Genomic DNA, 71,894 nt, shown 5'->3' with positions numbered 1-71,894 from the left:
TATTCCCCAGTAAAGATTTGTGACTACTGTTGAATAAAAATTTTGAATAATTTTGAAGACATCAATATGAGTAGCGGTGCCCCTTTGAGGATTTTGTTCCTTTGGCTGAAGCAAAACCCGTAAAGATTTCTGGGTTGCTTCTGCTGGGTCTGATCATAATGTTTAGAGTCCATTGCTGTCTGATCCTACAGAGAGTAGAGCAGATTGGAATGATGCTCCTGAGCCACAGGTGATGGAAAAGCTGTCTCTGTAACAGGTGATGATGGGAGCCTTTCCATGTTCAATTTAGTTAAAACCAGGCACAGCTCTTTAGATGAGACGTGGAGTATGGGTTTGGTTTTTCTGCCTTCCATAGAAGAACACACAAGGAGTCTCATGGCAGCTAGGACCAGCTGCTAGAGTCATGAATTTTTATGAAGAGCTTTCTGGCAACCACATACCGGCTCTCTGAAGTAATTTTTATATCAGCCCTGCAGATGGGTGATTTGTTGCAGCACTGGCTACTATTCGTACAACAAAAGGCTCTTCTGCTTGTCAAGATTTTCAAGTTTGCAGTTTCTCTTCCACTCAGGGTGAAACTAGTGCTAGAAGAATTATGGAAGGGAAAGAAGAATGAAATATTATTTCACCCCCAAGACTCAGTTATAATATCAGTTTTAACACCAGCTGAATTTCTTTACATCTTACTACTGATTCTACCTTCCAGGTTATTGGAAATCTTCACACCTCTGACTTCTTTGTATAGCCCCTAAAAATGAGTGTCACCAAGAGTTCACCCTTCAATGACTGATATCTCAGTCCAAATGGGCCCATATTATGTCATGCAGCAATACAGAAGGACAAGTTCTGTTCACCTTTATGTCCATCACCTGCATGCCTTCAAGACTCATGGTGGGAAAGCTGTAAGTGTTGTAGCAGAGGTTGTGTGCAGGTAAATGAAAGTAGAATCTATTCTGCAGAGTGCAGGGGAGGTCTATTGGTAAACACTTCTGGAAAGAAATCCCATAGGGCTCAAGCCAGTAGGTTCATTTTATTATGGTCATGCTATATTCTTCTCCATGATGTTTACTGAAATATGAGTTCCGTGGTTTTCACCTCAAAATCCATGGCATTGTAGAATACCAGAATCCAGAGTAAGTTCCTTCTCTAATCATGTTAAATAATTAAAACTATTGGGGTGTCATTCACTGATGATATAACCACCACCCCGCTTTGCTAGCATTGTTTTTATTTCAAGAGGCAGTGTCCTACTGGTACTCTGCAGCTGCTCTTGATTCTGTGAAGTCTGGTGGTTGCAGTTGTAAAGGATGCTCATAAACATTCTCCTAATTGTTAGAAACTGTTTTGGGAAGTGCTTTCCATTTCTCATTCTTTTTTCTGAAAGCACACCAAACTCTGTGTGCATGGTGATGCTCTTACTTTGGAGCTGTGGACTGTCTGACAGCTCCATAGAAATGACCCAGTTTTGCACTGAAGGTCTTATCCTGTAGGAAACAGAAAAAGAGAAACAGGGGCATAGAAGGGAAATGATGCACGTACAGCTACAGAAATCATCGGTGACAGAACCCAGAGAATAACTTTGCTCTTTGCTCTCTAGTTCATTGGAGCTATCAATACCCATTGGCAACATTATCTCCAAGGTTTCATGAAACATCTTTTCCTTTGGCTGTTTCCTGACACCTATTCAGTTGTGGTTTTCTGCCGTTCTGATTTATACCCTCTGCAGGCTGGACAAGGCCCGTGATGTTTATAAAACTAGAGTCCACTAATCTGTCGTATACTCCAGGAAAACAGCATGTAATCACCTACTTGCCTTTGCTTTTGAAGATGCTTGGTACAAGGCTTGGGGTTTTTCTATGTGGGCAACCGAGACACTTTTAGCAGGCTTTCCTGCACATAGATGTCACACTGTTCCTTGCTGCTGTTCTTCCTGTTTGATTACAGCACAACTGTACAGATCTTAACTGCAACAAAATGGTTTAGTGAAAACTGGACATAACAACCTCTGATTTCCTTTTAGGAACCACAATCCCCCTTAATTATCTTCTGCAGCATGGAGTTTTGTTATTGCTTTTGTGGTTGGACTTCTTTTTTAGCCAGTCCACCTTTGTTTATCCAAATGTGCCCCCTCTTTCCCTTTTCCAAAGGGAAATTTGAGGGAATTTCTTAAGAGGTGGGAACCTTCTTAGAGCTTTGTGCTGCCTTAGTCAGAATATTTTTAAGGATAACCTCTAATCTGTGTGAGCAAGTAACGTGAAACAAGGCCCATATGTCCTTGGCCAGACACAGAGAGGGAAGGAAAGGGAAGGAGACCTTGGAATTGGGAGCCAGTGTTGACTCTTACGCAAAAGCAAAAACCCTTTTGGCTTTGATCACATCAAACATTTGTGTTTGCCAAGAGAGTCAGAATTCTGCATGACTATGTAGAATGCCACCTGCTCATTTGGCATTACAAATTGCGTCTAAGCCTACTGTAAAATTAATCCTGTCCTCAAAGAATGCTTGTTAAATTTGCAGGAGGAAGTACTCTCTTACACAGATTATCCTCAGCAATCTGTACATATTTCTTAATCTGAATTTAGGTACATTCTCCCCTGTGATGGAAAAAGGAAGGTATAGCCCAGGCTCTTGATCAAGATGATAATTCATGTTTATTCTTCAGAAATAGAGAGCTATGCTGGAATATAGTTGACTGTTTGACTAATGGGTAAAAATCAATGTTGTATTGAAATTCTCCAGCTGGAAGCAAATGGAAATAATTTTGTGAAAATATTTTATTTACTTCGAAATACGAAATAGAAATCACTTTTAAAGAAATCACTAAATGTTTTTCCTACATGATCCAGACCAAACCAGAGTAGATGTGTTTTGCCGCCTGTGCTTTCCTATGCCCAAAACGAGGCCTACTACATAGGTTGTGAGAGGTGTGAGGGTGCCATGGATAATACCTAGAACCTCCCCCTCTGCCTTTGCTTTCTCCCAAACAATTGACAGATGAGCTGAAATGCCTTGAGGTAAAAACAGGGTTATTTTTACATGGCTTTTTGAGCCTTAAAAATACATTTGGGTCATATATGCATGCTTCTTCCTATGGCCATGAAACTTAGGTAAAACCAAACAAAGGAAACAGATTTTTTGCTTTATAAAATTTCTTTCAATGCAAGGAAGCAAATATTTTCATGCCATAACATTTCTGATAAAATATTTGGAGCTGGCAAATTGAACTGAATTGCTGAAAAATGGCAGGACAATTCTGGCTTTTGTTGCAATATGAAAAATGAGCACAGTGTTACTCCAATAACCCAGAAGGATGAAACTGTGGCACTGCTGATTTCCAGAGACTTGTTTTCAGATACTTTCATAATCACTTCTGCATTTTACTATTGTTGTGTTTCTGAATTCTGACACTGTTGCTGTATCATTGTTTAGACGCAAGAAAGAGGCAGGAGTTTATGTAAAAAAAACCCAAACTAGACTCAAAGCATTTTTTTTTTTTTTTTTTTTTTTAAATTAGTCTTCTGATTAATTTCTCCTAATTGTCTGTTGTGGTGTTCATCCCAGCATTAAAGTCAGAGGTGATGAGAAATATCTTACTTGGCTGAGGTTATGCTCTCATAAAGTAGTACTGATGACAATAAAGCAATCATATTTAAACACTGTTGTAAATCTGAGGAAGAAATTGCACTCTTTAGTGTAAACATCCTTCCTTTCAGCCGATCTCCTACATACCTGTACTCATGTGCTCTGTCTGAAGTACTGTGTGAATGTTTAATGAGACTCTCTCTCAGGTCAGCTCCTCTTAATGTTGAGCATGTGCATAACCGTTTGTGGAATCTGAATCTTGGTTTCTGGCGGAGTGCCTTTCCTTTCTATTGTGTTATAAGAAGGTGAAGAAGCCAACTGCCATTGAAAGCTAGTGAACTGGCACAGCAGACAAGAGTTTCAGCCTATCATGGGTGTAAAACCATGCCTGCTAAACCATATTTAGACAAGAATTGAAGCGTTCACTATTTATTCTGTTTCAAGAATGGCTATTTTGAAGCCATTTCTGTTGCATGAAGTAACATTTAAACAGTTTTCAAATGACTGTTACTTGCTTAATAGAATGAAACACTGAAGAGTCACATGGTGACAGTACAAGCTACTAAACCTGCCCTTGAGACTTTTGAGTGTTCGTTTTCTGCCCATCAAAAACATTGACTCAATGGCAAGTCCTTGCAGTGACAGAGAATAACAGCAGAAAAAACATCAGTAGTAACAGTTCCTATCCTCTACCCCACCACTTTTTTTTCAGGAAAGAAAAGTCTTAGCATATTTCTGCAAAGAGATGCCTATCCAAATAGAGAGATACGTAGCCAGGGCTTCTACCCTGTAGCTGGAGAAGGTTTTGGTTTGTTTTCTGCCTTGCATGTCCTGCAGGTGGACAGTACCTCTGGCAGTCTATGAGCTCAGGAACTGTTGTTCCAGGACTTTTGGGAGACATACACCATGCTAAAAAAGGGGCTGAAGGCTGAGCACCAGCTGTTTTTCTTGCTTTGGGTGTAGCAGCTGCTCCATTATGTGTGTGTGTGTGGAGTCGAGGGCTCCAGGAAAGTTTTATTCTGCAGACCTTTGTAATCCTCTCCACTGGAAGCTGGAAGGGGACAGCTGGGGACACACAGGCAACCTTTCAACTAAGTGGAGAGAGTATGAAATTTCCCAGTGATACTTTTTTCCCCTCGTGACCAGACAAATTTTCAAAACTGAAAACCATCAGGAAAAAGGGTAGTTTTTGAAAAAACAATCTGATAACCTTCTCACAGGGGGAGAATTGAAAAAGCTTTGAGGTTTTCTACTTAGTTATTTCTGAATTTCAAAAATTGGGGTTTTTTATTCAAGCCAACCTTTTGTTTTCACACATTGGTTAATTTATTAAATAAGGTTTTAAATAATACAAAATTTTGCATTTGAAATTTAATCTTTTAAAAATATATAAATAAAATTTTCAGTCTGAACTACGTTTGAGATTGTTGGTTCATGAACATGCATTTTTTGGGGTGATTTCAACATCTTTTGGGAGGGATTTTCAACATCTCACACATACTTGCAGAATAGGAAAGCTATTCCTCATGCAGCTGCTGGGTGCTGTGGTGACAGTTTTGAAAATGTGGATCCATTCCCTGGAACTTGAGAGAGGTCAGACACCAAATTCCTTTCACATAGACTGTCAAACTGCTTTCATTCATAACAAATGTTCCTTTTCCTTCACTGACCTGCAACTGAATTAACATCTTAAAAGTAAAAAAGGCATTGTTTTCTTTGTTTTCAGGACATCTTTTCATTTCCCTTGTCTTTTCTGTTGAACTATAAGCCTATTTTGCACCACATAACAGTGGAAAGAATGCCAGATCCCTTCACAAAATAGCAAGCATAGAGAAATGTGTGTGCATACTCTATCCATACTTCAAAACAACATTTGTTGGTTTTGAAGTCTTTTAATCCTTTTGTGTACTGGTTGTGGGTAGAGATGTCTGAACTCTAGCCAAAGATTTTGAGAGATCACTGCCAAGTTTATTAAACATCTGGGAGGCGTACCAAGTTTCCTGCAAGTCATCTGGTACAGAAGCTTCTTACTATAACCAGTGCTTTGAGGTTTGTCTAAGAGCCATCACTGCTGCAGGTTAAAAGGATGAATTTCCTCCATGACATCGTCTGACGTGGTTGGTATGGTTAGAAATGACAGAAGAGAATGTCTTTCAAGCTAATAGATCATCCATTACACCAGAGTGCCAGACTGGCTACATGCTAGGCATACACATAAGAGAAATAAACCAAGTACTAGTATAAACTTTAAGCAAACATAGTAGGATCATTTTCTCATTTTGATAATCCATTAAAATGGAGACTATTTTGTCCTTGTGATACTTGCAGTACAAGACTCTGCACTCCAAAGGCAGTTCAAAGCTCTCCAATTCCAGTTCAGCAGTTCAGGGAAGGTTTATGAACATTAGAAAATTCAGAAGAAGGATTGGGTTTGGCTCTGGGAGGAGGTGATTTATTTGTTTTAATTTGGATCTTTGTTTTGTTTGATGCATTTTTTGGTTTTGGTGGTTTGTTTTGTGGTTTTTTTTTTTTTTTCCTGAAGACTCCCTTTGTTTCTGTTTACTCTTTCCTGTTATTTTCCCAATCCAGTGAGTCTGTTTCTCGTAGCCCAGATCCCAATATACAATTGCAGTACAGGGAAAGACCTTCAAAGCCTCACTGGCCAGAGATCAGGCCTTGTTGTCTGGAACAGCAAAAGGTGGCATTCACCCACATAGGTAATCTGTTGCTGCAGTCTTTCCCAGCCCCAGGCATGGCAAAATTTAGTGCACAAGGGGTTTTTTGGCTGCCTGTGTGGGTGTAGTGAGTCCACAGAACATTATTATTCAAACCTTAAACCTGTTCCAGACTGTTAATGTCTTAATGCTTATTCAACTGCCATCAAGTGCTGGCAGATGTCAGAGTACAGGGAGGCTGTCAGTAAGGACATCACCTGCCATTCACAGGGTGATTGCTGCAGTCTGTCAGGTAACATTTGAGAGGATGTCAGGCTGAAAGAAGAATGGGGATGCAGGAGAAGTTGTAAATGTTTCCTTGTCTTGAGGGGGTGAGGAAGAAGCCTCCAGCAATAGCAACTGTAAATCAATAACTAAACAGAAATAAAGATCCCGACATCCAGCTTTAGAATAATGCTACTAAAGGACAAGTTCAGGGCTTTTAAAGCTTAAGGCACGTGGCCCTGACACAGTCTAAAGCATTTGCAGTTACCCACCAGCAGCAGAAGCCAGATCATGTTCATCAGTTCTCCTGTAGTTGTACATCACATCTATTTGTACATCACATGACCATCAGTCAAGGTCCCAAATGAGAGCTCTTACCCGTAGTTAAAGACAGTAATTGTGCAGGTCTGTTATTTCTTCTGGATAGTCTGTTTTGCAGTTAGGTGTACTTCCCAGTCCCCAACGCTCTGACCTCCCAAGCCACAGAGGACTTGGGAATCAGGGTTCAGCTCTGTTCTTGGTGCTAGGTGTTCATGTGCTACATCATCTGCCTTTGAAAATGCCTCATCTTCTTTGTCTTTAAGACAATGTGGAATATTTTTCAAATTTGTAGGTAGCTGTAAAGATTTATTAGTTTGAATACTTTGGGGAAGTTTTATGTAAATAAACAGGAAACTTAATTATTTTGCTCTGGACAGTTTATTCCTTTGGGGACAGTTAAATAGAGGCCATCAATAATGCAAGTGATTGCAATGAATCAACAACATCTCTTAGAGATAAAAGTCAGGATTAAGCCATACTGAGTTGGGTTTCACTTTACTGTATTTCCCAGCTTGTAAGGGACGTCAGGAGCTAGTGAAACACCATGCATCGAGCCACACTTCTTTTGATGGTTTTCAACTTGTAAAGTGCCCCAATAGTACTGGCAAAGTTGTGTTTACTCAAAAGGAGACAGCCATTTCCTCCTTACAAAAATACATTTTTAAGGTAAGCCAAATGCTGACACTTTTTCATCATGGCTAGTGGTTCCACAATGACATTGAAGGATTCAGTGAGACTCTCAAGTAAGAAGCAGCCTATAAACTGTCCTAAATGAAAGAGTTGCTGCTTGTCCTTGAGAGCTTAAAGATGCTTTTACAACATAATTCAGCCTTATCTGGCTTGATTTATGAAACTTCACTCTCATGCTGGCCAGACCTGGGGAAGGGTCAAGATAATCCACAGTTAGATGAGATGAAAGAGAAAATGAAGCTGGTTGTCCTCAGGCCAGCACTGTGCTAAGCCATTGGTATGTGCTTGCCTCACACAGAGGCTTCACAGGAAAGAAGGCAGGGCTGTGTGACAGCTTACAGAGGACAGCCTCAGGACACATGAGCAATGGTTCAGACTGGCTTTCTTTGTCATTTGGGAGAGAAAATAACACTATTCCAGGATGGCTGTCTTTCCCTTCTGTTCCCCACGCACATCAGCGCTTAGCCTTGTCATTCTCCAATGTCAGTGGCTTTAAAGATTTGATGTCAGTTTTTACACATTGATTGTCACACACTTAAATGATACCATGTGGAGCTCAGATGTGTGAAATGACTGAACGGAGTCAGTCATCCTTTCAGAGTTCTCTGTCTCTGAAGCACTGGCGTATGGGCTGGGATTCAGAAGTTGCATGATCCTCTTGCTGTCCTGCTAGATGACACAGAATTTGATACTTCTGTGCTTTGCTTTGCTCATCTGGGCAGTGCTTACCTCCTTTGCAAATGGTCTTGAGCTCCAGTAGAGATTCCTCCATGTGAGAGATGTCACCTACAGTTTTAATTTCTTCTGTAAGATTCCTCCTTAACTATGTATTATCACAATACACAATTTCCTTATCCAACCTTGTTTCTCCCCAACATATAGTATTTGATCCTTCCACAGTTTTGTCAATTTTTCCCTCCTTTTCCCACTGTCTTGGTGTTAACATGGAGGGCACTGAGAATATAGAAGGCTCTCTCCATCTTCTCAGCTCTGGAGCCTACTGCGCAGAGGGGGGTCACTTCAGTGCAAGTCCAGCTCAGCTCCTGCCCAATGTTGGCAGTCATGAGAAGGTCTGTAAGAATTTTGCTAATTCTCACATGTGCTTGTAAGGCAAACAGCTTTCAGAAATTAAGAGCTTGCCTGAATTGGGGCATTAAAGGCAAAACATTAAAGGTAAATTACAGGGAGCATATTCTTTCAATTTTCAAGCCCCTGTCCAAGGCTTTGTCACAGAATGTTTTCCTTCAATAGGTGACAGTAACAAATAAAAAAGATGTAGTCAACACAGGAACATGAGCAATAACAGTAGGTTTTTGTCCACCACCTTTTCAGCAGAGTATAAATAATTTTATCTGAATTTTGCCCTAGCCTGAAGCAGACACCTGCCATCAACACTTTCAGCTCTGATTGCTTAAATTCTGACAAAGTTGTAAACAGCTAAAATCAAAGTCTCATTACAAAAAATCTATTACAGGAAGTGCTGTCTGCTTACCAGTCAAGTGCCCTGAGTGCTTGTACATCTCTTCATCTCCACACAAAATCATTGCCCTGTCATAGCACTCCATCTAAACATTGAAGACTGCTTGCATCCTCTGTCAAATCACTGAAGTACTCACTTAATTTCAAACTTGAAGCTAAAGCGAGGTTTAAGTGATCCACTGGACTGATCCCTCTAATCTAAATGTTTACAGTGTAAATTGAATTTGAAGCAGTTTTTTGAAAATTCAAAGTGCTCAAGGGTTTTGGTATCTGGTTCTGCAAATAATTCCCCCTGTGCAGGTGTCTCAATGATTTCAGCAGTTCTGTGCAGAGGTTTAAATGTGTGCTAATATTGCCAGACCAATGCTTATTTTTGAATTTCAGAGAATTAACTTCAAACTCTAAATCCTTCCTTTCCATCCGTTTGTATCAAGACTGCTCTTTGTGTATGGGATTCTGCTGAGTACTTTTTGAAATGCCAAATACGTTGTGTGCTTTTTATGTAACAGGACTTCTCCACAGTGAAATGCTACTTTTCATTTAGTCTGACTTTGCTCTTATATAAAACCACAGCTAAGTTTTGGCAAACATTAATAGCTCTTAAATGATTTGTAATCTATTTTTAATATGATCCTATTTCAAGTTCAAAATGAATAAACATAGGTCTTAAAGGAAACCTCATGTCTTTCTGTTTTATGCAGGGAAGTGCTACAAACCACAGGGTAAGGCTTGATTTATTTGCACAGCAATGAGTATTATAATGAAAAAAGAATGGGTATTGGCTATTTTCTCTTAATTACTCTTCTTTGATGATTCTTTGGAGTTACAGGAGGCAGAGAGCAACCAGTTTAGGCAATTGTTTCACATTGCTCTGATGGAGAACTGTCCAGTTACTTGCTGAAACAAGTATGTTCTCTCTTTATGCTTAACATTCAGCATCACTTAACTGTTTTACAGACCATCCTTGCATGATCTAACAAGTAAAAGATTACTGGGTAAACCAAGGGAAGTGGTTTCTGTTTTATCTCTTGGAAATTATGAGTATTTGGCTGGGGCACATAGCACAAGCAATGCTGCATGGGATCAATATAAACCCAGAGACTGGGGACAGGGGGTAGGTTGTTTTATCAGTAGACAGATTTTTCAACCATGTAAGGGAAGTTAATCCACAACAGAAGTTGCATAGAGTTAACAACGCTATTCTCAGTATTCCCAGGCTTGGTGATTTTTCTAAAGCTTAATTTCCTCAAGTCATCTGATGCCATTAAATATGCTTCTCACCCCCATTTTTTATAACTTCTAATTCTTATGTCTTGGAGAAACACTGGATAGTATGAATATGTTGATTTGAAGCTTATCAGCTCAGCTACCAGTCACCAGAAAAGTAAACAGAAATATCTTGAAAAAATACATTTTCCTTCTATGTAAATATTGAAATTTTGGGAGTTAAACTCCTGCTTCTTCAGCAGTTAATACTGGCATTGGTGTTTCAACCCACCTTTTCTGGAGTGGGCCTGAAAGCCCAGGAGCCTGGTTACAGTTAGCCAGAACTGTAGTTTAGTTGCACACATGGGCCCACAGATTTCCTGTGTCTACTAGATACAACAATCTCTTCTCTCCTAAAATCCAGTTTGTTTTGAAGTAACACATTCAGTTTTCATATTTGGATGAAAATAATTTTTATAGTAATAATGGAGATAACATGGGGCTGTGGATGAAGTTTTCCACAGCTCAAACACGCAGGCAAAGCGGAGGCCTGGTTTGCAGCCCAAGATTGTGGTCTGTATTTCTACCACAGGAGAGGGTCGCATGTTAAAGCCCAACCTAGATGCTGGGTTTCATGCCAGCAGATCCAGCCGTGGGACCTGGGCCTGGATTTTAGAACACTGCCCGCAAAGAACTTGTTTAGTGAACATCAGTCTAATTGGTTTAATCAGCCCCCATCTAGTTTTTAGTTTTTGTTTGTGCTTAATTCCCTTAATCTGCATTGCCGTTGTGAGCACTACCATATCAAAAATGGGGAGGGTAAATAGGCAAAGCATCTGAGCAATGCAGACTGGGCATGTTCTGCATTTGGAACGTTAGCTCACAACTATACCTCTGACCTCCTTACAACTTTTGATCTCCTCTCAACTCTTGCCAAGTTATTCATAACCGCTTGCACTGTTGCAAATGAGGCCTGAGCAATGCCAAGCACAGCAGACAAATTAACTCGTTTGATTAGCATGATCCTTGAGTTACAGCCCCCTGAGCTGTAGCATGTGCCAGTCCTGCAGCAGTGCAGCGCTGCTGATTCACGCACCACGTGTCTTTCGCTGCACCGCCTGGCACTGCTCTGCCAGGAGAACACAGGCTGCCCTCCCTCTTGTCAGCTTGCACCAGAACAAACCAGGATAACATGCACTTACTGTAGGAAAATATTTCTGCTTTAAACAAAGGTTGTGTCTGAGAATACGGGAGACACAGGGAGGGAAAAACATGTTTATCCTCGAATCTGAGAGGGACGAAAGGAAAAGGGGGAAACGCTTTATCTAGATGAAGTCTAAATCTTTTTTCTAGTAGATTTCTTGTAGGTATGGCGACAAGAGTTGTCTGATGAAGAGAATTGTAGGGGTAAACAGGAATCAATAAAGTGAAATAGTTTATTGCGTTGGGAAACCTGTCACAAAGAGGAAACATCACAGAGCAGAGCCTGGGGAAGATACGTTGCACCATCCTCTGACATACCCACCACAGTGGGAAAGGACCAGGGTACGTGTGTAAGGGCTGTGGCTTCTGGCTCGGCATTGTGTCATCTTCCTTCAGAAATAACACTGCAATGTCATTTTGTTATACGTCACATTATATGTGACACTGTGCAGACGGACAGAAGGAGCTTTTGTGCGAATCCAGATCTTGAAGACTTGCAAGTAATTTCTAAAATTCACAGTGAGATTACATGAGCCTTTAAGTCCCAATTCCAGAAAGGGAATTGTGTGGGCAAAGGCCCTTTGTGTTGGGGTCCCTTTCCTATTTGTTGTCTTGCCAGCTCAATTATTTTGAAAGTAAATTTTTAAAGCATTTCTTTCTAGAGACTGAATTTAAAGAAATAGAAATGCAGGTAGGTAGGGTTGTGTGCCTGCCTCCAAAATAATCCTGGCCAAAGGAACTCAAGTTTACATGCTCCTTGTATGCTTGTGTGCAGAAATAGTAGCCAGAGGCTCCTGTCTTTCAAGCATTCCAAAGCCCAACAACCCCTGCTGTGAATAATATCCTAAGAGTCAGTCTAACCCTGCCCTGGCGCAGCTTGAGGCCATTACCTCTTGTCCTGGTGCTTGTTCCTTGGGTCAAGAGACTCATCCCCCCTCTCTGCACCCTCCTTTCAGGGAGTTGTAGAGGGCGATGAGGTCTCCCCTCAGCCTCCTCCAGACTAAAGCCTTCCAGCCTGGAAAAGTGGTGACTGAGGATGCTGTGCAAGAAATGGAGAAAACTCAGAGTGCTCTGGAGCGAGTGCGAAGGAGTGAAATGTTTGGCCCTCCATGGAAGAGAAGGGAACATGAGATGGAAGCTAGTAAGCTGAGTTCAAGAGAAATTTTTTAGACTGGCTCTTAGGAAGTATTTCTTTCCAGAAGGGGTTGTTGGGCATTGGAATGGGCTGCCCAGGGCAGGGGGGGAGTCCCCATCCCTGAAGGGGTTGAAGAGTTGGGTTGACCCAGCGCTGAGGGATCTGGTGGAGTTGGGAACGGTCAGTGTGAGGTTCATGGTTGGACTGGAGGAGCTTCAAGGGCTTTTCCAACCGAGATGATTCTGGGATTCTGTGAAATGAAGGACAGTGGCTCTCTGAGGAGTTCTGGTGGATCTGCGCGAGTCCTTTTTGAAGACTTTTGCGGATGGGCTGCGGGCGGAACTGGATGAGTACTGGAAAGAGAGATGTGCTGAGCGTCGCTGAACAGACGAACAGCCCTGAGCTCGGGAAATCCTCAGTGCTGAAAACACAAGCTGGGAGGCTGCTGGGAGGAAATGTCGTGTACGCGTGGCCTCTTCTTGTCCGCCTGTAAAGGTCCAGGGCCGCCTGGGCAGCGCCCGCTCCCGGGCAATCTCAGCCGCGTCCAGTCGCCCACGGGCTCAGCCCCGGGTTTCAAACCAGCGCCTGTGGCACCGGCCCGCCGGTGGCACCCAGGAGCCGGCTGGGCAGCGGCGGCGGGGCCAGCTCAGCCCCTCCCGCGGCCCAGGGCGGGGCGGGCAGCGGCACCTCCCGGCGCTCCGCCTCCGCCCGGCAGTCCCGGGCAGGGGAACGGCGGGGTGGGGAGCTGAGCCGAGCCGAGCCGAGCCGAGGACGATGCGTACCTGCGGGCGGTAAAGCGCCTGCGGCCACTTCCAGGTACGGTCCGGGGCGTCTGCGGTGCTCGAGTGTCCGTCCGTCCATCTATCCATCCCTAGCCCCGGCAGCATGGTCGCTCTCTCCTGGTGTTTATGTCCCTTCTAGCTCCCCAGCTCTGTACAGCCCGAGCTTGCTCGTTTCTGGGGGATCAGGATGCTGGGGAGGGCAGAGAGACTTCAGCCCAGCAGAAAAAGCACTTGGTGGTGCGGTGGTTGGGTCCTTCTACCTGTATAACGATGGAACAGGGTCCTAAAACTGCACGATGTCATCTTTCTGTGGCTGTAATCCCTCAGAGAAGCTTTCCCTGTTTTTGCTTAAGCCCATCGATTCAATTGATGGCTGGTTTTTTGGATAGGAGAGATGAAAAAGCACTAATTTGCCAGATTGTGGTTGTAGGGCTGCGTGAAACGGGGAGGTGGGCGGGGGGGGGTGGTGGTGGTGGTGTCACTCAGGTGTGTTTATGGGCTTCTCTTTTGCTGGGCATCTGCTGTGTGTGACTGGTAAAGCTTCAGGCCCCTGTGCTGAGTGAGGTGGGAGCAGCTCAGGGGCAGAAGGAGCGAAACGGCTGTTAAATGACCCAAGACCAATGTGTTGTTCATCAGCGATGTTGTGCTTAGGCCGGACTGTAAACTAAGGCAGCTCTAACAACAAGCAGTGCCTCCCTGCCTGCCTGTGTGTAAAGCTAAATGTAGCACTGAGAGGTGAGGAAAACTTCAGGAGAGTTTTCCTGAATAAAACAGAGGAAGGCTGACTCCTCTTGGAGGGGAAATAATAGCCTGAAAAATCTAAAGAGCTAGGAGCAAAGAGGTACTCTGTACCTCACACAACGCGAGGAGTGTTGAGGGGGTTGCTTTCAGTAAGATTACGGCTTTGGTGGGCTGAGATAATGTGTCAGCTGTGGGAAATGGGGACTTGTGCAGGCAGGACTGGGTCCCTCGTCTGTGTCTTTGTTTTGAAAGCCAAGAACAATGTTTGAGGAATGAGTCCCTCAGGCTTATCTTGCAGCTTGCAAATGAGATGTCTGGGAGAGAAGCTGGTAATCACTTGAAAATCAATGCTAAGTACACTAAAGCCAAGTAGCTAACTGGGGGGCTGTGGTGGAGAGACCTACTAGGAAAGAGGAAAGAAAATTTTGGTTTATCAGGGGTTAAGTGCACAGCAGTGCCCCACACTAAGTAAAATGGTTTTTTGGATGGTAAAATGAATCCCGGTTGGTTCACATTCTTCGTGGTTTCTTTCTGCTGAGGTTTTTGGGAACAGCAAAGTGTGTTGCTACCTGTGCTCCAGTTGTATCTGAACAGTCCTTGGGGAATGCAGTGAGTCACCGTACTTGTTGGTGGTCCGCAGGGTGAGCTGCTGTCACGCCGTGTCAGAAATGACAGGCACAATTCAACACTGGACTTGTCGGTGAAGGAATGCAAGCTGAAAAAGCTCAAAACATGGGAGCTTATTTTTATAACCCAGAGTAGATAAAAAGTGAGTTTTTCTTGGGGTGAGGATAGGAATGAGCTGTGTGAGGGTCATATTGCCAGTTTGTACTACATCACTGGCATTATGACACCTATTAGAGCTGGAAAAATTGTGTGGGTGGGATCTTTCTTGGCTACCTTTGACTACATGGCTGTTTGGACATTGGTGTTACCCTTGGAAAAGTGCTACAAAGCTCAATGGTTAAAACTTTGTAGAACTGGTACTCTCAAACGCCTCTGAAATGATCATCTCTGAAAGGGTTAAGTGATGTTTGGGACCAAAGAGCTCAACACTCCTGGTAACAGGGATGCACTGTCGCTCTAAGCTTTTCTGAATATCAAGCTCTAGGGCTCTTGTGCAAAGAGAGGAGGTGTAAAAAGTATTGGGTGGTTCACACTCCAAAGATTTCCTACCATCTATATCAAAGGGTTTAGGAAGCTTTTCTTTCTCTGCAGGGCTGCAGTCAGTCAGCTAGTACTGATTTTAACTAGAGTGTCATTATGCTTAGAAGTGGTGGGAGCTCAGTCAAATGACTTGGAAGAGAGCAAGCTTGTGGTGCTCACTTCACTCTTACACATCATTCGTGTGGGTGTGTTGTTCTTTGAAGCTGTGTCCCTGCTCAGTTTGTAGAGTTCCTTCCATTAACTGTGATCCTTGTCACCGGTTTGGCGTGACTAGTGTCAAAGCTCCAGCATTGAGCCGGGTAGCTGTCATAGGAGATTTAATTTAAAGCATAGTCTTCAGAAGACAGCCCTCAATTTCTTGAGGTAGAGGTGATTTGAACTGTTTATTTCCTTGTATCTTTATGCAGTGTTTCTGAATGGAAAGCTAATTTTGCCTTTGTCTCAACATGTCTTCCTTTTCTTCAGTCATTTGAGCACTGTTCTGCTGTTCAGTAGATGGTTGGGCAATACAGGAAGAAGCTGTGGGTTGGAATAGGATGCTTGTGTTTCAATGAAGGAGACAAAATTTGTGTTTTCTCATCCTTAAGCATCTTTTCCCAAATGTTAGTAGATATACAGGTGTACTCTGCAAGCACTGACAAGTGCCCTTTGCTTGCTGTGGGTTTGTGGGACAGAGCCACATCATCTAATAAACACTTTGCTAGAAAATGAGCTTGCAAACAAAAGTTCCAGAGTGCATTTTGCAGCCACAACAAGGACAATACAGAATTTGCAAACAGGAGGCAAAGACTCTACCTCTAGCTGAAAGCTCTTGCTAATTCCTCCTCAACGATAGCTGCTGTGAGAAGCAGTATTAAAAAAACTAGATCACTACAGTGAGGAACAGTGAGGATGGTGTTCGGTATGGCTGTATTTTTATTAGAAAGTGAGCAGGATCGCAGAAACAGTACAGCTCAGCCTTCCTAGGTGGCTCTGGAATAGCACTGCATGACTCAGATCCACGTATTCTGACTCTTTTGGGTTTGATTCATTAAAATGCACCTTCTCCCCACAGTAAAACGTTCCCCAGGTCACCTGCCCCTCCCATGGGGTCAGGTACTCTGCTTGCATCTTGTCACATCTGGAAATAGGGGCCAGAAATACCAGGTTACACACCAGTAGAGAGATGAGCCTGGGAAACTGTGAGTCTGCATCAACCAGCACAATGACATTTAGATTCATAAGCAATAAGACAGAGGATAAATATGCTTGAGTCAGACGGGGGAGCAGGATATTTTCTGAGATAATTGCTCTCATTGATACAAGGCCAGGTGCTTTCCGCATGAAAGCAGCGTGCTGACCTGACAGTACCTGCCCATGAGGGTTGATCCTCCCTTAAACATCCTGCAGGGATTCAGACACTATTAGCCTGTGTTTACAATGATCCTTTCACAATCCAAGATGGTATACGTTTGCTCAATACCATACTTACTGTGTGTTGACTTCATAGATCTAATTGTTTCAAGGCAAGGAGACTTTGACCCATCGACTGCAGAGCCCAAGGGTCCACCTTCGGTTGAGCATGGGAACTGCTGCTGAGTCTTAAAGGCTGACACGAACCGGCAGATGCAGCATGTGAGTGGAGGATATTTCTGCTATGGCCCTGCCTAGGCTAGGGAAAAAACTCTTTTCAGTCAGTTTGGCTAGATTGTTCTTCTCCGTGATTTCCCAAGGAGCCAGCCAAGCTGGAGCCAACTGCTGTACAAGTCCCCTATACCTCAGACCCAGCTCTGGTCTGGAAACCACTGGCTGATATTCAGCCCAGGCATAAATGGGTGTGAGGAAAGTATAACTGACCCAGATACAGAGCTGTATTTGCTTTCTTAACTGCCAAAGTGGGACCATCCCTTTTTTTCTTCAACCTAAACAATAAAAAGTTTATTTTTTTGTTGTTGTGTTTTTTTCACGGAAGTATTTCTACTGCAGAAACTCTAAATATACTGCTTTCAACTTGCTGTATGTCTGTAAGTGCCAGTAAAAGTTCTGTATTGTTCATGGAAGCATAAGGTCTTGGTAAATGGAAAAACAGATATTATGTGAACTGTTCGCCGCCTTAAACCAGCATTTTTTCTGCGTCTTCTAAATAGAAGAGAGATGTCTGGCAATGACATTTTAGGTAGAACCAGTTAAATGAAATTAAGTACTGTTATTTAACAATATTACAGCTTGCTGCTGTAAATTATAACTTGCCTGTCTATTATGATCATGAAAGGGAATGGTTCTTTCTTCTGAAGTGTATTGTAGGTTTAACCAGAAGGCCAAGCATGGATGTCTGCAAAGAGCAACAGCTTTTGGGTTCTGAAGGCGTCTTGCTTTGATGAGGTTGAAGAAGAAACTGTGTCAAGAGAACTTCATGCTTAAGGCTTAGTACTGTGCTTCTGGCATTAATAGTGTGATACACCTACTGTACCCCTTTTGAAAAAAGATCTTGGAACTTCATGAAAGGAAATAACCCCACACTAATCCCTCTTCGTACTGTCAAGCAGAGGAATGCAGTAATGAGAAACTGAGTGACTTGAATTACACCACGTGAGGAGCTTGTAGCAGAGTCAGAAGCAGATCCAAGCTCCCACCTGCCAGGTCTAAGCACTGAAATGATGCTTCTGCTGTTGGCTGGGGACAAATGTGTGAACAGTTCTTGATGAAGCTGGTTATCACTGTGAACTAGTTTGGACCCACGCTTACCTACTGACTGTGCAGATAGAAAATGTGTGTGGTTTGGCCTTGGTCACCTCAGATGGGTTAGGATTACAGAGGTTTATATCCTTGTCACATAAAATCACACAGAATCACACACACAATCATCTCGGTTGGAAAAGACCGTGAAGCTCCTCCAGTCCAACCATGAACCTCACACTGACCGTTCCCAACTCCACCAGATCCCTCAGCGCTGGGTCAACCCGACTCTTCAACCCCTCCAGGGATGGGGACTCCCCCCCTGCCCTGGGCAGCCCATTCCAATGCCCAACAACCCCTTCTGCAAAGAAATACTTCCTAAGAGCCAGTCTAACCCTGCCCTGGCACAGCTTGAGGCCATTCCCTCTTGTCCTGGCGCTTGTTCCTTGGGTCAAGAGACTCATCCCCCCTCTCTGCACCCTCCTTTCAGGGAGTTGTAGAGGGCGAAATGGATCATATTCCCCAAGGTTAGTGGGAGTCTAATACGACATTAAAATCAGTGGTACTGTTATGATGATAGCATAGGGGAAACTGCTCCTTTCTCTATTGACAGCATCGATTTTTCTATCTCTTCAGTCTGAAGTACACAGGAGGCACAAAGCATGCTGCAGAAATGATAGAGTGTCAGGGTTCTGACTCACTGGTGGGGATGGCATAGCATGGATGACATCACTGGTCCACCCCGTTCCTGGACAGCTGAGCCACCATGAATCAGCTGCTGAATCACTTGGTTTACAGCGTGATGTTTTGAAGTAAATCATCACTGCTGTTCCCTTGCCTTAAAACTCCTGACTGCAAACCGTAGCAATTCATCAGCTGATTGATGAGCAGCAGCTCAGCTGGCTGCTCAGCAGCACGGGAGGCCGGGATGGAAACCTGCTTGGGTCTGTAGAGCTCTGTGCCTTGCTGATGGATGGGAGCCCTGACAGACACTGAATAGAGAGGTGGCATTTTAGGGTTTTATGACTATGATATTTAAAAGACCTCTGTTCCCAACAGAACAGTTGGCAAAACTCTTCTGTATTTCACTCAGTGCAATTAGGGGAATGCTGTGTACTTCTAAAAACCCCATCCTGCTTCAGTGAGTTAAAAAAGCATAAGGCTTCAGTAGCGTGCCTGTGTTTTCTTTGCATTTAATACACTTGTACTCCTATTTCAAAGCTCTTGATTTTGCCATCAGCAGTTCCAGCCAATTTCTTAACACTTTGTGCTGGCCAGCCAGTAGGCTGTCTGTCTTTCCTGATGGTGTCTAATTTTGAATGAAATTTAATGTGTAGGACTGAGGAGATCATACTCAGCTTGTGCATTTGTTTGGTTTTAAACAAAGTGCTTGGAGGATGGACCATTTATGAATTTTTTAATGAAAATAGGTCCAGGAAGGGGGTGGGGGGAAGTTGTTTCTTAATATGATCCCGGTATTAGTTGTCTATCAAAACTTCTTTTGCTTTCAGTCCAGCTGCCTGCTCATAAATTTTGGTAGAAAAGAGTAGCTACATGTGTTGTCTGTTGTTTAAGATGGATGGTACTTCACTGCATGCTTTGGCTGGTCTGAGGCCTTTCTGCACCCTTTCCCATTCCATCCATTCTGTAAATCACTCGAGCTTTACAGGAGTTGCTATGGAGTGTGCAATGGACTGAACTTTTCTAGAATCTCTGGTGGCTCGTGACATATAATTACTGCTGTGCTAATCCATCATGTCACTTAGATACTTACCCTGTATGGCTCATTTTAAACTTCTCTTCTGAAACCAAAAAAAAAAAAAAAAAAAAAAGCGGGATTATTGAAGAAATTTACAAGGTTAAAAAACCCCATGGGAGAACAGCCTTATTTTGAACTGAAAATTTAATTCAAATGTTAAAAGGACATCATCCAGATGAAGAAATTGCCCATAAATTAAAAAAATAACTTACAAATGAACTTACTAAAAAGATTAATCAGTCAGTGATGGAGCACACTTCGTATAGTATCTTTTTTAATAATTGTGGCCGCCTCAGTTTTAACCTACAGATAAAAATCTCAGCTGCGTTGTGATCAAGGTAAGATACAAGCGTGTTGAGAAAGCTAATATATTACACATGTGGTCGTCTTTTCATGTTCTGTGTTTCAAGGCAGCTGCTTTTGTGTGTCCAGCAATACAAATTGTTTCGTGTGTTTTGGTTGGGAGGAACATACGCCCTGCCCTCTCCCTTGGCTCAGGTAATTTCCCTGCAATTGGGATTTTTGCAGTGGTGTAGTCTGCCCATGTACTTGCATGGCACTGCAGCAACATTGTGGCACAGCCACCCTCAGCATCATCAGACTTGCACCACTCTTCTGCCCCACAGAAGAAGAGCACGGGGAAAGGGTAGAAGGGAGGTTGGTTCTTGGGACTTAAGCAGGGAACATGGATTTACAGCACATCAGCATCAAGAGGAACTTGTTTGTTTTCCTCCCTTTTTCCACCCTTACATGTTTCGAGAAATTCAAGGCATTCTTAAACCCCCTGCGCTTTTCCTAAGGCTCCCAAGCGTATACACAAATGCATTCATATCCATCACACTTTTGCAGTTCAGTAGCCAAGGTCTTTAGTTTCGGGTGATTCGGGATCTGCTTAATTACTGCGTCGAAGTTCTCATATGTGAGTGATCAGTCAGCAGTGCTGCATCTGACCCTCCTGCACCATCAGCGAGATCTATTTATAGATCCAAGAAAGAGTTCCTTTGCACGTTCAGGAGGAAGATGCCTTTCATTGAAATTCAGTTCCTGGTCTGTTCTTTGCTTACTGGGGTTTTTCTTCTTCCTTTGCAGCCTATTGTTGCCTGGGGAATTTTTTGAGAACTTTACAAAATTGTAAACTTTACAAAATTGTTCCTCTGCTGGTTTCGTGAAAATGAGGAAGTCTCTTAAGGCTCAGTGGGGTTTGTTATGCCTGCCTCAGATCTTTGCCTTCCCTGCCAGGGACTGCAATTCACTGGTCTCTGCTGTGTGCAAGATGCATTTCTGTTGTTATGTCGCTGTCTAGCAATATCACCTATGGATAGTTTTAGCACTCCTGTTGCTCTGTGGTGGATTCCTTCTGAGTTGCTCTTAGTCTTGCACTCAATTTCAGCCAGGAAAAAGCCCATATCGCTCCTCTTTCAATCTCCTGTGTGAGTATGGAATACTATTCTGTGCTCTGCTTCTTACAAGGTACAGTTATTAAGAAGTATTTCTAGGAAGGACAATATATAGGAAGGAACTGTAAGTCAAAGTTGGTGCTGAAGTCACACTGCTAGAATTGTATGGCAAATTCTGCATGGAAGAATGGAAGCAGGAGGACTTGAGCTGGGATAGTTATAAGATCTTAGTTTCTACAAGTAAGGCATATGAAACACCAATCTGTGAGTGTTTCAGGTTTCTTATCTTCTCAATAGCTTGAGCTGTAGAATTTCACTTTACCTTTCAGTGCAAAAACAAATGCTTTTGTAAGCAAAGCAAACACACCCAGCTGTATGGAATGCAACCAGTGGTGGCCCCTGTGTCTGCTATGCTTTTGTTTTGGGTAGCCTGTGCCCTTGTCTAAAATACTCCACACTTTTCAGAAACACTCAAGAGAAAGCTGGATGTTGCTGGCAAGCACCTAGTCCTTACTTCCTTTCTATATGTGAAAGCCGAGGCTCATTCTGACTTGCTCAGACTTTCCCAGGTTGGTGCAAGGTGTTAAGATTTATAGTCCTTTCCCCAGCAGACTTTTGTTTTGCCATACCTCAATTTTGTAATGGCATCCTTAAGAACAAGGCAGGATGGTAATCGCCTACTAAAAATGTGGTTTGGGGTTTCTGATTCAGTGGTGAAGCAGCTCTGAGGGGATGTAACTGCACACATGAGGTTTGTATCTTCTATGAGGAGGTGTGACTTGGGACTTGTAACAAATTCAGTCACCATTCCTCTGGCTGAGGGATGTAGGATGGGAGATACCTGCACATAACCAAAATGTTTGGCAGTGTCTTTAAAGGCACCTTCCATGGCTACTACTGAACCCCTCAGTGGGTGCTTCTGTAAAGGATATGAGCTGTCCATATTTCTGGCTTTGTTTTATACACCCGACGGGCAGGCTGAGATCTTTAATATAAATGAAAAGAAAACAAACCAATGCAACCTTCCACTGTTGCTAGTAGAAAACAGATTTTTCTTCTGTTGCTGAACTCAGAGGTTTGGACAAGACCTTGGCAGCCTGGAAGCTACGTCTGATTCTTTTAGTTTTGCCAAACTGGAACTCATCTCCTGCAGGAAACGGTGGGGTTTTGAGCACATCGTCTTTGGCTCTGGCTTTCCATTTACACTGCTGTTACTGGGAAGGTTGTGACTTCTTTCTTGTCAGAGGCTACTCAAAGCCAGAATCTGGACCTTAATGCCCAAGATCTCACGTTCTCCATAATGACACTAAATGCAGAAAAAATGTTTATTCCTCTTTCCACAAGGCAGGGAGTTATCGACTTCACTCTGTCATAGGAGAACATCACTGGTAGAGCAAGGAAATTATCTAATTGCTCTTTCTTTCAAGTCGGGTCTTTAACAAAAAAAAAAAAAAAGCCACTCTTTTCCTTCTTAAAGGAAAAAAAAAAAGAAAAAAGAAAGGAGAGAGAAATGTTTTTCATGTTAGTAATAGCCAAATGTTTTCAAAGCCCAGTTAAAAAGTTGCAGTTTTAACTCTCAGCATATTTTTCACTAAAATCAGATTTCCTGTCTTTTTTTCTAATTCCTGCTTGTCAGATCTTATATTGCTGTGGTTTATCAATATTTTTAGGTCCCAAGATACCTCTGCTCTATATGCTAAGGCTTTGTGGTCCAGATTCTGCTCAGTGACCAAATTTAAGTTCCACTCAAGTCATTCTGAAGACACGGTTTAGTGTTATGTATTTAGCTCCTGAGCTAGTTAGAACTAAGCATGCTGCTTTGTTTTTCCACCTCCATATAAAATACAACAGAAGAGTCAAGGTCGAGGTAATAAAGGAGTCCTGCTGGAAAAGCACATATGTTGGATGAATCATCCTGTTGACTATGCTGTATTTATCTCTGTCACACTTTGGTATCATCCCTTTTCATTGCATCGAGAACGCGTCCAGTGTCTTGTTCACAGTGTTTGAACGTGGAGCGTACAGAACATCTCTTAGCTTGATGTCTCACTGAAGCACAACTGAACCATCTCTGTCAAGCAGCATCCAGAAATAGATAGCAAACAAGTGAGCCAATATGTACCTTTCGCAGCCAGACTTTTGGAAATTTTATTTTATTGTTATGAATCAGTGTATCTGTTAATGACCTGATGACTTTTTTTCTTTCCTCTTGAGGCTAGGAGGCTCTCTGTGTCTCAAATTTAGTTTTTTCTGAAGAAGGATCCACGTGGTTGTGGGAGTAAGTGTTGTGCTGAGCGTTAGGGGACTGCAACTTCAAATTGAAAATGAAAAATCCAGCCCTGTGTCTTCCAGGTTCAGATTTTCTTAATACTTAAGGAAAAATAAAGCAACTACTCATCAGTCTGCATCTCAGTGCCAGTGGAATAACGAATTTCCTTGGTCTTACCAAGGAAAAGAACAGCCGGTGCTGCAAACCCAAATTCCCTTTGGGAATTAGTTATTAGAATTTAAGCACTGCCTGCAGACCTTCTGAAAAGTCTTGTATTTTAACAGGCAGTAATACATAGTATGCATGTGTAAAATACGTTGGAGGAAAACCCTGCTGTGATTCACACCTGTTTCAGTTCTTACCATGACAGAAGTTAGTGGTATGGTGGAAGTGGAGGTTTTTCCTCAAATGTTGTATCACCCACAAAATGAGATACTGCCCGAGTCTGCTTTGTATTAACCAAAACAGCCCAATTCAGGGTGAAACTGGAATCTATAGATGTTTTAGCGAGCCGAGCCAGCAATTAGTTGTGATTTCACATAACTCTCACCACCCAAAGCAAAAATCTGGAGTGAAACCACTACCCTCCTTCGTTTTTTACAGTGACAATATTGATGTCAAGTTACTTTGCAGATGCAAATAGTACTCTATGCAGATGCAATAATACTCTACTCCTTGTATGAGTATAAGGTTTGGTGGGTGGCAAGTGTTTACACACTGTCCACTGCCACTTGCCTCATGGCTGAGTAAACTTTGCTACAGTAGCTGAAAAGATTTCTGAATTTGTGTGCAAACGGGACATCTTTCAGCACCGTGGGCTGCAGAATATTTTGGATTTGTTCAAGTCTCTGGTTTGATTAAAACATGGTGAGCTTTGAACAGTATGAAAACCTAGAAAATGCTGCAGAACGTTCCTGTCAGCTCCCTAGTAATGCTTTGTTTCTAAAACTTTGCTAGCCTTGCAAAGAGCCTGAAAGACAAAGACCAAGAGACTTTATGCATCAAGATGCTTTATCATTGCGGAGTGTGGCTGTGGTTGAATTGCTACTCACTTGCCCAGTAATTTGAACTCTCTTGTACAGGAACCTTGTTTTGTTCAGTCCTGCCCCTCATGCTCTTACGCTGCAGCACAAGTATTGACTTTGTTGTTCTCTTCTCCCAAATCGTTGGGCTGGATGGAATTCAGTCACTGGTTGAACAGCTGCACAGAGTGACTCATGTCACTTTTCAGACATGAAGACTCCTCACTCTTTCCCATTTGGATGCAGATAACTTTTAGCATCTTGCAAGGTGGGATCAGCACCCATCACACAGGCTGAGAGGCTCTTTTCACTGTCCCTCTCTGTCTTTGCAACTGTTTTGGGCTTTCTCTTGCTGTTTATTTACTGAATCCCTCAGTCTTATGCTGGTTTGAATGCCTCCATTGTCTGGACATGCTGCCAGCAGCATCAAGTCTGTGGCTCTGTGTGGTGCTTCTGGTCCCCAGGAATCTAGCTAATAACTTAATAGCTTGTCATCTCCACTGAGCTCACTCTGAACAGTTCTTTGTCGTGAGTTGTGGAGCACACAGATGGCAGCATGCTATTTATCTCCAGGCTGTCACGTTGCTAGTTGTTCTCAAAATGGGGTGCCTTCACAGACTGGTGTTTGCTGAAGTCTGTGGCTTTACAGAGCCTTTTCCCAAATAGGATTTGATACAATGGAGAGAAAAGCAACAGCATCTGCACTTACAATGATGGCTCGGGGGCATTAATGCTTTTCTCAGGCACATGCACATGCTCTGTCAGCACACAAGCAGGGCAGCCTGTGGATACTATCTTCTCAATTTGATCTCCCTTGCCTCCCAAGGCGAGGGGAGCGGGGGAAGCAGTGTGCAATACCTTTCTGCATTTCATCTGTCCACTCCCTGAATGTGGCTGGCCCATTAGTACTCACAGTCCAGTAACTGCTGTAGTAGAGTAAAACCAGCACATATTTGTGGTTAAAATTGAGTACAAACTTAGCTTGCAGTCAAGGCTATAAAACCCAGGTTCCTTAAACTGACAAGAACTGCTACTCCCAAAAGGAAGGAGAGAGGGGAGGGGAGGGAAGGAGGGTACAACTCAACTCTCAGATAATCAGAGAGATTTTATCTTTTGGCCTTTGTCACCAAAAGAGCTCTTGGGTGCTCATAGCCCCCTTGCTGCCCACCCACTACTCTGGATGACTGAACAGCCTGCAGCACTGGCTGATCTTTTCCTTGGTAAGACCAAGGAAATTGGTTATTCCACAGATGCAGACTGATGAGTAGTTGCTTTATTTTTCCTTAAGTATTAAGAAAATCTGAACCTGGAAGACACAAGGCTGGATTTTTCATATTGTCACAGAATTTGGAGAGAGCATTTAGCAGATGTCTGACTTTGCTCACATCTTTGATATCATTGGTGAGCTTGGACAACATTGATAAGCAACTGTACACAGGCATATTTTTCCAAATTTCTGTGAAGCCACTCAGAGAGTAGGTGGAGACAGATGCACTGAAGCGTCGGTCTTTAGCCTGGGTCACACCTGTCACGGTAGAATTGGAAAAACCCAGCACTGATTTACCAGGGTGGAGTTGGGAAATTGGAGCTTTTGATTGTAGTTATGTGGTTGTCGTGTTGCATAAGGGGACTGTCCTCACACGTAGCCTCTTCAGGGCTGGGCTTTGCTTCAGTCTCTCTCCCTCTGCGCTGACTGGGGCTGTGGCAGCCCATGACAGCCTGAACATGCTTCCCCATCAGAGCGCTGCTCTTAGGTAGCTGCTGTAAGGATTTGCCCAAAGTTGTCAATGAACGTTATGCCACATCCCCAAAAGCTTTACAGAAAGTTTGAGTTCCCAAAACCTGTCAGGATTCTTGTACGCTCCTTCTAACTCTTAACTTTGACCTCTTATCTGTCATTTAATGAAGAAACAGCAAGATATAAAATAAGCACCTGGCAACTGCAGTAGACAGGCAGTGATGAGAGCCTGTGTTGGCCCTTCCCTGAGAAATCTGCACAGGCTGGAAGACGGTACAATCTTTACTGCTGTGTGCAGGCAACCCAGGGTATGACACTGGGTTTTCTTCCTAGTGCTCTAGTGCTTCCTATCTCTGCAGTGTAGAAAGCCTCTTACGTTGTTGTGCCTTGTGGTAATTATCCCATATCTTTTTTGTGTGTCTTCTCAGGAAAGGATGCCACAGACACCTCCCTTTGCAGCTATGTTTGACAGCAGTGGCTGCAACAGGAACCTGTATCAGTCAGAAGAAGACAACTGTGGAGGGCTCTATTACCATGACAACAACCTCCTGTCAGGGTCTCTGGAAGCTCTGATCCAGCACTTGGTACCCAGTGTAGATTACTATCCTGATGTAAGTCTGTACACCCAGTTAGCTATATGGCTAGGCCTCATGCATCTCATAAAGAGGAACTTTCACATGTACAGCAAAAGCAGAATGTGTCACATCAAATTGCAAAGGAAGGGGTTCAAGTGACTGATTTAGCAATGACAGGATAAATATGTGCTTCATGTGAGTGCAGCGTGCAGTAGCTCACCTGACCTAGGAAGTCTAATTCTTTATTACTCCTGTTGTGAGGTGCACAGCCCTGGTCTCACTTATAAAGTAAGTACCTAGTGTGGCTTACTATTTGATGGATTGTATGTACCATTGACCCTTTAAAGTCTCACAGGCAAGCTGAGGAGAAAGACGTGACCACCAGCGTGACAGTATGAATGTTTTTAGTTTAAAAACAAACAGTTTTTAATGGTTATTTCCCATTGCTCATGTGAGGTCCCCACATATCTTGCAATTAGCAACTGATTGAACTAGTACCACACTGTTTGGAATCAACAGATGCTGGATGTGAGAATGGAACATTTGTCATCTGAGAATTTTTGGCCCGTCTAGATGCATCTGTGCATTGAGACATTTTATATAATTCTTAGAGAAGAATAATGATATCAAAAGGGGGGGGGGGGGCAGTTGGGGATGACTGAGGGATGATGAAACTGCATCTGTGCTTGTTGAAAGGCTCTTGCTGAAGACATAACTCTGCTTATATTCAGTTTCTGTTGTTGTCGTAGATCTATTCATGTTTCCAAGACAGGATCTTTTTTAACTTGGATCAGAGTTAATAGCAGCACAGGACTGTGCTTAAGCTAGTGCTTATCCATTAATGCTTAAAATTCAAACATGTAGCAATTTAGACATCAATTGGTCAAACATGATGTTTATTCCAAGTTCCTAGGACTGGAACATTGTAGAATCTTTCTTGTGGGTGCCACAGATACTTAACTACTGGCAATGTGGAGAGTGGAGTGGATATTTTGTATATCCATCTCACAATGAGTTTAAATTATGATATATGGAAAATTAAAGCAAAATAAGGAGCCTCTTCTTGTAACCTCAGAATGAGTTACTAATTTTTGTTCTGTAAAATTAAGCTATGCAGTTCCCTCTGCTTTCACCCAGGAGACAAGCAATACTGTGAGAAATGAACAGTATTTGGAGATTCTTAAAGGAAGTACAAGGTCATAGTGTGTGGTTTACTGAGGTCAGACAGGCAAACACAGCATGGTAAAGATGGTGTACGTGGCAAAATTGAGTCAACTCAGCAATCTGGCCAACTGGCCTCTTTTTTTATTCTTTTTCTGAAGACTGTTTACTTTCACTGTCAATGTAGAAGCAGACAAGGTTTCTCTGTTGGTATTCTAAGTATCTTGGACTTGCAGCATGAATTTTATTCCATTGTCAGCCTACAAAGAGTTATGTAATATGGTAATGGCTCTCACAAAGATTTACTGTAGAGCAAGAGAAGATGAGTTGAAATTTTATTCTGAGTAATTTTAGGTACTGAGCTTGCAATAAGGCTGTGTGCAATAGGAGAGCTAAACCAGCCCTTCTCTACCTTGTTTTGGTTAAATCTTGCATAACTTGGCTCAAGCAGGAATTTATAACACTGATTCTGGAGCAATGACAAGTGTTAAATTAAATGCTTATTGCTGTAGTAATAGCTCTTGTCACAGTCACATGCAGAGTTTTCTTCTGCAGATAGTAAAGTTTTAGGAATGGATTTGCCAGGAACACATTTGGAGAAAATATAAAACTGGTGGTAATGTATCCTTATCCCTTTCTCTGTCTTCCTCTTGTTTGCAGAGGACGTACATCTTCACCTTCCTTCTCAGTTCACACCTGTTCATGCACCCGTATGAGCTCATGGCCAAAGTCTGCCATCTGTGCATTGAGCAGCAGAGACTGAGTGAGCCTGGCCTGGACAAGGTGAGATCTCTCGTTCTCAGGGACTCCTGTTACTTCCAGTCAAATGTTTCCACCCTGCCTGCAGAAAAATGTTCCTACTCAAGAGAGTCCTCAGTAGGATTAAACAGATTGAAAACCTGATACGAGCACCTAGTATTTGACCCTTTATTTGCTGACATTCATGTGGAATTTCCACACTGCTCAGCCTGTCCTCTGTGAAGACTGTTGCTGCTGCTACACTGTTTTACCAATATATGGCCCAGAAATAAGAGTGCTTGCTGTTAATGACATATCTCGCACTGGCCCTGCAGTGGTTGCTTTTGTTTCAGGGCTCCAAATGTCTTGACATATAATGCCAAAATGTTGGAAAGATGCAATGATGAATTGAGCATGTCAATGGGAATTACACTGACCTGTCTCACATGTTTAAGCTACGCTCTTGCTACAGTCTTTGCAGAGTGGCTTAGATTGCTGGCCCCTTTGCATGTCATGGCTAGAGCTGAAAGGGGACAGGATGTGGATGTTTGGAGAGAACCTCCACGCCAGTAGAAAATGACACAAATTAAATTCAGATACTTGAATAATTCCATTGCTTTCTCCCTATAAGGTATAGTATGTGTGTAAGTCCTGGCAGAACTGGATTTATTGCTTTCATTGTTGATATTTAGCCGTAAGTTATAGAAACACTAATAAATGTCTTGCTCTGAGACACTCCTGATAATGAGGGGAATCATCCTAAGATTTCCACCTACCTGGGGCCTAATTTCCACATCAGATAAGCCAATGAGAATCTCTTCATTGGCTTCATTGGGTATTGGCTCTGGCCTTTATTCCAATGCTGAATTAAGTTAAGCTTAAAAATTTAAGTGACCTTCATACCCTTATGGTCCACAGAGCAGAATAGCTCTGTGGAGCATAACAGAAGGGAATTCTGTTTCCTTTGGGTTAGATATGTGCTGTACTGCTGTTACTTGTAACATTCCTCCTTGCCGTTTTCCAATAGAATCGGATACGAAAAATTGCACCCAAAATCCTACAGTTGTTGACTGAATGGACAGAGACGTTTCCTTATGATTTCCGAGATGAAAGAATGATGAGGAACTTAAAAGAGTTGGCACAAAGAATAGCCAGTGGTGATGAGGTAAGTTGTCTGTGTACAAAGTTATTTGGTAAAAAGGCATTCCTTTAATGCTCTGATATTGTAGGTTTGTTGTTGGTATGGCTCTGGGTGGCTAAGCTAACTTATTATGAAGGTGCTGGTAGGCAAGAAGTTCTGCCTGGTGCCTAGGCCTAGGAGGAAACCACGCAGCATAAGCAGATCCTTTTCAAAGCACAGGTAAGGTTCACTCCATCCCTAAACCCATAATATAATTGCATCTTGTGCAGATAGACACAGCTTGCTGGCTGGTAGAATTTTTCATTTTAGTGATTCTGCTTGGAAGCCTTGCATATCTGAGAAATCCCTACTGATGTTGATAATTTCTTCGACTTGTGTGAGTAAAGTGTGTTGGAATTGGGCCTGGGTTTTCCAGCTACAGAAGCAGGTCAATGGAAGAGTTATAGCGGGTTGAAAAAAAGTTTCTAAAAAAAAAACTGGACCAGGAAGAATTGTCTTGAACTTAAAGCATCAGATATGGGCTGAGAGGAAGTCTGTCATATTCATTCCTCTGGATGGAGCACACAAGGAAATCACCTGACCTTGTTCTAAGTCCCAGTTCTCAGATGGAAGTAAAGTTTCACAGAGGTATTATGAAATTAATATTCACTTAGTGGAAAGGCAATTAACAAGGTTTCAATAAGCAGATCATGCGTAGCTGGCATAATACTCAGATTACAAAAGGCACTGGAGTGGCATTTGGAAGAACTATAAACACAAAGAGCAACTGCTAAATGGCATCATGTTTGTAGCATTCCTCAGGGGCTGGTATTCCTTATGTACCTTATGCAGACAGCATGTTAACAAGCATTTAGGTAAGCTTTACTGGGAGGGGTTGCAAGTGCTACCAAAGGCCTGGAAAGGTCTTGAGAGACTGTAAACAAGGCTGGAAAAGAGCAAACCTAAACCAAATTTGGAAGCTAAAATACATTGTGATGTTGTGAAAATGGGGAGGGACAAAAGAAGATGGGACAAGAGAGTGAGATGCAGTATAGAATACAAATGAAAATGATACCAAATTTGATGAGCAAGCTTAGAACTGCTGCAAGATAGCTACAGGGGGCTTTGGACTGTGGAGGTTTGCCTTCACTGTGGGGAGCCAGGAGGAACTTTTCCCTGTACAGTGCTCCTGCACCGTTGCTTTGTGTCTGGGTACTCTTAATAGGAAGACAGGGAACTGAAGTTCAGTTCAAGGAAATGGAATAAGATTGAGGACTCACACCTATTTGAAAAATACCCACTGGCACAAAAAGAGAGAGTGAGCTGTTTAGCCTAGGGCCAGCTGGGTTGGTGGATACAAGAGTGAAATGGCAACAGGGAAGGGTTGTCTACAGTGAAGTTTCTGGCAATGCAGGCAGTTTAAACAGTGAAATCATCTATTGAGGGGAAAGGCAAACGTACAAATTGCTAGAAAATGAGCACTAGGGAGCAATCTTACTCTGGCAGCAAGCTATAGATCTTTTCTAGCTCTCGCTTTGAGCTTTTTTTGACTTTGAGGTTTCCTTTAGAAAGACAAAGGGAAAGCAAGCACTGCAGTAAATTGACTTGCATTACTGTGAACTGCTTGGAACAGTAAATGGCAACTTCCTTGACCTTGCTTTTCTACAGATTGCTTGGATTTGTGTGAGTCATTACCTTGAAGGATACAAAAGAGGCAGTGTTTCCTATTCCTATTCACTACAGCTCTTCTACTTGTAGCTTCTTAATCCACTTCCCAAATTATCATGCTCCACTACTATTAAGAGCTATCAGTAGGAGTACAACTAAAACCGTTCACCATGCTAACATCAAAAAATCGTCTTTGGAAAAACCTTGGTGGGTTTATTTTTGTCCCTCTTCTCCCTCAATTTAATTCCATTCCTTCCACTTTTTCCCTGTGTCCTGAGAGGCCATCATGCTCATGAGATATTTCTAGATTGTTCTGGTCCCTTTTACCACTTAACTGACCTTTGTTTCAAGGTATATCTTCTGAAACCTTTCCCATCAGCCATTGCCTCCCATTTCCTGATTAGTTCCATATAAACGTTTAGCAGTGGCTTTTTCTGTGAAACACTTGTTGACTGTATGCGGTCAGACCAAAGCCACATCCCGTAGCCTGATCTCTTTTTCATGTGCAGCCCAACATCGCACTGACCTCTCTTTTTTTTTTTTCCCCCACCATGATATCATATAGTGAGATTGACTGTGGAAACTCATTTAACGTATGGTATTCCATATCTAGCAGGGAGTAATGGTACTTCCAATCACTATCCATATGGGACAGACACAAAGGAGTGACCTTGAGGTGAAGTGTCCCATCACTTTCTCCCATGCTGTCCAATCCTCAGAGATTTTTAAATATAAATAAATATCAGCATTGTCAGTGTGAATATAGAATAAAAAATAAGACTGTGGGACAAATAAGTGGAAAGGGTCAACCTAATTTAGAGGAAGACTGTATGTTTAGGCTGACTGGGAGCCATACTACAGTCAAATTAGTATCTAAGAGACATACTCAGTGAGTTCATTGGTGTGTTGTTAAATATATGTATCTCTATATATATATGGAATTAAAAAATGCCTGAGATTAAGTAATGGTCCAGCAGCAAATACCTGTTAATGCATGCAAAGTGCAGTACGTACTTATCCTCACACAAAGTGCTTCGAGGTCACTGCCCCTTTGCTCAAGAGGAGGCTGAAGCTCAAAAGAGCAGAGGGGTGTTGGTTTTGTGGGCTCAGATACATCTATGAGGTGTGAGAGGAAACTGGCATTTCCTTCTGCCTTTGTGCCAAGAGGATTTTGCCTCATCACTGGACAGAGGGATGTTTGTTATGTTGAACTGCTGTTAGACCAGATGTGGGTAACTACCCTGATTTCTTGTTCTGGTTTGGAGGGTATCTGCCAGTTTGCCTTTTCTCCCTGATTTTGTCAGTTCTGGGTTGACATGAACCACAAATTAAGGCAAGGTTTGGGTTTTTTTGCTTTGAAGCTTAACCCACTGGTTATTACGTGATTTCCATCAGTAGCCAGAATTCATCCTGAGTGTTTTAGATTTTTTTTTTTTCATTCTCAGTTGAGTACCAGCTGGGCAAGAAAACGCTTCATAAAGTTCTCTTACATGAAATTTCAAAGAATTTGGAAGGGAATGGGTCAGTGAAGCAAGTCTGTGTGTGTGTCACCTAACACCTGTTGATGGAAGCGCAGCACTTGAAGTAATACTTCTGTGTCTTCCTGAGGAAAATGTAGATCCCCTTGTGCTCTTCCCACCCACCCTGGTGAAAAATTATGCTGTGTGTGTTTGTCTAGAAAATCAAAATACATCTAAGCAGAAAGCAATTATTTACCAAGTAACAAGACAAATCCAGCCTTGGTTGAACATAACTGACTTCAAGAATGAATCTGACCCAAGATAGTGCTGTTGTATTTGAGTAAATTTGGAAATCCATATAAAAGGCAGCTTTGGAGGGAATGAGAATTTCATTAGAATATGGGAAACATTCCTGCCTTGGACCAATCACACTGTACTGTGCTGCCAGTAGGTTTTGGACACTCCTTTTTTCATTCACTTAGGTTTTGCTTTAACGGCTTTAGGATGGTATCTGGAATTTGGAACGGTAACCACCTTAGGGTCAGTTACACAGATCTATCTGCTTAAGAGTCAAGTCCTGCTCCTACTTAAATTTGTCCCTCCTGTTAACTTAAACCGCATCATTGAAAGGCCTGCAAGGTGAAAGAGAGATGTTTTTATTATGTTCTCCTTTTTCTCATATTTACTGCAAGTTTTAATTCTGACTTCAGTGAAATTGGTCTTGATTTACTCCAGAGAGAAGCAGGCCCTTTTTTCATCATTGAATGATCATATATTGTTTTTCCTGTGGTCTTAAGCAGGAGAAGATGGAAGTATTTTCATTTCTTGTATTTTGTCTGGTGATTGTTGGTACTTTTCTTGCAGTAGGTTGTGCACGTCTTTTCTGCTTTTCCTTGAGCTAACCAGGTCACTATTGAATCTGTGAGACAATCAGTGTTTAAATTCTTGGCTGGATTCCTTTTGGTCTGATGAAATGCTAATATTAGAAACTCACACAGTGGAACGTATCTTAAGTTGGCAACAAATACAGGTATCAGCATCAATCTGTTTTGGTGTTATGCAGACTTTAATACTATCTTTGCATATTTCGAAAACATCTCCGGATTGTTTCTTGTCGTGACAGATGTATCGGAAGAACGTACAGCAGCTCCTCCAGAACCTGATTCGGAAGCTCACCACTGTTAGCCAGTATGAGGAAGTACTTGCAAAAATTAATGCCACGTCCACCGATCGCCTCACAGTTCTAAAGACCAAGCCCCAGTCCATCCAGAGGGACATAATCACAGTCTGCAATGATCCCTACGTGTTAGCTCAGCAGCTGACGCACATAGAGCTTGTAAGTTGTCATACTTCAACTATGATTTCATCCTTCCCCTCTTTTTGAAATGCAGGTTAACATAGCATATGACTTGGCTGCTTGTGTGCTTTGTTTAGGAGAGACTCAATTATATTGGACCAGAAGAATTTGTCCAGGCGTTTGTGCAAAAGGATCCTTTGGATAATGACAAGGTAATTGGAGCAGATCTGGAGCAGCTCTAAAATGTGGTATTTAACATCCTGGAGCTCAGGTGCCCCATGAGCTGGAAGCGAGGTCCAGGAGTAAATGAGAACCAGCAGAAATGAGCTTTATAGTGAAAGTGCTTTAGTATTCCTCTTAAAAATTTTGTTGATGCTTTTTCTTCCTGGAGGACAACTCCTGGTGCTCTAGAACTCAGCCAACAAGTTGACTTGAATTAACACATTTGCTTTTTTTCTGATTTAAGCTAAGTGAGAACTTAATTCTGCGAATGGTTTCTGCAGGCCACCTATGTGGTCGACAGCTGGAAAAAGCTGAGTTTAACTTTGGCTTTTGCGTTACTCATTCTCAACATCTGATCTTCCTTTTAGTAAACTGCACTCTTGCAGCAAACTGGAAAGTGGGTCAATTTGCAGGTAGAGCACACATCACAAGAAGGGGGGCTGTGAGCTCTAGATCTATGTGAGATGAAGGGCAAGGATGCAGGGTTTTTAGCTAACCGTGCTAGAGCTGTCATCTCCTTGAGTGCAGCTTTCAAGATGACTTATGCTCTGTAAATAAACTGTGCCAAAGCCAGGCAGTTAAAACTTGAATTACTGTCCTCCCTAAAACTGACAAACGTAATAGAATGACTCAAGTTTACAATTTGATATTCAGTCAGACAGTCTCTGAAAATGATTTTGTATGTCGAGATTGCTAAAACTGCAATCTACCCCTTTTTAGGCAATCCTGAGATGTGGCGTGGGAATCGTTCCAAGACACTACAGAACAAATAACACTGACTAGGAAAGGGAGAATCTGAACATAATGTGCCAGTGGAGTGGGCTGGCTTCTGTTTTCCTTCTGCACTTGCAGAGAGCATAATGTTGTCTCCACTGTATTAATGGGACAGGAGTGAGGACAGACACAGTGCTCATATTGAAGGAAGCTTTAGCAGATACTTAGCTTTGATTGTTTGCATAAGTCTATCATAAGTCCTGGTAGGATTTACAGCAGGCGATGGATTCTGCACGCCTACTGGAGTGCTTTACTGAGCCAACGGCTCAGGAAGAAGTTATGCGTGCTCGAATACTATCACTGCTGCTTTCCCTCTTAGGCTTTTTGTCACTTTGGGTAATTGAGTTATTCCTGGTTACTTGATGGTGTTTGGGGATGACAAGGTGGGAAGCCAAAAGGTCTCTCTCAGGTAAAAGATGAAGATTACACTAGAAGTTGCTATTTTTCTTCTGTCTGCAGAGCTGCTACAGAGATCAAAAGAAGACCCGGAATCTGGAAGCCTATGTGGAATGGTTTAACAGGCTCAGTTACTTGGTTGCAACAGAAATCTGTATGGTGAGCAAAGACTTTTTCTGCTAAAAGGTTTAGTCTAATCTAGTTGTCTAAACCTCTGAAGCCTTTTCAGGTGTGGTGCCCTTTCAGTGTGCCCTTTGACTTTTCATTCTCTCAGCTCTTTTTCCCATGTGGATGCAGTCAATGCAGGGCTGAAGAGGAAATAAGTTCCATGTTTTCAGCATCAAACTCATGCCTCAGCCTTGTTCATCTGACAAAGTGGTGATGTTGTGCTAGGTTAGCCCTTCTTAGCACAGGAGCGTGTCTGGTCTGCCCTTCTCTCCTGTGAATACCCCTTGTGAATGGAGGCATCTTTTCTCTCCTCTGTGCTGACCCCCTCCTCTGCTCTACTGTTCTTCATACCCTTCTTCTTGGCAGAGTTCTTTGCCTGTTGTCTTTGCTCTCTATCTGCCTGGTATCTGGGTTGTCTTTGTTGTCCTGAAGGCTTCTGAACACAACAGTGTGGCTTCCTCTACATGTTAAGCATAGTGTGAAGTTGTGTATGTGGAAAAGAGGAACAAGGGTGGTGTTTCTTTTGGGGATGGGTCAGAGTGTTCTGTTTCCTGCAGAGCGTAACACTCCAATGGCATGTCTTGCAGCCTGTGAAGAAGAAGCAGAGAGCAAGAGTGATAGAATATTTCATTGATGTGGCACGGGAATGTTTTAACATTGGCAACTTCAACTCCTTAATGGCTATTATTTGTAAGTACGTGTCCTGAGATGTTTCGTCCTTGTTTGAATCCAGATAAAGAAAGTGCGGTGCTTTATACAAAAGTCTGCTGCTTAGCATGCTCAACTGTATGAAGTTGGGAGGGGAAGTGGTGGAGAATTGCTCAACATTATTGTAGTGTGATGTGTGTAAGAAAGTATTTACTGCCATCGTGTAAATTACAGAAAAACAAAGTTTTCATTGCAGCTGTTCAGAGATCTAAATCCACACTTTTTGAAACCAACTTTAGTGCTAAATTGGAATAGAAACTCTTCCTGTGAGATGAAGGGTTGATATCTTCCATTGTTTCTATCACACCATATATATCATAGTGGCTTAAAAATTCCACACCTTTTTATATCTAATAGGAAAATATTGGGAATATTTTTTTAATTTGAAATGTGAAAACTTTGTAGATATGTGTAGTTTTCAATGAAAGACATAAGAGATGGTGTTGAGAACTCATTTGTGCTTTTCTACTGTATATTCATGTTTTATCAAAACCACATTAAATAATGTCATAGCATTTTATTAGAGCTTTCATTGTGTAAGAGATACTGATTTTGTTTCCAAAGTTGTTTTTAACGTTGAAATTTCAAGAAAATGATGAGTTTGATTTCTGAGTAGCTCTGTTGAAAATAATTGTTATTGTTAATAGCTCCTTTACTTTAGAAATACTTACTAGCCTAAGCTGCTTGAAAGATTTTTTTTTTCTTTAAATATTCCTACAAGTTCTTTCTCTTATCTTAAGCTGGCATGAACATGAGTCCTGTGTCTCGGTTAAAGAAAACTTGGGCAAAAGTAAAGACAGCCAAATTTGATATTCTTGAGGTAAGTCTGGCCAATATTTGGACATGGGGCTGTTAATAGCATTTTACTTTTAACTGCTCTAAAATGCAAGTTTGACTTCATTATGACATGTGTAATTTAGTATGTTTGTGTTCTTAATGGAAATTCTAGAAGATATAATAAGAATTGTTCAGCCGAGTTGTGCTCTTTTGTTTTGGAAGAAGGAAATTGAAGTAATTAATTCCCAAACCCACCTCCTAAGAATTATTTAAAAAAAAATAATAAAAATGTAGGTAACCTCTTGAAAGGGAGATGTATTTGAGGGGGATGGTGTGGATTGCCTTTGAAAATCAAGGTGAGCTATAAGGTGGCTGCCTTGCCCTTTCAGAGAAATTTGTCGTGAAATAATTGATTGCCAGTTACCTTCAGGTAGTAAAGACCTTTGTCAAAGATCGGATAGGTGCAGCAGTGTATGAGTCTGTGATTTACCCAACAGGTTATTTACCATCCTGCTGTAAATGGTGATTTGTTAATTCAGGTTATTTATTAGTAAGATAAAGAAAATGTAATGTTTTGTGCTTGACACAAGCATGAAACATTTGTTAATATCATCAGGAGATTTGACTTGTCTTTTGACAACAGATTAAAACTGGATGACTGTAGCCACCTCACACTTCCTTCCCCCACCCTTGGGTGGGAAGTAGCCTTCCTTGTGCCAAGGGTAGCTGCACAGCTCAGGAAGTTGCTCTTAAGATTACAGCCCTATTTCATTCAACCTTATTACATAGGCTGGACTTTGCTGGTTAAGGACGTGCTTTGCGAGCCATGCAGTCATCCTAGTCACTGAGGTGCAGCAGTCAGTCTTGGAGCAATGAGGCCACTAACAGCTTTAGGCCTCTGATCTTACTTTGACATTGCAATTGAATCAGCTCTGAGAAACCTGCATACTAGGAAGAGCAGAATATTAGTGCCAAGACCCACTGTTGTCTTAAGTTTCATGATTTTGGCTTTTGAATTAAAGCTGAGCTACCTTCTTTGTGGAGAGAGAAAGAAGGTCCATGAAGCCTGCCTTTGCTTTCTTGCCCCTGACTTGTATTGGATCCCTTGTTGTGCTGAGTGAACATTTTTTAAAACAAGGTTCCCTTCTGATCGAGTGAGCAGATAAAAAGATACTGCGGTCCTCTAAAAGGCTGTATTTGTGGTGCTGTTCAGCAGACCTCTTGCTTTTAAAAATAGTTGCTCAAGTGAAAAAGAATTGTGTGTGGTGATGACACTGGCTCATTATTTACATTTTTTCATGCCTTGTAGCATCAGATGGACCCTTCTAGCAATTTCTATAATTACCGAACTGCCCTGCGTGGAGCTGCTCAAAGGTCCTTGACAGCTCATAGCAATAGAGAGAAGGTATGTTTACAAATGATTTGGCAGTGGGCAAAAATGAAATGTGGTTGTTAAATTGCCTGGTGAGCTTTTGTCCTGGGATTCTGATTCTCAGCAGCTCTACCCCTAGTGGGCTTTTGAAAAGAACAAAAAGCCTCAAAACTGAATCTCTCTTTACTGGGAATGTCTAATTATTACCTGTAAGCTACCAAGAAAGTAAGTGGAGTATTTGTGGAAACCAGGTGGCTCAATGAAAATTACCATCTTAGGGCTGCCAGTTCAGTTTGGTGCTGACTGAAAGCTGCAAATAGTAAGTGATTGCTTTGACTATTTAAAAAAAATAAGTACATTGGCTCAGCTCATTTCTTTTTTGACAGAACTTTATCTTGCAAACCAATAATACAGATGGAAAGGCTAACAGCTAGAATGAGGTTGCTAGTAATTTGTTCTTATAGCTGCTACTTGTGCTCAGTTTTAAGTGGTTTATGGTTAGGGTGGAAAAGATTTAAAATTTAATCAGAAAAGGTATTCTAAAAAAATCTACACAGCTTCTGTCTAGATTCTGTGGAGTCCCCTTCCTGTGCACAGGCTTGAGATGAGCGTTAAATATACTCTGGAATTTTTTAGTGGAAATGGTGAGATGAGTCAGATGTTTGTGTAATGCAGTGGGTTAAAATCCGTCTTCCAGATTCAAGAATGGCTGTGAGCTATGCATTAATAGAGGTGGCATCTTTCTTCACTCTTCTAAAAGAGATTAGCTTTTGAGAAATAAACTGGATTTGGTCACACATTAATGCCAAGTCTCAGTTGTAGTTCTTGTGGAAAGGAGCCAGATGGCTTCCTAGCTGCTCCCCACCTAGAAGCAGTTGCTTATAATATTAGGACTTCATGCTGTGTTTAATAAACCTGATCTTGGTGCTCATAAACTGCCAGGCAGGATAAAGCAAATCCATGTGCAGTCTGCTGGTCTCTGTTGTTATTATACAGGTGTAAATAAAAACAGGAATTTTCCTCTGAGTCCTAAGGTCACATTTTTCACTAAGGTTTTTTTCTGAGTCCTAAGTTCACATATCATTCAGAGTACCAGAAGTTTAAATGTAAGATGCTTACTACTTTTCAGAGAAAAGTGAGTTTTAAGACATCAAAGAAAGAACTTACAGGTATTGAAATGGTACAGCAAAGTCTTCCAGGGAAATAGTGATAAGTGGTATTTGTTTTATCCCCAGTTGCAACAAGGATGTGCAGCTGTGAAAATTTTGATAGGACGCAAATTAAAATGCAGTCATTTTAAGAATATAAGAATGTTCCTCCACCACCAAAGAAAAACACTTTGATTTGTTCAGTTGGCAGGAAATGCTTCATTTTGAGCCAGTCAGTGCCAGGGTTCAGTTTCTTGCATGCGCTCAGGTAGCTGTAGTTCAAAAGCCATTTGTGCTGCTAGTTTTAATGTGCATCTCCCCTCATTTACCACTCCAGTCCCTGTCAAGAGGGAGAGCTGAACTAAGAGATACACTGCAAGAATTACATGTAAGAAGTAGCCACCTCTGAGCTCTTTTGCTCTGGAATCTGCAAGGAAGAACAAGAAGGTGAAAACGAGGGATATGACATAGAAATGAAATGAGTTAGGCATTTTGTTGTTCTAAACACGCCGTATAGCCACAGTTAGCAAGCAGTGGAGTGCCGACAGGTACTTTCATTGTGACCTTGAGGGAGCTACATGCCAAGAAGGGTTCAAGGTAATGGAAGCAGTTTGGCACAAAGCTGGAAATAAAACTATCAGGATTAGCTTACCATCCAAGGGAGGACTTTCTTTATAGAGAAACATCATATATTTTAAAATGTAGTGAATGCAAAAATTTTGTGTGGTGAAAGAGAGGTCTTAGTACTTTGGTATTTTGCTTACCTTCTGTACCACCTAGCTTCCTTATATTTTTCTCTTTAGAGCATTATGTTTTGATTCAGGACCAGACTGAGAATAATGTTGTTCTTTCTTTAGATCGTAATACCTTTCTTCAGCCTCTTGATCAAAGATATTTACTTCCTCAATGAGGGTTGTGCCAGTCGTCTTCCAAATGGTCATGTCAATTTTGAAGTAAGTAGAACACCGAGTGGGGTATTGATACAGGGTCAGCCCCTTTAACAGAAAATTGAAGCAGATCATTTCTCAGCTTCCACTGGATTTTAGAAGAGCAAAATCAGACTGGAGTTTGAGTGTATCTATTACCTCTCACAGGAGCTGGGAGGTAGCCAGGAAAAAGCAGTTTTATTGAAGATGGAATGTTTATAGAAACACTTTCAGTATTCACAGTGTTTTAGTGGGGAAAAAATTAGAACTTTTTCCCAGTGCTCAAATTCATCTAAATATTTCAACTCACAGGTTTATTATACTTAATGTCAAAATCATTCAAAATAGTATTTTAGACCTTCTTTTTGCATTCCATATGTAAAAGGTGAGTTCATCCTTTGTCAAGATATATATGCAGGATTTTCGTACATGTAAGTCACAGATTGTCTCTGAAGAAACATGATAGAGCAGAAGTGAAGGAGTTTTGAGTCCCTTGTCTTTCAGTAGTTCTTCTGCTTCTGATTTCACGCCTGTTATCTGACAGTGTGGATTACCCAGTGATTTGTTTTCTGGTGCTTTCAGCTTTCAAGAAGCCTGGGTCACTAGCACAAAATCACAGTACGTTTCACTTGTAGTCATAGGCCTGAATTAAACCGGTTCTAAAGCTAGACTGTGTGATGATCTGGAATCATGGTGTGATGTGATGTGATGTGATGTGATGTGATGTGATGTGATGTGATGTGATGTGATGTGATGTGATGTGATGTGATGTGATGATCAGGGAATCCATGTGCACTTGAGAGGCATGTTAAACTTTAATTGAAAGAGTTTATCAATGACTGACATCAACATACTGTGTGGGTAATGTTTATTTTTGGCATAAATTTCCATTAAGAAAATTGAGCATTTCAGATTAACTAACTACAATATAACAGGTGGATTTTGAAATGTCAGTATTAAGCGTCTAGAGACTTGCTGTGAAAATTGTTAAATATTTCACTGTGAAACAAACAAGCATGAGCATCATCAAAGTGAGAAGTTTGATACTTTTCAAGCTCCTTGAAAAGAAACTGAGTCTAGATCATGATCTGCTATTTATATTCATAAATAACAACAATTTTACCAGGGTGGAGGAGTGGGAAGTTATACCAGTTTGGAACAGAAATGCGTAAGTTAGAAGCTGAGTTGTTGAGTCAGATCACATTCAATTCTAGCTTAAAAGTCAGGGAGAATCCAAGCCTTGGACTTAAACCAAGATACCTCTCTTTTAAAAAAATGTTTAGGGTCAATAGTACTGTTCAATATATAGCATGTCTTCTGTTTTCTATTCCGACAGAAATTTTGGGAATTGGCAAAACAAGTCAGTGAATTTATGACGTGGAAGCAAGTGGAGTGTCCTTTTGAAAGGGATCGGAAGATTCTGCAGTACTTGCTCACTGTCCCAGTCTTCAGTGATGATGGTAAGGAGCTCTGGACTTCCTGCAGGTCTGGTGTCACTGGCTACTGCTTAGTCTCTCTCCATGTTAAATTGTTGCTTCCTCACAGTAAAGAAAGTCTTTGTTCGGAGACATCTCTGTCTGTCAAGTAAAAAAATCTTCTCCCATACAAGTGAGAGAGAAAATAAGATTTTTCTTTTTATGTGCACATGGTCTGTGAGAATTGACATTATCCTTTTCTCTGAAATGGAATGAAAAAAATTTATTGGATATGTGGTCCCTGTAAATATAATTTGAGGTGTATTTATGTGGACTTTCAGGATGCTTTACCCTAAAGGGTGCTGCTTGAGAAAGAAAACAGGGACTTCGCTGCTTGCTTACAAAGCACCATGTCCCTGGGGTCAGTTTTTTCTTTTGAGTTTTCTTCCACTCTTGTGCTTTTGAGTTTTCACTTGTTGTATTTTTCCCCCTCAGGGTAGTGTTTGTTCACATGCACTGTTAGTATTGTCTGGATGTAATTATAAGCAATGCTATACTTCCTAATGGGATTCTGGAGCTCTGATCTGAGGGATGGATAATACAAGCCTGCTTCATTTAACTTCACTCCACTTTCCAGGGAGAGAAAATTTTAAAATGCCAGGAGGCCTAACATATTGCATTTGCTTCTGATTGCAGCACTTTACTTGGCTTCCTATGAGAGCGAAAGTCCCGAGAATCACATTGAAAAGGACAGATGGAAGACACTAAGGTTTGTGTCAGAGGTTACCCGCATCAATAAATAAAGAGAATGGGATACAGAGCAAGCATCAAACAGTTAAAACCAAATGGCACGCTGCATGTTTCAACAGATGGAGCACAACATCAGTGTAAATCCCCCCTTCAACCTGGGACTTCTGGAAAAAAGAGAACAGTCAGTCTTTATCTTAAACCCTCTCAAGCCTTCTCTCCCTTAGGGGATGGGAATTAGTATATGTAATTTTGTATCTTAATTTCTTGTATTATTCAGTGTAGGAAAAATTACTTTCTAAACTTCAGAGAAATCTCTACTTCCTCACAAGTACTACACAGAGCACTCTGGTTTCCCAGCAGATGATTCTGCAGCTATTGCATCCCTTTATGCACCTAGCCTTTCAGACAGGGATGAGGTTTGCACAAAGATCACTCCGGGGCACATGCACTCTTGAAACCAGGTAACAATTTAGAGTCCAGGCTGGGGAAAACAAAATTAAACAAAATCCTGTTTTTTGGCTTTTGTTCTATTGCTGGTTGAACATAGCCTCATCAACTCTTTCATTTTATGAATTGTAGAAGGATGCACGAACTACAGTGTTTTAGCTTGCCAATCATCTTTGGGTTTGGGGGTTTTTTTGAAGTTGAATTCATGGTGGCAGAGAATACTGATCAGGTGCGTGGATGGAGACACAGAATTGAACAGGTGGATGAATAATCTGTGTTTTCACTCCTAAGACATACCTCCACTTTAGTCTTAAAACTACCAATGTCCCAAGGAACTGATCATTAGTCAGGTGTTCTTGTCACTGTTGCAGGCAGCTGGTACAATAACAGCTAGAGGTACCCATAGATACAACATCCCAACTCTTCTGATCCACTCTGCAGCACCTCAGAGAGACAACCATACACCACAACCTTAAGGATTCTCCTCAGGTCATGTTGGCTTTTCCTGAGGTATCACAAGAGGATGTTAACAGTTCCATCTGATTAATCCCAGTTATCTCAAGGAAAGGACAGAAAGGGACAGTTATTCCTATCAGTGTACAGGGAAAATTACTCGCATCAATGCACAGACACTCCACATTACACAGGGTGACAAGATGGACAGACAAAGACTATAAACTTGAAAATCTGTGATAACATGACCTCAATTTCACAAGATCCTTATCCTAGGCACTCTGAAGCTGTCTTGAGAAGATTTACATCATTCTAATGATTGTCTTTACTTATTTCCCTCTTCCTTTCAGGTCAGCACTTCTGGGCAGAGTCTAGTGCATAAGATAGCTGCTGTTTCTGCATTGCTATGTTATGTGGATTAGCAAGGGGCATGGCTTGGTTTATTTTTCTGTACACTAAGTGGCATTCAAAGTGATGAAAAATGTGCGGTCAGATGCGATATTGTGTCAGCAAAGATGAAACAAGTTAACTAAAGAACAAACAAGCAGCTTCTCACATCTGGCAGATGAGATAAAATCACAGCCCACTCAGCTGTGATTCAGGCTTAGGTATTGATTGAGGACAGCGCTGACAGAATCCTTTGAAGAGCTCAGATGCCACCTATGAATCATTTCACACCTGGATGGAATATTTTTCCCCTTCCTTTTGCTGCAGCTTGCTGATACAAGGACCCTGCAGAGTTGATAGTACATTACAGAGGAGAAAAAAAATCACCATTCCTTTCAGTGAAATCCAAGTCTGCGTTGAAGAACTTCCATTCCTAATAAGCTGAATATAACCAGGAACTTTGCCTGATTGGGATTGCTAAAAAGGGAAAGGACTGGACATAACAAATTGGCTGCTGAGGAGAGTTTGTCCCCACCACTGTAATGGTGGCTGTGTTTTTTTTCTTTTTCCATTATGTTTTTGAGTTGGCTGCTGGTAGGCAAACTCATTATTATTCTAAGTTATTTTAAAATTCTAAAGTAATAAAAATCAAAGCTGTGGTAGAAAGCACACCTGCTATGAAAATATAGTAGCTGTGTTACTTGGACTATTTTACAACTTCTAGGGAGGTTTTTTTCTTTCTTTCAGTTGTTTACAACTAACCTCTACATGCTACAGACATTCTTATTTTTACTGTACGGTTTTGTTACTCTAATTTTCCATACATGACCTTCTTCTTATATTAGGTTGAACAAGCTGACTTTTCTAGAATAATCTTTGAGAAGCTGGTGTACAAACTGTGTTGAAATATGAAAGTATGTTTTTATTAAGTCATTTTTATAATTGCTTTTTTTTGAAAAGGTAACAATGCAGATCACAGTCCACTTTGACCAAAATAGCAAGATGCCAAAAAGAAAAAGATGAGGCTTCTTCTCAATTACAGCTGTGAACAAAACAGTCTGCCTGTGTGTTTGCTTTATGGATTATGTTTATAACTGTGAAGTAGTTCACTGTGTAACACACCTGAAAAGTTTGTAGTAGCTCTGAATACTTAGTCACTCTATTTATCCTAGGAAGAACCTGACAGAAAAAAAAAAGAAACTGTAGCTGTAGATCACCCTGGATGCAAAATCACTAAGCAAAAGCACATACTTGGCAAAAAAGGTACTTGCAATTATCCTGCCACTGTTATTTAAAAAAAGAAAAGAAATAAGGATAAATAGATATATTTGTTGCACTGCATCTCTTGAGTTTTCAGGTAGGCTGGTTTTTATGTTCTGTTCATGCCTTTTCAGGCAAGTATTTAAATTTTGAATTCTGTAAGAACGTGCTGAAGTAGCTTCATCAGCGGGGATGCTGTCCATGACTACAGCCTGTTTCCTGGTACAAGGTGCTGGAAGTTAAGAGTTACATATTCCATGAGTACAAGCACCCAGGCCCTCAAGCCCTGCCAGGGGAGGATTCCTCTCCTCCTCTCCCATTCACTGAGTTAGGGTGAAGGAGAAAGAAGCTAAGTATTTGAAAGGAGGAAGGTGCTTCTGCAGTTCACAGACTTACCTCCCAGCTTTCATCAGGTGAGGTCTTTCCCATCTTCCCCTCTACATCCTTCCCCCATTGGTGAGGCTTATAGACAGGACTTAGGTTATGTAAAAAGCTGGGGAAAATTGTGCATTCCTCTTCCACATCTTCTGGAAGTAGGATGATATGATAATAAGGTACATAAATGAGCTTCCATGATGCAATATTTGCTATCCTCATTAACCTGCTTTTTTACATTTTTCATTCTAGGGAAAGTCAGCGGGTTGAACAAAGGGTTAGCTTACATGTAAAAATAACTTCTGTCCTTCCCTCCTCCATTGTAATACAGTTTGACTACTAGCCTGGTTTAGAAATGGATTTGTTATTTATGCTGTTGGAACGAAGCCTTTGTAAATAAAAGGAGAAGTAGCATTACACAGTCTCTATCCAGAGTGCGGGCTCTGTGTGTTGTCTTGTGGGCCAGCTTCTTGCCAAGAAAAGGCAGCACATGCCAGAGTGATTGCTGTGGAGGAGACAGCTGCTGTCTTGGCACAGAAACTGGACAGCAGGTGCAGGAGCCTGTGACTGGTGCGTGAAAGGGGAATGCAAATTCCCTAGCCCCAGTTAAGCCAGAGGCTGCTCCCATAGCAATTCATGTACTTGGTGTTTGATGTTAGAGTGACACAAGTCTCATCGTGCACTGTGCCCTCTGCTCCATCATTCGGTCCAGCCACAGTGCCCAGCTTTAATTTTGAATATTCTGAGCTGCTGTCAGACTGTTGAACCCTGGCTTGGAAATGGCCATTCACACCTGTCTGTAGCAAATGAGAGAGAAAATGACTGACTCTTCTATGGCTAACCAGCTCTTAAAGGAAACATCACAAACTTTCTAAAATGAGGAGTTACAAGAACTCAAGTGTTTAGCCAGGACTGAAAATCCCAGCTCAGTGCTGACAGATGCTCAGAGAACGCATGCTCAGATGTGGACAGAAGCAGCATCAAAGTCTCCGGTATAAATGGCTCAAACATTACTTATTTCTTTGTGGTTCAGAGACAAAAACTGTGGGTCTTATGGACCCATATGAACCAACTTGTTCCAAAGAGTCTAGATGTCTGGCTAAGCCCACAGGAACAATACCTGTCCTTATCCAAATACTTCCCTTTTCTCCTACTTGGATATAGATTCGTGACATCGTCATGAAAAGAACAGTCAGTTGCATGCAATAATGTGCAAAAGCCAACTGACAACTGTCATCTCTAAAAGAGCAAGCAAGGACCTATACCTCTACATGGTTTTTTGGGGGTGGGTTTGGGTTTTTTTCATCCTTCCTAGACAGCCTGTTCTTGACAGAGCTGAAACTGGCACTAAAAAGAACTTTTTTTTTAAAATAGGCAAAAGGTCATTCATTTTCCAAGTTCTGGGGCATTTTCCCTGTCGCTTTGGGTGGCTTTCTTTGTACTAGTTGCGTGCAGCAGGACCCCTTGTGGACTCCTTACAGTATTTCTCCTGGAAAAGAACAATCTTTTGGTAGTGCACCAGTGTCTGCTTTTTCTCTCAGCTCCTCTCTGTCTGCTCTTAGTCATGCTGAGCAGATTTTCCCCATGTAAAGGGAGAGGCTAATCCCTACGGATGCATTCCCTCACAGCTGCATCTGTCCTGCTCTCAGTCAGATCCAGATTGCCTGCTTCTACCAAGCAACTGTATCCTAACTTGTGCTTTATGTTTGTGGGGTCCTGTGTCGTCAGCTGTTTTTTAGTTCGAGAACATGGCTGGTAAGGATTTTCAAGGGAACTAGTCTATTTACAAGGTTACTGTTGTTAGGTGTCTGGTAAACTGACACTTCACACCCAAAATTGGTAAAGTTCAGCAAGAGTTTAGTGACAGAAAGCGTATCTTCTGATACCAACAGACACTTTGCCATTATTCCACTGTGCTGCATTAAGCTCTTTGGAACATGTTTTTTTTCTTTCTTCTTTATTAAAAAAATTTAGCTATAGTATGACCCAAAAGGATGTCTCATTATGAGCAAAGTACATACACTGTCCCTCTTCCATGGAGATTACTCTTCAGGAAGAAAAATGTAAAAGATAATGTGAATAAATTGGCTGTTTTTCATCAGTTATTTATGTAGCCAAAGCAATCTGAGTGCCAGTGACACTGTGGGGCCTTCTGTTAGTGCTTCTCTCCCCTGCCCTGTGAAGTGGAAGAGTACGTGGTACTTAGCTGGACTTCTAGCTGCAGTGGAAAGCAGTGTATGGAGCCAGTCCATTCCAGAGAGCGAAAAAACAAAGCATCTGTCTTGGTGATACATCAGGATCCTCTTTAAGCCCTGAAGTTTGATCTAGTGGTCAGAAGATTAAATCACTTTCCTTAGCAAGAACCAGTAAGCCATAAAACCAGTCCAGGGACCTCTAATAAACACTAGTGGGAAGGAGGGGGGGGGGGGGGGGGGGAAGAGCCACTTGGCCTTTCAGCTGCTTTTCCTTATTGTCTGATAACTCTATAGCATTTACATTTGGGATGCCTGACTGCTTTTTAAAATGTGTTTTTCCCAGGAGAAAAATGTATGTAGAAGACAATCACAAAAACCTGTGGTTAAAAGTTCAAGGCTGGTGATTCAGAACAGAGTAAATGATGTGGGGAAAGAAGTTCATAGAAGCTCATCTTGTTGTCAGACAGACTGACCTCGTTTGTATGAATGATCCATCTATTGATAATGCCTCTAACGACAGGAGTACGTTTTGAAGCTACTGTGGGAGGCATTAAAGCAACCACCTGGATACTTTGTTTTCTATTTAACCATAAAGGTACTAACACATTTGGACAGCCAACATTTCTGGGCAGAGCTTTTTTTTTTTCCTCCTTGTGTGTGCGACTGCGGCAGAGGGTTTACTATTTCTCTAATAATAAACACACTAACATTTTCTTTGCTTTGTCTTTCAGAACTGGGTCATCTTTCACATTTCTAGTCTTGCCAACCTACTCAAAATTGAAAGCATGAAAACAAGACAGAATACATGTGAAAAATGATGCTTCTTGCTGATTTTAACATACAGGAGGACTGTTTTTACTAGAGGTTGGTAGAAAGTCAGAAATAATTAGGGCTGGGAGCAAGTCAGTCATTTCAGAAAGAGTTACACTTTCCTTAGACCTCCTCTTCCCTGGACAGTTCAGACAGTTGCAGTTCTGCTTTTCTGTAAAAGAAGTTAGAGGTGATTCTATGGAATAACAGAAAAGAGGATCTGGTAGGAAATGAATTGGCATCCCTTTCCTGAGACACACATCAAGTAATTGTGGCCAGTGGTACTGAATAAAAAGAAGTGCAAACAAGCAAACTTTAGGTTACAACAGTTTGTTTGACATGCATATGTTGAATTTCAGGTTTGCTGGCAAAGAAGCTCCACTCAGAAATACCGTAGTGACTCTCTTATAAAGGAAGTCAGAGATATAGGTGCTAAATCAGGCAATAGCGATCTTTTCTTAAAAGGAAATAACATGAAATTCCAACAAGAGTAACCTGGACAACAGAAGTTGATATAAAATCAGAGTAATTAGTAAGAAATATACTTACCAGTGTGGTTAGGTGATAATTTAGAAAATTAGCATGTGAAACATGAGAAAAAACAAGTAAAGGATTGGGTGCATACAACATGATGTTTCTTGCTACTGCTGCTGCTAACAATGGAGGATGTTACTGTTTAGCCTTAATTTCTGTTTGAGCAAATGTATTACTTTCTGGTACTCATTTCTGTATGGCAGTTCATGATCAGGCCTAGGGGACATAGCAGGTGGTGTTCCTTGATCCCTGTGTAAGCCCAGCAAATTTGATAATCAACAGAACTAGTATTCAGAGGCTGTTTGCCCCGCGTAAAAAAGTTCTTACAGCATTACATATTCTCAAGCAACATCACAGAGAACAAATCTCATTTGAAGACCCAACTTAAATTTTGAAGGCTGAGCGTTAAGGAGATCTGATCTGTGAATCTCTGTTTGAACAGGTTTACAGTGAAAACTTGAAACTGCAATACATGTTGAGCTGTTTTCAGAAAAGACTATAATGAAAATGTATTCTGGAGCAATATTGACAGGGTTTGTCATTATTAGATTAGGCTTCAAGGAAAAAGAAAGATAAATATATGAGAACAGTGCATCACAGCATTAATTTTTTAACATTCCTTACAGTCAACACAAAACCAAATATTTTCATCCCAGAAGGTTGCTTTTATAACACAGAGTTTTAGGACACAGTACACCTTTTGTTGATGTGCTGTTGGATACTTGTTATACTTAAGAAACGGTCAGTCACCTTCTTTCAAAGCAAAGCATGTATTTAATGTTAGCCCATTTATATTTCTGTCTATACCAAATTTCTATTTATATAATAGAAGCATATACTGGACTATTTAAATGCTGCTGTTCTTCGCAAAAACTAAAACTTTCTTTTTTGCTATGCCTTGCAAAATAGTGACAGTTGCATAATGTCTTGGGAAGTGTAGCAGTTGCATATTTACCTAGTTTTCAGTAATTATTTGTGAATATGTTGACTAGTAATGAAATTAATATATCAGGGGCTTGGCTTGTTTTAAGCAGCTGCTTGGCCTCGGAGACCAAAAGATAGAAAACTAACCAAGGGGGAATGCGCAAAGTAATGTAACCTGAGGGAAATAGAACAACTGACACTGATAACTGGAGGTACACAAAAAAAGGTCTCTGTTCCCCAAGATTTTGGACAGTTGGTCTGGGAATTTATTCTGAAGAAAAAATGAGGTTAGTACCTATACATCTTCAAATGTTTCAGTATATCAGAGGCTCAGTAAACTAGCCAGGCAGGAATCTTTTCTTTTCCTGTGAATAGAGTGAAAGGCTGTGCACACTGTTAATGGGAAGAGGCCAGCACTCATCAGCTTAAGGAACTGATCTGTGACACTTAGCCATGGTACTGTGTTGAATGGGTAAATGTTGGTAAAAATGTTAGCAGGAATGTTAGTGAGGGCATAAACCTGATGAGACACCGCTCTTTAGATTTCAACCAAAATTCACAGCAGTGTAAGAGGAAGGAGGTATCGTTGGGTTCACATCCGTGGGCTGCCAGTCTGAAAGAACTTTTCTTTACAATATAGGGGGGACGACTTGGATCATGGATGAGGGTATCTAAATGCAGGTGCCAGCATCTGAGCTGGATATGTAAACTCTCATTACTAGTAATGGATATATAGTTAAGAAAAGCTATTGAGTGTTCAGTGATGTCTGAAGTTGGCACCCTAGGGGTGTCCTTCAGATGCCTACAAGTGGATCAGGAGTTCAGGTGCCCTGGGCTATCAGCTATTCACCTGCAACTGGCAGGCTTGGCTCAGGAGCTAGGTGAGACCCAGATCTTTCTAGAGGAGCTGCAGGGACGGGGTGAGAGAAACCTTCAGCATGTCTTGAATGGTATTAGAGGCCAAAGGGGCCTGGAGGGCTGTCACCTTCACTGGCTGCGGGCCATTACATGCACGTACTTGTGGCAAACAGGATATTTCAGGCACGATTCTCACCAGGAGCCCAGGACCTCATTGCAGGGGAGAAAGCCAAGCAACTGATGGCCAAAATGGTGCTCTTTGCATAACCTGGTAATACAGTTTTAAATTGCTTTGGCAGTTAAGTTGCCTGGAGGTCAGTTAACAGTGAAGGAAAGAAAGGAAGAATTGCACTTCAGTTAGCTTCAGCATGACTGAGAGAGCATTTTCAGTGCAGAGTGTTATCCAGTTGTTTAAATGTCTTATTTTTAGTCTGCTACTTTGGAATTCAGTTTTAAAAATTGCATGAGTCCTTTTCCTACAGGGATCACGCAAAGGAGAGTGAATATTTATCACTGCTAGCTGAAGAGAGGTCACTGCCACTGCAGGGGCAACTGACTGTTCACCGGTGACTCTTCCTGTGGTGCCCCTCTCCCTGTAAGCCCATTTCAGTCCAAGGGCTTTCCTGTTTTCAGCTTTTGCCCTTCAAGCTGCAGATGGGAAACTTACAGTAGTTAAGCGAAGGGTGCCCTCTTCTGATATAAATGAAACAAATCTGGAGATACAGGTGGGAGGGGATGAGGAAATAGGAAGGTCCACAGGAAGAAATGTATTTAGATTGTGCCCATACGCAGCAGCCAGCAACTGCTTTATTTACATATCTTCAACCTCGGTCGACACATTTTGACTTAGCCCATGTTGCAGCTAATTTCATTGAAGGGGCAGGGGACTGGCACGCCACAAGAGGAGTTTCTGGGTGTCTTCCACCGAATAGAGAAGTCCGCAACTGGGTACAGACAGGGTGAGAGCTGGAACAACTTGGCCATCATGTAATGATTGTCCCAGGGGAAATCCCCTCAGTCTGGGGGCTGAGAGGGGAGCTGTGGAGGAAGCAGGAAAACCCTGCCCATGCAAGTGTTTTCCTGACGGGTAAGAAGGCTAACTGAAGGAAATTTGAATGACAGCATCAAAGATAGATGGTCATTCCCAGTTGACAAGATTTGGTTTCCTGGAATGGCTGTATGAGGCATTTTGTGAGAAAATGCAGCTTTTCTTTCTGGTGTGGCAAGAACCACCACAGGACACCACCAGCAGCAAGAAGTGCCAATGGGGTGTGCCAACACCAGCTCGTCAGCAGCTGCCACCTCAGCAGTGATGGCAGCGGGAGCTGTGGTCCTCAGTCCTCGGGGAATGCCTCAAGGCCTCACCATGCTCCAGCCTCGCCTGTCACAGCAGCCCCAGACAGCAGCATCAACACAGTCCCAGCCCAAGACTGCCTATAGGTGAGTGCTGGCCCTGGGGTGATGGGGCCGAGAGTGGGGTGTAGTTTCTGCACCCACTGTGCGCAGCTGCCCCTAACCTCACGTAAAGAATAATGCTGAATGAGAGGGCATGATTTTGTTTCGGTGGAGGGTGATGGGGAGTAGCTGGGAGAACAGACCGGTTTCAGCCTGTGGAATTTGGAGCTGACAGTGGGAGATGTATTTCATCAGAGTCCCGCAGAAGACATGGTATTTTGGGCAGTGGACTGTCCTGGGCAGCTGCTGGGCAGAGCAGAGTGGCACACACACTGACACAGGTTACCACAGGGTGGCTGCCGGTGGTCTGTGGTGCCATCAGAGAAGCCCGGGTCAGGAATCATTTGCTTTCCCAAACAACTGACGAATCTAGGTATCTCCCTGATCATTTTTAGTTTATTGTACTTCAGGCTACTTGAAAATCTTCTGGCCGGTACACTTTGTGATGGCAGATCTGTAAGACAAAAGATCTGGAGTGTAAAAAGCTCTGCCCACCTCGTGTGTCACACCACGTTACTATGTGGCAGTTCACTTGACCGTGATGAATGGCTCAGTCCAGCATTTTCTGGTACACAATTTCTAAAAGCCTCTGTGTGTGTGTAGGAATGCAGAGGTTTGTATAGACTTACAAAGCCTCTTTTGCTGTAGTATTAATGTATATCTGTTCTAGAACTTTTGTGTTTGAAAGCTCTGCTTAGCACGTGGTTGTGTCTATATAACCAGCGCTTTAGGTCCTGATGTGTTGTACTTGCACTGTGAATTTCTTCATAGGTGCTTTGACTGTTTCTGTTTGCCCGTGTACATCTAGCCTGTTATCTTCTGCATGGTAGGGAAGCAGAACAAATGTGGGGTGAATAGGCCTTCCCAATTAGATAAGGGCAAAGGGAAAGAGAAGTAACAAGGGGATATAAGCAATAGGACAAGAGGAAATGGCCTCAAGCTGCGCCAGGGCAGGGTCAGACTGGCTCTTAGGAAGTATTTCTTTCCAGAAGGGGCTGTTGGGCATTGGAATGGGCTGCCCGGGGCAGGGGGGGTGTCCCCATCCCTGGAGGGGTTGAAGAGTCGGGTTGACCCAGCGCTGAGGGATCTGGTGGAGTTGGGAACGGTCAGGGTGAGGTTCATGGTTGGACTGGAGGAGCTTCAAGGGCTTTTCCAACCGAGATGATTCTATGATTCTGTGAAGTACTGGAGTGGTGCGAGGGAGCACCTTTACCCCCAGGGCCATAAGGTTGGTCAGCACAGAGCAGCAGCTCCACTAGGACAGAGAAGATGCAGCACATCTCAGAATGGTCTGACTGAAGAGAGATGAGATTCATTGTTAGCCATCCAGTGTTTGGACCAGTCTGGGTCAGGACTGAGCAGCCAGGCCATAAGGCTTTGACAATGCTGTGTTGGACTGTTCTCATACTGTCCATGGCTACTCTGCGTAAGAAAATAAATCTCCAGGGAACCTGGCGTACAACCTCAGCCTGACGCATAAATGGTTGTAGTGGATTGTTCAAGCCAAACCCCTGGTGAGAGCTTTTGCATGCTCTATTTCTCACTGCTCAAGGAAGAGAGCCAGCTGACATGAGATTCCCAGAATTGTTCACATGAGGAGAAGCAAATCAGATGTGCCATGCCCTCTCCATCTTCCTCTATCCACTGTGCTGCCTAAGAGACTCAGATGTTGTGCTGTGATGCTCTCTTTCACCCCCTGTGCAGTCCTTGGTGCTTCAGGCTTCAGCTTAGACCCAAGCTGCAAAGGGAGAGACAGTATGATTCACATGAGACAGCTTGATGTGTCAGAGCTAGTGTATGCCCAGTCTCCAGTTCAGAGCTGTTCCTTCATGTGCATCATCAGCACTGCTTATCATGGATAACACCTTTCTTTTCCCTGTCAGACTAAGCTAAGATTTAAAACCTCATTTACATCTTCCATTACACTTCATAGTCATCCATGAAAAAAGTCAATTTAGCTATGAAAGATCTTTTAGTGGCTCTGAAAACTCAGTGGTACGTTGTATGATACTATCTTCTCTCCTAATGGATTGGATTTTGCCAGGACTTACACTGTTTGATTTATGTAAAATGAACTGCTTCCTGAGATGTTTGAAGAGCTGTGCAGCTTAGTTCTAATAGCAGGCTAGGAACATTTAAACTGCTAGCAAGTCAGTATGAATAATAATAGAAAATTTCATCATGAAAGACTAACTTTACAGGTTTTCCCCTCTCTGTAATACAGTGGCGTTTTCTGTAGGAGAAAGTTCACGTGCCTTGAAAGGTAGATCTTTTCCAGGAAACTAACTGAGGCTGTGGTGTGAAGCCAATGAGAATTAATCATAATAAACTTTACCGGAGCATATTTCCTAGACAGTCTCATTTCTGTGAGCTTTTCCCTTGAAATAGGTACCTTGTAATTGGAATAAAGGTAAAAACAAGCAGGAATTCAGGTAGGACACTACAGCCTGTTTTGCACCAACTGGAAAGCTGGTTTCTTCAGAGTAAAGGAAATGAGATTCAGCACATGACAGATGTTATCTTGCTTAATGCCCAGCTGAAAAGTGTTCAGATATTCTGGAGATGAGGACAAAGTAAAATGCAAAATGAAAGAAACAAAAGCATCAAAAGCATGAGCAGAGCTTTCTCTCTGTAAATTTATATCCTACTGAGTCAAAACTGAACTCACTGAAATGTTTCTCTCAGGATTGACCAAATGGGGCATACAATTTAACATAAATTTTCTCTTGTAATTCCTTTTTTCCTCTAACTGCAGAAGGAGAGGTGAGCTTCAGAAACCCCAAACAGAACTCTAACTTTGTCTGGGAAAAAAAACCAGCAAGCCTGCAATCACTTACATATTTAATTTTTGGAAACAAATACTCAAATACTTGGGGAATGAACCCAATGAGCATATAAAAATGTTTTTAGATAAATTAATTCTCTCTGTCTCCCCTCCCCCCACCCCACTTACCAGCATTGGTCAAAATGTAAAAATGTTTTCCAAGTGCTGCCTCTCACCATGTTGCTTCAAATCACATTCTTGCTACTTTTGTCAGTCCATTCATGTATCTGTTTGATACCACATTACTTCCACAACCTCCTGTAAGCAGGCATCTATCTTACAATTTGGAATTAAGTAAATTCTATAAGTAATTTATAGAACAAATTATATGATGTAAGTAAACTCATGGCAACAGGGTGGCCAATTCTGCTCCTGCTTTTCGAGGTGCAAACCTGGAAACAAAATGGCATTTAAAAAGTTGTCTGAAGTTGAGGAAATTACTTGTCTTGGAAACACTCTAAGTTTTTGAAGAAACACTGAACAGAGATAGAGACAGAAAGCAGCTAGAGGTTGGGATTATCTGCTCGTCCTTGAGATTAATTTAGTCTTTTGTGTGAAATTACACTCGTGTTTGGCTCTTCAGGCAAAAGAGCCTTGTATACTGATTCACCTGATGTCACACTAACAAGCCAGGGTGTTCCACATGTAGTTTAAGACAGTGGAAAGAACCAGGCACCTCCAGAACTTAATTCATCTCACCTCGAGTAAAGTGAAAGACATCTCACTCTTTGGTGCACTTCCTGGAAAAGGTAAAAATAGGGTTGATGCCACCTTTAGGAGATGGAGTATGGAGTTGTGGTGGTGCAACCACCCCTCTCTTGGGCGGCTCAGTGCTTAGTGCAATTTCCCCTGCCCCAGGTCACATGCCAATCCAAGAAGAAGAGGGAAAGGTAGGGAACCAGAGCATAAAGGCACTCCCTTAACACTCCTGATTCCCACCTCCCTGTTGCTTGGAAACAGACCACATGCCAACTCAAATGGATTGGGAAAGGCAGTAGACCAGAGCGTTAAGGTGCCCCCTTGGCCCACCTGGTTTCTTCCCCCTCCTCTCCCACCACCGTTTGAAAACAGTGACAAAGGCAGGGGACTAGAGTGTTAAGGCACTCCCCTAGCCCACCTGGTTTCTGCCCCCCTCTTACCATTTAAAGACCAATCAATACCTCCTGACAGCCTAGTACATCTGTACTTGAGTTGCAGCCCAAAGAGAGCGATACCAGAACTCCAATATCTAGCAAGTTCTGGGTCTGCACAACTTGTAGGAAGTACCAGAATATTCTGTCATCCTAGTTGGGCTGAAATGGAAAAATACCTGATGAAAGTCGTTTATCTTGGGCCCTATAAATAGCAACCCTAAGCAAGACCCTTTGAGCTCTCCTGGATCGCAGCAGGCTGTGGCCAGCATCTCCCCTGAGCTGGGACGCTTCTCAGGCTCAGACTTCTCAAAGTTTGAAGATCATCTGCCCACAAAGTCAACAGAAGGCCAAGGTGAAGTCAGACTTCTCAAATCTCAATTATTGCCTGTTGAGAAATACTGATGCATTTTGAGTATTTGCTGCAAACTTGAGAGAAATTTTAACTATAGACTAGCCTCTTCCATCAACCTCTTTACTTACCTATGTGCTTAAATATGCACAATTGCCTTTACAAGTGTGGATGTCTATATATTTCACTGGATATGCAAATATTTCTGTGCTCTGTGTGTGTATACTTTGAGTATTTACATATATGCATATATATATATTGATTTAGAATACCCTGTAGTAAATTAGTGTGAATCTTGTCATTCTCAAATCTGTAATTAAATCACTATTTTAATCATATTTTACTAAATCACTTTGGTAATCTTCAAATTGATCGACCATTAAGTGCTGCTAAAATTTAACCTTTGATCTACCTCGCACCACGAATAAATCTTAAATTGCTATTAAATCATAACTGTGTGATACTTTCATCCACAACAGGAGTACTCCTTGACCCTATACATTTTTTTCTGCTTATAGAGTACTACTGATTTCAGTGGGAGAGCTTGAAGACCCTTCCAGATGCATCATACCTTGAAGGATCTGTGTCTTGCATAAGCAATTCTTCAGCATGTACTAAAACAAAGTGATGTGTTAACTCTTCTCTCCTCTTGCTAGAAATAATGGGATCTATCTTGCAGAAGAATTCCACTTTCCAGATTGCACCCAAAGCAAGGCTGGCAGAGCTGCTAATGCTAGTGGATATTATGAACACATTATCTCCCCCCATTCCGATTTATATTCTAATCATTGCATTCACTGAGTCAAAACCAAACAGTGCCAACAAAGAAAGCAGTAAGTTTTTCTGTTCTTCTGTGGTCATCTTTGGAATTTCTCATTTCCTGACAGTATTTTACGTGTTTCAAAGGCAACTCAAAAGGAAAAGCACAATGAGCAGGCTGACCAGCTGGCCTGACCTGAACACATAGAGTGGGAGCACAATGGAGAACCATTTGCAGCCAGGTGGGCCCACAAAACTGCTGGGCATGCTGCAAGGAATTTCTTACTGGGGCAGAAAACAGAGATTAGGCTTGTCTTGGGAAGCCATAATGCAAGTATGAGATGGGAGGTCTGTGGAATAATGCGACCTGCTCACAAAGTGTGAGTGATGAAACAGCGCACATGATGGGAGAAATACATGTCTGAAGAAGACTGGGCAGCAGGTTACATAGTCCCCTTTGGTTCCAGCAAGACCTGCAGGCGCTGCAGTCTCACAGCGGTACAGCTATCACCATGGTGACCAGAAGCTTCCTGCTGGGAAAGAAAGAAAATAGGAGCAGCATCCTAGGAGGAATAAACAAGAATATCTGTCACCATGGAGTGCCACTTGAGCTAGAGTCAGATAATGAAAGTCCTTTCAAAAACAAACCCATCCAAGAACGGGCTGCAGATCATGGAGCAGCCTGGGTACATCATATTCCCTGTCACCCCTGGCCAGCTGGAAAGAGAGAATGGTACAATGGCTTACCTAAAGCTGTGCCTAAATGCCCGGGAGAAAGAGGATCTCCAGGGGTGGGAACCTCCCCTCCAGGAAGCTATGTGACTAATGAGCACAAAGCCAGGAAACTGTCATCATCAGTGTCATCATTTTCTCCCCTGCAGAAAACCTTATATCCCTGGGTGGAAAAGTACCAATCAGGTGCATGAACAATTGGACTGGAAAGTGTGTTTGTGTTTCTCACCCTGCAGCTGTTGAAATCCCTTAGGAGAAGATGAGATTTTAGCTTCTAATTCCAAAGGGGGAGATTCCCTTAGCACATAAACATGTTCTTGTTTTCAGAAGGAGCATGTACTTGGTATGCGTACGTACATTTTTATATTGGTGGTGGTGCATGTTTAGTTTATTTGATGTGTGTGTATATAATAAACAGCTGAAGTGTGACCAAATTCTGACAGCTAGGTTATAAAACTGCTGTTGCCTCAGAAGTTTCTGCTATCTGCTGAGGAGTTAAAAACTGCATTGTCACAAAGTTCATATTTATGTAAAAACAGCTTTTTCTACTTTGTTGATATTTCTTAGGGGATTCACTATTTTGGGGAGTATTCTATATATGCTGTATACTCACTTTTGCTATTTTTTATGTCTTGGCTTGACCAGGTCATGGTTTCTTTTAACACAGTAGATTGGCAAAATAAGTGTATAGTAACACTGCTAATGTGAAAAGCACAAAACTTTGCCATATCAAATGTCCAAATAGATCCAAATCCAGAGGGATTTGTTTAACTTGATTATGTTTTGGAGAAAACAAGGGAAAATATGGGAGTTCTTTGAGATCATTCTGAATTTCTAGGAACTGAGCACAAGGTGAATTTGAGACAACGCATGTCCCTTGCATGCTCAGATACTGTACTGCTTATGTAGATAAACAACTCTGAGCATACTCTTTTAAAGAGCTGTCAGTTCATCCCTATGGAGATAGGTCTTAAAGTTCTGTTCCTCTTTGGTAAATAGCTCGCCTGTTGTAAAGATTTCCTAAGACTAATAATCTCAGTTAACATTCCCAGATTAGGCTTCCTAAAAGTAACCCATGTAGGACTTTGTTCTAGTTCTGGTAGTTTATTCCCAATATTATTGTATTCACTCATCCATGAGACCCTTTATTTCTTAGAAGAACTGGAGGTATCAGGAAAATTAATTTTCAGTTTGAACATAATTGAATGTGGGGTAGGTGATACCAATGGAAAACATGAAACATGAGCAGAATGAGAAAGACCCAGAAGCATTTACTGAATTAAAGAGCAGCACAGATATCTTCTGGAGAAGATGAGTGCACCAAGTGGAAGCCCTTGTGCTTTCCAGAGTTGACATAGTTTTTGTTTTCCTTATAAAATAGACAGTGTCACATTTTTGCCTTATATTGTCTATTATTTCTGGCTGCAGACTAGACTGGAGTTATGAAGAACACTGGAGAACAAGTAGCTCATCTGAAGCTGAATATGGTAAAACAGGATTCAATAATCAAAGCCAAATCTTCTTGAGCCCAGAGTAGCATACTGCTGTAATTAGTGGGAGACAGAGGTGTCATTAATACGTGAAAACCCCGTGGAGTCACACTGTAGCTATAAGAAAATTCAGTTTCTGTAGGAATGTTGTGGTGAAAAGGGGAGAGGCAGCAACAGTACTTGAGGGTGTTTTGTTCTAGCTTGATTCTAAAATAGAATTCAAATTATCTATCATCTTCATATCCCACCCAGATGATCAAAACTGTCGTTGTGCAGAAGGGCTTATTTCTCTCTGTAGCATTAATTAACAAAAGTTTCAGGAAAGGGGATTCTGAGAAGGCTTATGTGGGAAGAACTATGTTGTGGCTGCAGGTTCAGAATTCATCCTCTGGTTTGCACAGGGTCTTAAACCCAAGCCAAAGCACCTTGCAGATGTTTAGAAATAAGCGTCAGGTACAGAGATGCCCCCAAAATCCTCTAAATTAAAAATAATTGCAACAGGTACATTTAAACAGCAGATTTACCATGAGCTTCTGGAGCAACAAAGGTGTTGTGCACAGCTGTGAGACATCTGCAGCCAATCTTCTCCCTGAAGTATATGGAAAGTGGACTTTGCGTTTCCCTCTGTACAGCAGAGCCCACACAGAAATACAGGCAGAGCCTGCTTACTGAGGTTACGGGCAAAACTCTCCACTGAACTTTGACAGTGGGGGAGCAGAGGCTGATGTGGAAGGATACTGGAGGAGGATTGTTTGTTTCAGCACAGTTGATACCACAGCTTCATCCCTGTCCAGTAACTCTGTTACTATTTCCCAGGACGGATTTTTGTTCACTGTGGCAGATAATCTAGGTTGCACAAAGTGAAATCAGTTTGGATTTAATGTTCAGTCTCACAGGATGATCTGTTGTGATGTTGACACAGTAGGTTTAATGAAAAAGAGAAGTTACATCTAGAAAATGGTTGGAGCTGAAACACAAAAAATTATGCAGAAAATATTAGGTGTTCATCCAGCCCCAATTTTTGGTGATATACAGACGTTTTAGCACTGATGCTGTACATCAGGAGTGTGGGGAGAGGGGCAAAATAAAAAAATGTAGTTTTACAACCAGTCAGACCCATTTCATAGCACAGATCTGGGCCAAGTGCAGGATGTAGAGACGTTTGCAGAATGGATCTGTGAGACGCTTGGTACCCTGTGCTGCCTTTCAAACAGAGTGAAGCTGAGAGCACCATTATCCTGCATTTGCTAAACAGAGTGTGGCTGTAGAACAAAGCAAAACCAAAAAAGCGGAAAGTTCATGCCAGCTCTGGTAAAAATCTACTTCTGCGTTTTTTCAGACTACAATTTGTTTTCTTATGCCTCCATACGAGTGACACAATTTGACATTGGTTCTAAGTCAGTTCTGCCATTGCAAATTTCCTGTTTTCCCATTGCTCGTGAGTTTTGCTGCACAGCTGCACTAGGAGTGCTGTGTGATGTGGGGACGGTGACTTAAGTGAGTCAGGAAAGCTGATTTGTCCCTCAGGTGTGGACAGCATCTCACCTCACCTTAGGTAGATCTGCATGGTCCTGGCACTGTTGTGCTGTTTCTAAAGATGAGAGTTTTATCTTCCAGCGTTTTGCAGATATCCCCTTCTGTCAATGTTAGAGGAAGCAAACTAAGTTAACAGGTCTCAGCAGTGAGAACATGCACTCCATCTTGCCTCTCTTGAGAATTCCCACAAGAGTCTGGTTTGATTACAAATATTGGAACTGAAACTAATGATTTCTTTAGCAGGGAACAGGGCAGTATTGCTGAGATTGTTTCATGTGCAGTTGTGCAGGACATATTCTGTGGCGTTTTCCATGGGCTCCTCAGACTCCTTCTTTAAGATAGATATTGGACAATGATACCCCCTACAGATGAGACGCATGCTGATCTGTTGTCACAACGCTAAGGCTGTTGTCCTCTGATAAAGCAGCTCTAAAAATATTTCTTAAGGAAATTGGTCATGTAAGTGTCACAGAAAAAGCCTGCTTGGGAGTAGCCCTCCTGCAGAAGCAGTGAGTAATTGATATCTTCGTTGGTGATTTAAAGGGTTTTACTCAGAGCACTCAAGTACTCTGTTGATGCAGCTGTGCTGAGTGTTTTCCTAGCATTAGGAACATTATAATAATCTGTCTTTGGGTTTTCTTTCTGATTGTGTTATCTGTATTTCCCCCACCCGTCTCCTTTTAATGGGCAAAGTGTATGTCCACGTTTTGCCTGTAGAGCAGAGCCGTACTTCCTCCTTGTCAGCTCATTCTCTGGATATGCCCCAGTTTGCCTGGAGCAGTGGGATTCCAGAGCGATTCCAGATTGTTGCAGAACATAGAGGTGCCACTGGCCACCGAGAAAGTGATAGACATAGTAACACTGCAGGAAGGGCAAGTATCCCCTCCCTCCTTTCTTTAGGAAGAAATGATGCCTGTATGGAAAACACAAAATGTATTCAGGGAGAAGAGGAGGTAGGGGACTGCAGGCAGATGGAGGTGGTCTAGGAAGGTCACATACACTGTCTGGAAGCGCTGCCTGCTGCCAACTGCTCCTGGCTGTCAGAGGAGTAAAATGCAGTTATCTGCACCAGGCAGGACTGACTGAAGCCATTCTTTGCAATATGGAGCATCTATGTAGCTGATATTGCTTAGGGGTGTGGTGTTTGCTCTGCAGATTGAGTCCTGAGCTGAAAAAGCCTCCTCTCTGGCTCTGGGCACATTTGCATTTACAAAAGCAACCTGCAGGCTGTTGAGTGCACAGCCCACCCTTTCATCCAAACACCCAGGAGCAGCAGGTCCCTGAGGCTTGAGGAGCGGAGAAGATGAGTGGCAAGGTAGAGGGGGAACAAAACCCAAAATAGATCCTTGCTGCGTAGCAGTAGGCCAAGGTGTAAGAAAAAAGACCCTGCATCCCTTGTTCAGCTGCCACCACCGGCTTGACTACCAGATGTCCACACTGAACAGAAAACTGAAATGTAGCCTGGAGAAGAGCAGTTGGAAAGGAAATGAGACCAAAGTGTCAGGGAGGGGAAGTGCAAAGGGACCTGGAAGAGTTTATTGCCAGGCCTGGACACCCTTGATTCAGGGATGATCCTCAGGCCTCTCTTGTTGAGTTCTTACACCACCAGGGATGCTGAACTGAGATTGATCTCTTTGGAGAGTGGGAGGAAAAAGGGAGGTTCCAGTTGCTGTAAGATGTGGTGGTAGCACACAGCACTGCTATATCATATGATGTTGGTGTAAGATATGGTGGTAGTACCCAGAACTTGTTTAACCTGGCTGCTCAAAGGTTTTGTCTGGTTAGATTGGCAGATCGCAGAGGAGACAGGTGCCCTGGAGATGCTCAAGTTCAGTAGTGGGATAGGAAGCCACTAAGGACCTGGACTGACACAGCCTTGACAGGTTCACACAGCAAATGTGGTCTGTACACCTTCAGCAGTGTGGTGCCCAGGCTAGGGTCTAGCTGGTGCAGGTGTCTTTGGTCTCTGCTCCCCTGGTCTTCTAGTTCTGGAGTTAACCTCCATCTCAGAGCTTTTGTGCGTGCGGGCACACACACACACACACGTATGTCTTTAACAAATCTTCTAAATAAACTGCCTGAAGAGATAGATAAAAAGTGATTTAACTACAAACTTAAATACTCTTCCATCTATAGTGTTGTAAGAAATGCTGTCAAGTCTGATGAATTAAGGAAGCAGACAATTCCCTCACACTTTGTCGCTTAGAAATTTACGGTTAAAATGTAGGTTTTTGTTTGTGTTGTCTCTGCTTATGTGACCTCCTGCAGGACACAGATAGCCAGCTATGTAACCCCATGGATCAAGCAAGACACTTTTAGCTTATATTATTCTCACTTTTTACTGTGTAGGGAGTGGCGTTCGGAAGATCTCGCGATGTACGGAAGGAATAGCTGTAGCCCTCCCTTGTTACGAGGAAAGGTGATGGATAGGCTTGTAATGTTAAGGGCACACCCACGAAGGAGGTACTTAGTGAATGTATATAGGTAAGATACACAGTTTAATAAATGGACATTTTGTATCCACCACATTGGTGTCTGTGCTGATGTCCCTGTGAAGGTCTTAACCTCCTGCAGCATTAGTCTCTGCGATCTGAGCGCCACTAACACGTGGAGAGGCAGGTTTAAAGAGGCAGGCTAATTACGGCAATTGGTGACCCCGACGTGATGCTGGGAAGAGATAAGCTGTGGCAGTCGGCGGTGCACAGCAGGGAGGTGAAGGAGCTCTACGCAGGACGGGAGACTCCATGGCGCGCCATAGATGTCACAGTTAAGGTACTGAAAAGATGAGATAAACAAAATAAGACTTCTATGAAGTCAAGAACATTAAAAGCAATGCTACAAAGATTGAGAAGGCTCGGCGTTTTAGCAGAGCCGATAGACTGTATGAAGCCAGAGCTCTGGCCACAAATAGAGGCGGAGTTAACAGAACAAGTGAAATTAGGAAAGCCGAAGCATTTAATGGCTTGGGGGCAGGCAAATGCGATAATGAAAGCTACCCCGGAGGAGCACTCAGCGAGCTCCGACAATGGGGAGGGGGAAACCGAGGTGCGTAGGGGAGAACTAGCAGAAAAATGGAAGGCAGACATGCAGCGTTGGGGGGCGGAGATGTGGGAGGCATTGGCCTGTCAACCTTGCACAGCCTGTGAGAAAGTGCTAGGCTTTGATGAAAAACAGGCCTTGGAAGAAAGATAAGAGGCTGTTGAGTTATGCCAAGGTGGCAGGGAAAAACAACGGACAGCTGCAACACTAAACTGTGGAAAAGTACTGAACTGCGAGATGATGCTACTGTGAGAACAGTGCGTGATCAAGAGGGTGATTGGCCTGCAAGCGCAGAGCTGGCAATGGCGGCCCCGGGCCTTCCCGAGGCCCCCCCCCCCAACACCAGAAGCGGCAGTTTTTACAGAAGGTGCTGACGCTGGAATGCGACGTCCCTTGTCTGCCAAGACCACATAATCAATAAGCAATGGCTTTATATATTTTTAACAGTGTTTTGATGTTTGCAGCGTTTATCATTTTATGTTGTGTGAGTAATAAGTGTAAGAGACCTCCTTGTGTGATTGTTTTGCGTGCATGAGACGCAGCCCAGCTGCAGCTGCGGAGTGCAGAGTTCTCTGACAGAGCACCTTAGTGCCCACCTGCTGGGTCACTGGTGCTGCCTGTTTGTTTGGGCTGAGTGTTTTAAGTGTCATAGGTGAAATATCTCCTCTAGCAGGAGGCAGTAATTCTGTATTAATTGTTGTCTTGAATTTAGGTGCATACTCTGTGGGGAGAGTGCACCTTTGTACCATCTATCTAAGAAGGGTATTGTCATAAAAATTATCTACAACCTTACAGGGCTTGTTCGTTTTACCAGAGGTCAGACTTACTCAGCTTCTTTATTTTACTACAGCTGGGGTGACTCAGGATTTGGACCAGCACGTACTCCTCAAACATTTTGAGCTCAGACAGGGAGAAAAAGTCGACCTCTGATAAAAAGTAACCTCACTAAAGCCGAAGAATCTGTTGAACTGACAGGCATTTTAGATACTGGTGCGGATGTGACTGTAATATCTGTGAGCTTTGGTAACTCGAGTGCTTTTCAGGGTTGGTGGTCATGCTGTAACATTTCAAAGCAAAGATCTCATTCATGTAAGGAGCCCAGTAAACTGGGTAGCAAATATTCATGCATTTATATCGGAAACCCCTGCTACATCATGGAGTCGTGACTGTACGGCTCAATGGGGAACTCAAATTGGATCAAATTTGTCTTAATTGCCACTGCAGCACAGCCCACCCTGAAACTAACCTGGAAAACAGAATCACCTGTGTGGGTGGGTCAGTGGCCCTCACCAATGGAACAGTTGTGCCACCTTAATGATTTAATTCAGGAACAATTAAGTGCAGGACATCTCGTACCTACCACCAGTCCTTAGAACTCGCTGGTGTTAATTATTTGAAACAAAAGTGGTAAATGGTGACTTTTACATGATCTCCGACACATTAATGATGCCATGGAGGATATGGGTACATTACAGCCAGGCATGCCCTCCCCAACAATGATTCCCTGAAACTGGCATCTTGTAATAATTGATCTAAAGGATTGGTATTTACCATTCCCTTGCATCCAGATGATGCACCTAAATTTGCCTTTTCTGTTCCCAGTATTAATGTTAGTGAACCTGCAAGACGGTATCACTAGGTTGTTTTACCATAAGGCATAAAGAATACTCCCACAATGCAGGTCTCCTAGACTGTTATATATCATGATATGGATGACATCCTTATAGCAGCAGAAACACAGGGGATCATGGAAAAGGCTCTTGCTTTACCCAAAGACTCAGTATCTCAAATGGGGTGACAAATAGCACCTGAAAAGGTACAGTGATCATCACCATGGCAGTACCTGGAGTGGAGAATTTGTGAACAGACTAACGTCCCACAACAGGTTGAACTTAAAACTGATGTTAAGACTTTAAATGATTTACAGAAACTGTTACGAGCTATAAATTGGATACAGCTGTTGTTGGGCCTAACTAATGATGATCTGCACAGCTTGTTTGATATTTTGCGAGGAGATCCTTCACTGACATCACCCAGAGTACTTACAGAGAAAGCAAAACAAGATTTCCACTGGGTAGCTAATGCCATCTCAGAAAGACAAGCATCGTGATGTGTGCCCGCCCATCCGTATCAACTGATATTGTTTAGTCTTTCAGGGCAGCCCTATGCTCTGCTGTTTCAATGGGATGAAACACTTAATGACCCTCTTGTTATTATTGAATGGATTTTTTTTTTGTCACACCAAATGCACAAGATGGTCACTACTCATCCAGAAATGTTTGCCAAACTGGTCATGAAAGGTGCCACCAATATTGCGTCACTTCTCATCGCAGATACCAGATCAACAAGAAGTCCAGGGCAGGGTTCAAGTCCTGGAAAGTGGTAATTGGGAAGGACCATATCCTTTAATAACCTGGGGAAGAGGTTATGTTTGTGTTTTCACAGGTCACAGTCCCGGTGGTTACCAGCAAGCTGTGTGTGACCACACCTGAGGTGTAAGAGGCAGCTTTTGGTGGACACTCAGGAGCCAGCGGTGGGTGCTATGGATGCCCCTGTGCCAACAGTTCGCGATCTCTTCAGCTGATCATTTAAGCAGAATGTATGGGTAATGCTTGCAACTGCAATAGGACAAAATATCTCTGTCCTTAATCACACTATGGTTGCCAATCTTTTTAAGAAAAAATGCTAACAGTAATTGTAACTCCTTGATGAAATATATAAACTTATTAGTTACCAGTAAAAGATGTAGCTTAGATAAAATGTAGTTATTGATAAGGATGAAATGCTATAAGGATGTGTGTATTTAAGTTCCTTGTTTAGCAGTATCAAGAAGCAGGACCCCAAGTGTTTAACCTTATTAGAAACTCCCTTGATTTTCCCCCTTGAGTGGTGGCCAGGCTCTGGGTGGAACCCAACAGGAGGATGAAATCAGATGTTTCCGCTCAAAGAAAATTGCCAGTTATTTTGGCCTGCTGAATTAGATAATTGAGGCTGGACCTGCTTGCAGCGACTTTGGATGCCTCACCTACGGATGGACGCATCGCGTAGGATTTCCGGTTTGTGAGGAAGGGTACTCTAAATTCTTGCTGCATCCAGGGTTCCCCAGCAATTGCGGATCTGAATGTTAGAACCCCATTAAGTAAGTGTGCTATTCCATATTTTCCTTACTGTTTATTTTTGTAGTATTTAGTCATATCCCTCAAAGTAGTGAAATTAGCCTACTCTTTTAACTAGTAACTGTAACTGCTGTACTGTTTCTAGCCTTCTGTGAAACTATTTTGAGTATGCTGCATTTTTTGAAGTTTGCCTAACACTTAATTCATAAAGTCTTGAAATAAGTGTTGCAGGTGCTGCTGCAAAACAAAGAAAAGAGGATGTGGACTCAGACTAACAAATCTGTACAATGGTTAGAGGTCAAAGCAGTCCAAATGGCACTCCAGCAAGAGGCAGAGAATCCTGTTAATATTGTTACAGACTCTTTATATGTTTATAAACTTGTACACAAAATGGCAACAGTAGGATTTGTGCACACGGAAGTGTCGACCTTACTTTATGAAGCTCTACAACAGCGCATAGGGCAGGCCTTTATTACACATGTGAATAGTCACCAATCCCTACCAGGTCCGATTGTAGAAGGCAATCATAAGGCTGACCAAGCGGCCCGGGGTGTGTGGTCATTGGACGCTGCAAAGAGCTTACATGCCTTTCTACACCTTGGAGCAAAAGCCTTAGCGAAAACATGTCATATTTCTCTGTCGCAAGCAAAAAACATAGTGGCACTTTGTCCCTACGGTCAAAAAGGCCCACTGTGGGAGGCAGGTGTCAATCCACGGGGTCTCTCTTCCAATCAGATATGGCAAACTGATGTAACAACATGTGAATTGTTAAAACCAAATAAGTATCTCATAGTAACCATTGACACCTTTAGCTCTACAATATTAGCCACGATGGCTCGTAAGCAAACAGCCAGACACATTATTGTTCATTGGGAGGGCGTTATCGTCTTGTTAGGGAAGCCACAAGAGATCAAAACAGATAATGGCCCTTGTTTTGTTGCTAGACGCACAAAAGAATGGTGTGCATTGTGGGACATCAAATTAGTACACGGCCTTCCTTATAACAGTCAAGGACAAGCGATAGTGGAACGTGCACATCGCACCCTGAAAGCAAAGCTCCAACAGCTTGGGGAGGGGTAAGGTCATAGAGGGACAATACCCATAGACTGTCAACAGGCTCTTTTGTCACGCGCTTTGTATACCTTAAATCATTTTGTTCGAGGCGATGAGTCTACACCTCCCCTGTGGAAACACTTTATACCAGCCCAGGCGACGAAAAACTATCCTTTGGTCCAGATCAGGGAACCGGGCGCGATAGCTGGGGAGTCAGAGTGGTCACTGAGGGTGTTTGGGCGTGGGTACGCAGCAGTGGAAAAGGACGGCCTAATCAAATGGATACCCGCACGGTGTGTAAAACCTGATCTAACATAACATGGAGTTTTGTGTTACAGTGTTGGTGGTGGATCACCCTCCTTGGTTGCGCGTTGCCAACTCACACAGGATATTGGAGAGAGCGGGCACGAGCACATCACTGTGAAGACGTCTGTTTTCCTCTGGATACAGGGGCAGAATCTTGCTATGTCTTCATCACAGCCACCTTTGTAAAACCAGAATGGTTTGGGTGGCTTGACAACGTGTGGACTTAGATTACTAGTTAGCTTAGTTGGGATTGGCTCATTTGGGGAATTATTAGAATATGTAGTGTGCTTCTTGCTACTTGTATTGCCTTTACATGTATTAGTGCCGTAGTTCGTAGATTGTTTAAGAAGGTTAATGTTTCGTTCTTAGATCAACATATGGGTCTTGCTCATCACCGCTTGGAACAGCGCAATGACAATCAATCAGGAATAACGATGTTATAAAGCATGGGGAGGGGGAAGTGTAGGGAGATGTCGCGATGTACGGAAGGAATAGCTGTAGCCCTCCCTTGTTACGAGGTAAGGTATGGATAGTCTTGTAATGTTAAGGGCACACCCACGAAGGAGGTACTTGGTGAATGTATATAGGTAAGATACACAGTTTAATAAATGGACATTTTGTATCCACCACATTGGTGTCTGTGCAGGAGGTCTTAACCTCCTGCAGCATTAGTCTCTGCGATCTGAGCGCCAGTAACACGTGGAGAGGCAGGTTTAAAGAGGCAGGCTAATTGCAGCATTACTGGGGTTTTTTTTTTAGGCTAACAGGGGGTTGTCACACCACAGAGGAAGAAAAACAGTGCATGGTCATAAGCAAGAGTCAGTTTTGTTAAATTAAAGGAAATGAGCTGGGCAGCAGAGAAGAAAGCTGACATAGTGAATACACAATCATATAAAAAAGCCATAGACAGAACTATACACGTAATTAAAGAAAATTGTGTGCCTGCACAACACACTTAGATTTGTGATCTTGTAGTCTGAGGAAACTCTTCAATTTCTCTAAATTCTGCTGGCCTTTTCTTCAGATGTAGTACAGTTATATTCCTTATGAGCCAGAACTTCTGGTCTCTCTGTACCTCTGTCTCACTCACAGACATCTCAAATGCTCCTTTATCATGTGCAAGACCTACCTCCAATTCTTGTTCCCCTTTCTTTTGGTCCCTATAATTAAATATAATATATAAATAAATGTGCTGTCTTAATAGACTTTGGATTTTTTTTCTTTTCTTTAAGGGCCCACCCTGCAGTGCCCTGATCACATTAACTACATAAGGGCACCAAGTTACATGTGTGAGATTGTATATCAAGTTCAGACCACCATGCACTCAATTACCTTGCTGGATCAAGTGAGGGCAGATCCAGCTCAGCTGCCTCCCGCTTTTTTTCATTTTAGCATATTCTTCAGCTTCCTTTACGAATCTCAGGAATGCTCCTCTCACAACATGGAAATAAAACTAGTGTTCTTGAGGCACTGTGTGTTGTTTACTGTTGCTTATGTTACTGTGCCCTCTCCCTGGAAGGGTTCAAGGCCAGGCTGGACAGGGCTTTGAGCAATCTGGGCTAGTGGAAGGTGTCTCTGCTCATGGCAAGGAGGCTGGAACTAGATGATCTTTAAGGTCCCTTCCATCCCAAACCACTCTTGATTATAAATGCTTCAGGGCAGGCAATGTATTGTGTATTGTCTCCCCGGTCTGTATTGAGCCACCTGATCACAGTTTGTCTCCATTTATTTTCTTAGAAACATTAACACAAAAGAGACTGTGTGCCACTCAAGGGAGCGTAGAAAAGTTGAATGAAGAATTTGAACAGGAAAGAGTGTACTGTAGAATATTTTCTGAGATAGAGAAATGATAGTCATTTGTACTTACTGAAGAGAAAAGAGAAGTAGTTGTTCCCAAGATCTTTACAAGGTAACGTGAAAGTAATATGGAGCAAACAGCTTCTACAGTAGTGTGTGGTGTGGTTCCTGGCTCTGTTCCTATTTGGAGCCTCAGTGAGCTTGTGCTTAAAATGATGTACAGCCTGAAGTATGTCACTGATTCAGATCCTAGGAAACCTCATAACTGTGGTCACAGGATTCAGAAATCAAGTAGCCAGTTGTCTCTATATCCACCTCAGTGTGATTTTGCTGTATGATATCAATCTGATTTTGCTTAGAGGGTTCAGTAGAATCAAGATATGTCCTCTGCCACAGCAAATGGTGTCCTGGTTTGGGCCAGGATAGGGTTAACTTTCCTTGGGCTGAAAGGGAGCACAGCTGGAGGGCCGGGCCTGGATTGGTCATTGGAGTATTCCAAATGATGTGACATCATGATCAGTATATAGGGGGATGTGTGCTCTCTCACATCGGAGGGATTTTTTGCTGCGGTTGGGATCGCTGCTGGGGGCGGACTGCGTGCTGGTCGGTGAGCAACTGCATTGCATATTACCCATTTGGACTTACTATTGTTACTGTTGTTTTGTTACTATTACTAAATTTTTTTTATTAAACCTACGAATACCTTTTTTTTCCTCCCTCCTCTATTTCACCAGGGGGGTGGAGTAAACGACTGGCCATGTGGTGACTGGCTACCAGCTGAGTTCAAACCATGACAAATTGTCACGAGTAATAGAGTCCCATGTTACAAAACTAATAGCCTTGATCATGTTCTTATAGCATTTTAATTAAGTTGCTATTGTTAGGGTCACACAGTGCATTTAGATAGGCTCAAGTTGTGTTATAAAGATGTAACTTCCAGGTTACTATAGCAGAAATGGCACAGGCAGTTGTACCTGGGTCCATAGCAAAGACTTTCTAGTGTAGTAGTTTGATTAAAAAACTGAAAAACATTAGCAAGATACAACCCCCTCGGAATCTTTAATTTAGACTGTAAGTTCTGGGTCAAATCTTCACCTTGTTGAAGTTATCAAGGCAACATTTCTTCCATAATATTAATCTTCTGCTTAAATTATCATTTTGGTTTTACTTCTAGTGCGAAATACAATGCAGTTTTGAAGTATCATGAAAATCATATTAAAATATTTTCAATATTGAAATTTCAATTTTGAAAGGCTGGCCAGGGATAGAAATTAGTAACTTTTGCCTCTTGAAGGACATTAA

At 42.3% G+C, this 71,894-nt stretch overlaps 1 protein-coding gene across 2 annotated transcripts; it reads left to right on the top strand.

Annotated features, from left to right (window-relative positions):
• The first annotated feature begins 13,285 nt into the window (after positions 1–13,285).
• Positions 13,286–46,106, top strand: RASGEF1B (RasGEF domain family member 1B). 2 transcript variants are annotated; one of them, XM_074821522.1, is made up of 14 exons: positions 13,286–13,371; positions 26,514–26,696; positions 28,482–28,604; positions 29,587–29,724; positions 33,931–34,143; positions 34,242–34,316; positions 35,560–35,655; positions 36,252–36,354; positions 37,113–37,192; positions 38,459–38,554; positions 40,527–40,622; positions 41,932–42,055; positions 42,707–42,779; positions 44,011–46,106. In XM_074821522.1, exons 2-14 carry the CDS (start codon positions 26,520–26,522, stop codon positions 44,033–44,035), a joined length of 1,419 nt encoding a protein of 472 aa, XP_074677623.1. In that variant the 5' UTR covers positions 13,286–13,371; positions 26,514–26,519; the 3' UTR covers positions 44,036–46,106. The 2 variants fall into 2 exon arrangements, with proteins under 2 accessions (XP_074677623.1, XP_074677622.1); XM_074821521.1 differs by having other exon boundaries at positions 36,222–36,354.
• Positions 46,107–71,894: the final 25,788 nt, after the last annotated feature.

This window comes from Strix aluco, chromosome 4 (assembly GCF_031877795.1).
Source record: "Strix aluco isolate bStrAlu1 chromosome 4, bStrAlu1.hap1, whole genome shotgun sequence".
NCBI lineage: Eukaryota > Metazoa > Chordata > Aves > Strigiformes > Strigidae > Strix > Strix aluco.
The sequence above is the reverse complement of the archived record's forward strand: the minus strand, read 5'-3'. Positions and strand labels throughout refer to the sequence as shown.

Coding starts and splice junctions, on each gene's coding strand:
- RASGEF1B (XM_074821521.1), top strand. CDS start 26,520: ATGCCACAGACACCTCCCTTTGCAGCTATGTTTGACAGCAGTGGCTGC. Junction 28,605..29,586: donor GTGAGCCTGGCCTGGACAAG/GTGAGATCTCTC, acceptor GTTTTCCAATAG/AATCGGATACGAAAAATTGC. Junction 34,144..34,241: donor AGCTGACGCACATAGAGCTT/GTAAGTTGTCAT, acceptor TGCTTTGTTTAG/GAGAGACTCAATTATATTGG.